Source organism: Marmota monax, unplaced genomic scaffold (assembly GCF_021218885.2).
Source record: "Marmota monax isolate L192 unplaced genomic scaffold, Marmota_monax_Labrador192_F-V1.1 WCK01_AAM20220418_F8-fsc00052, whole genome shotgun sequence".
In the NCBI taxonomy this organism is placed as follows: domain Eukaryota; kingdom Metazoa; phylum Chordata; class Mammalia; order Rodentia; family Sciuridae; genus Marmota; species Marmota monax.
In genome coordinates this window covers 371,010-443,098 of record NW_026693473.1, presented here as the reverse complement: position 1 = coordinate 443,098, position 72,089 = coordinate 371,010, and positions in this window count along the sequence as shown.

Sequence of the window (72,089 nt, the reverse complement as noted above, 5' to 3'; positions counted from 1 at the left end):
CTGCTGAGTTATTATATCCATAAATCCTTTTGAGCAACATACTTTGGATATCTGTAAGAATAATTTGGATATATAAAGAAAGCACATGGGGTTGTAAAATTTGTGATGATCTGTGTGAGTAGAGTGGAGAAAGTGGCAAGAGACAAATATGCTCAGCAAATAGGGGAGAGATTGCCCTGTTTCTGGGCAAAAATCTAGGTAACATGTGTATTCCTTTCTTCTTGCTGTGTGAGAAGTTATCATAAACTTAGTGCCTTAAAAAAAAATCCAGAAATTTATTATTTCATAGGGCCTGTAGGTCAAGGTCCAGCACGTTTTAACCAGGTCCTCTGATCAGGTTCTCCCAAGGGTGAAGTTGAAATTCTTTTCTGCGCACAATGGCTGTTCTCAAGCTATTGACAGAATTCCTTTCCTTGTGGTCTTAAGACTGGGGTTCCCTTGTCTTGCTATCTGTTGATGGAAGAGGGCTGTTCTCAGCTTTTGAGTCTGCTCTCAGATCCTTGTCACTTGTGCCTCCATCTCAGCATGGAGAATCTCCCTCAAATTGACTCTGACTTCTCAGACCACCTGAGAAACCTCCCAGTCTTTAAAGGCTCATGTGATTAGGTCGGATTCTCCAAAATAATCTGCCCCTTTTAAAATTCAACTAACATAACCGATTCATGGAGTAAAACCTATTAAGTCCATAGTCCTGGGGATTATTGTGGAAGAATCAACTGGAAATCTTGGAGACCATTTTAGAATTCTGACTACCCCATTTGAAATGACAGATCCTGCCTTCCTGAGTAGTTAATAAAACTTTTCCAGCAATATGCTTTGGTGTATCATTTAAATTATCCAAGACTCAGTTTCATCATTTTGGAAAAAAAAAAAAAAGCTAACAGTATTACTAACCTCTATCCCACAGGGCTATCACAAAATCTTGAGTGAGTGAATGTTATGGTGCTTTGTACAACTTCACCTCAGCTGATTTTGCTTTATAGAAGCTCTGCTCCCCACAATCCAGCTCTTCCATCAAGCCTAAATTAAAATTCTCTGTGTTCAAGTTTTCTTGATCTTAGCATCTCATCATCCCTAGATTTCACCTTACATTTTATGTTTGTTTTTATGCTATTTTGTAACTTTTCAATTTTGTGTAGTCTGTTTCCTTTTTAATCTGGGAGCGCATTGAAAACTTTTGTGTTGCTCACAGAATTTATAAAAACCTAGCATAATGTCTCCTACAGAAGAGGGGCTCCTTAAATATTTGTTTGGAGAATGAATGTAGTTGCTGGGATAGCAAATAGCATTAGAGTAATTATTAAATTAAAGAACCAACTGAGCTACAGCTGGAATTTTTGCTTCTATATTTTTAACATAGAAGACACTTGGCTGAACTCTCCTGGAATAAATATCTTAGTTCAATAGAAACATGGACTCTGACCTAACACATTTTGTCAAATTGCTACCACAGTATGGCAGAATTCCTTCCCTTGTGGTCTTAAGACTGAGGTCCCTTTTGTCTGGCTAGCTGTTGGCTTGGGGCTACTCTCAGCTCCTTGAGGCTGCCCTCAGATCCTTGTCACTTGTGTCTCTGTCTAGCAATGGAGAATCTCCTTCAGGTTGACACATCTGTGAAACCAACAAACATACCTATCTCTAGTCTTGGAACTGTGTCTGTGTAGTATATCTAATATGTATTGAATGGATGGATGAGTGGACAAGTTTTGGTGTGGAATGACTCTAATGGGGAAAAAAAATACTCTCAGATACAATTCTGTGGCCTCACCTTGCCTTATCCAGTTCACTTTCAGCCAAATGAATAGGAATTGGAACTCATACATGAAAGATCCTGAATGGGCTGTAGGGGCTGACCACACCTACACATATTTCATCCTCTAAAGATCAAAAATCCTGAGTTCTGGTGACAATGCCATTAGTTCCATAACACCAAATTCCTGAATGCCAAGAAGATCTTTCTTCACAGGAGCTCAGACTCTCAGCAGGTGGCAACCTAAAACAGCTTTCCAGGCAGGCTCCCCTCCCACATCCCCCCCACCCCCACCCCACAGGGCCAACCAGATAAAAATGCCACAAGGAGACGGTGTCAAAAAGGAAACTCAGAAATCACAGTCTGCATTGTCTGTAATAAAGTGTAAATCCAGCAAAGGTGGTGGTGAAGTGATTAAAAATAGCAGGGTTATTATGCTCAACTCTAATGCATTTAATGTAACAATAGATTATTTCATTGTCATTAAATGAAGGGAAGGTAGGAGGATCTAATTCTATCTCTAGATTCCTTAATAAGTACTTCATTGTCAGTGAAATCATTTACATTGTTCAATCTCCAAATACAGGGAAAGAATGTACCGTGGCATGTGCACTGCGCAGAGAACTGAGAGCGGAGAAGGAACTCAGGCCCCAGCGCAGAGGTGAGCAGCACCTGGGAAGGAGACTGGCTATGAACTGCTGCTCGTTCTGAGATGAAGTGCTTCGCTGTGGTGAAATCAGGGAGGTAGTGTTTTGGTGAGATGGAATTGACAAATGCTTCACTTTATCCACCTCCTCACACTCCCATGAACGTGTGATTTTGTGGCAGGATTTGGAGATGAGGTTTTCTACTATATAGGCTTCCTGTCAGGATGAATGAAGACCATGTTAGCGGGACTGCATTACCAATCGTGGCCTGTAGGCGGAGCTTTTGCCCTAGATTGAACAACCTGCAGATTCCAGGCAGGAGCTGCTTTCCCTGCTGACATCTGCTCTGGCCATGGCAGAGTGCAGTCCTGTGAAATCTGCACTCAGGGACACCTAATCGAAGAGTCCGACACAGCTCTCCTCATGCCAAATCAACAAATCCTCACTATCTGCTAATCAGCCACTAATGTTCTATTGATAGGCAGGGCCAAAACAGACTCACAGGAAAGGGTTCATGGATTTACTTGCTGCTCAAGTTTATAGCAAGTTTTTTTCTTTTTCCTGCTCCCCACCCCACTTTTCTTCTTTGAAGTCTGTAGAAATTGTGAGCTTAATGACTTTAAAAAATTATCAGGGACCATGGGTTTGTCAAGGGTTTGAAATCATTATATATATGCACACATACACACACGCATAAACACACATACACACATTATATGTGTGTGTGTGTATGTGCGTGTGTGTGTGCATGTATATAGAAACACTATATTAATTCTGAGGAACAGAATTCTATACTGTCCAACATGGTACTGCTATCCATATATGCATATTTAAAATTAAATTTAAATATGTTAAAATTCAATAAAATTAAAACTTTCTTATTGTATATTTCAAAGGATCAATAACTGCATATGACTAATGGCTACTATATGGGAAATGTTGGAAAAGGCAGATCTAGAATATTAGTATCATCACAGAAATTTTGATTGTACAGCACTGGCATAGAATTTTCAAAAGTAAATGGGAAATATGAGGAAAAGGAGGGAAAATTGAATAGGGAGGGGTAAGAGAGAATGGTATAGACCAAACTGAGAGAGAAAGAGAGACAGAAAGAGAGGAGCTGATGGACACACAAACACATGAAGAGTGAAAATCACAGACTGGAGGATCTAGGGATTGTTGTACATAGAACAAAGGGCAGGCTTTCAGAGAGATGGTCTAATTTTATTGAGCCCCATAATTCCCGACAAAAAGGTTTTTAAAGCTGCACAGCATTTTTGCAACTATAAGCAAAATTATGTCAGGGTGATATTACCTCTCGGTACTTTTCATGTTGTCAGGATGAAAATAAATTGAGACTTCCTCTTGGTTCATAGACCACAGTTTATCTATACCTAATCAATCAATGCCAAGTCAATTTGTTGGAAAGTTAAAAAGTCTTTCATGTAGTTATTTTGTCTGTACAAGATGAAATGATTGGTTTGGCTTATTTCCACTGAGTTAACAAATGATTTTGGTGCCATGTAAGTCCATTTGAAGAGTCATGGTGCTAGATGACACTAAGGGCATAGATTTGAAGTAAACTAAATTAGACCAGCAGTGAAAAAGCCTAGAAATTTGGATTTTGTAAGTACATTTTATAACAATCCTAATAGTAATTGCCCCGTCAAAAGTTCTTCCTTTTAGGTAGCCAGTAGCTCCTTGGACATAATATATACCTATTACCTTTTGATGTTTTGTTTGGAGTCTATGTGGAAGAAGGAAATTCTTTTTGCTGTTGTATTCCATTCAGTATTGTTTCTCTGAAGGACTGCAAGGAGAATCATGACATTGAGGGTCTGGGCTACCTCTCAGCCCTGAGCTTTTCCTTAGGATCTTTGCTGAACTCACTGAAGTAATATGACAGGTAAGGCCAGCAGACCTGAACCTTCTAACTTCTACCTCCTTCTTTTTAACACTCAGCCCACAGTTTTATAGCACTAGCAATTTGATTTTATCATTATTTTTCCTGGCATGATTAGGCACTGAATAATTGGTTCAAGACAACATTCCTCCCCGCTATCTGATTCTGACATGCGAGGCAGAATGCAGGTTTATTAATTTACAGCTGGAGAAAAAGTTGGCCTGAGACTGTGAGTTCACTTAGAAAAACGCATGACAGTTCAGAAGGTTTCTTGGTGAATATAGAATCAGAGCTGGATGTCCTCAAGGGACAGTCCTGTCAAGCCAGGGTAGCTTGATGAATTGTCTCTCTCCTCCCGAGAGATGTTTCTGTCTGAAGAGCTAGAACATTTCCAGTCTGAGCACCCTCATGCCTGAGCAGAGCAGCAAGAGACAAACTCCTGCTCCTCCGTCTCCTCTCTGATGGCCATTGTCACTTTTCTTTGCTGTTCTTCAGTTCTTCCCTTTTTCATTTAGCATCCTTTTGTAACAGTTTACAGTTGACAAGTTTACAGATTACTTTTAATTAATTATAGCTGAGGTTGGCTACCTTCTGGTGACATTTAGGGAAGCATTATAAACTCATTTGGTAGTACATTTTCCAAATCAACTTTCAGGATAAATTTCTTCTGGGGACTTTTTTTTGTTTTTGTGTTTGTTGACGGCTTTTCATTCATTCATACATCCACTCATTCATCCAGTATTTATTAAGTCCTGCTCTTGCTAGACATCAACGGAAGTTGTTAGATTGTGAAGATGAATAAAACTTTCTGATTTTGCAGAGCTCGCACTGTAGTTCAGAGACAGATTCATAAGCAAATAATTTTGCTGATATAAGTTTTATATAGAGATAGACAAATGGTTTTGGGAGCATGAAGGAGGAATTGGAATTGTTTTGTTTTAAAACTTCCTTTGCTATGAAAGGTCTTCTGTGATCTCTAGTTTTTCTAATTTTTGTTTCCTGTTTTGAGATTCATAGCAAGAATGGCAATCATAGTGATGTTAGCTAGTATATCTTGAGCAGCCACCATGTGTGGGACACTCTCTCCAGCACTTCATATATGTTATATAACTTAATCTTTTCAAAAATACTTGGAAGAAGATATTTCCATTTTATGGAGGAGAAAACCAGGGCTCAGAGTGGTTTGATACTTGCCTAAGATCATCTAGCTAGAAATAGGTAGAACGGGGCTTGCATCCCATTCTGATGTCTATGCCCATGTTCATCTCACCCTATCACATGCCACCAGCCTTTAGCCCTCTGACTGTGAACTCTGCCAAGTGGATTGTAGGACAAGGAGTACGTGGATCTGTGAAGGATCCCCATTCACTCTGTTCAAATGAGCAGATCGTCTACAGCTGAACCCCTCCATTCTGTGATCCTGTGCAGGGAGGCAGGAACAGTAAAACCATGCTATGAAAATCCAAGGATGACAATTGAAGTCCATACACTGAAGCTAGGAGGAATAGCAATTTTAGAGACAGTGGAAACATGGGATGGGTTTAATGGACTTTGTAAGCATCTGTGACATCCTCCGAAGGTGAGTAGAAGCACCCCTGGGAACCAAGTTACCTGCTTGTCCTGGCTGAGATCACCAGGGCCCTACTTCTCTCATCTCAATTGGAGCAGCTCTTTTCTTTGTCAATTTCTCCTAAACTTCTTGATGGCTAAAACAGCGGGATTGGGCTTCCTTTGAAGCAACTGAGAGGCATAGTGTGAGGAGTTTTCAGTTGTGTTTCAAGGACCTACCTTGGTAGAGCCTTGTGGGTTTGCGGTGGACTCTTGCCAATCACTTATTTTCTGAGCCTCAGTTTCTTTATTAGTAAACATTTGTTGCCGGCTTTATTTCTTCCAAAGTAATTCTTCATTGCTGCTTCCAAAAGTTAAGAATTTATGCTATTCTCCTCTTTGACCTTCTTTACTGCCTCTGCTGTCCTTTCTAGTCACTAACTCCCCTTGGCCATCTCCTGCCACTATTGGGAAGTAAAGCACAGGGGTAAAGACTACCTGATGCTACCTGGTAGTAAAGAGTCTGCCATTGACAAGGCAAGACTTAAAAACACCCGATGGTACCCAGAATTCCTTTCCCTTCCACCCTGCACTCGAGGTTTTCAGGACTGGGGAAAGGGAAGGAACTCCACTCACAGGTGCACCTGCAGCAGCAGCACAGAGCGGGAGATCCCAGTCCTTGGTGATCAAATATACATGCCTTGCTGTCCCTAACCTACACACATGGGCCCTGGAGGCCCCACATCTATATTCTCTGGGAAAACCAGCGCTCTGTGCTTGACACAGAGGAGGAGAAGCACATCATGACATTCTTTGGGTCCCGCCATGCCCTCTACCCTTCCACAAAGAAAAATGTAAATGTAGAGACCAAAAAATTCATGCTCTTCCATTTCCACGCTGCATTTTAGTGACTATTTGATGCAAACCTGGATAGGTTTAGTGAATGAAGCCCAAGGGCTTAGATTCAGGAAAATGTGAGCTCTAGTCCTAACTTTGTGTTTTACTCAGCCATTTCTATTTTCTTTCCACCTTAACTTCCTCCTTGGTCAAATGAAAATTGTGATCTTTTTCTTGCTCTTGTGGAGTTAGAGGTAGATAATGAGCATGGAAGCATATCACAAATTCTCACACTGTAAAAAAAGAAAAAAATGCATTGTGGTGAACTGGAGAATAATGAGTCTTCTCTCCATTCGGGTTTAGTAGGAGCCAGTCCTGTAGGAAGAAAGCAAAGAAAGAGGTCTCTCCTTTTGTGGGCCTGAACCGATGTTGGCAAACAAAATAGGAAAGTGTGTTTGAAAGAAATTTGAATTTGGGTCTCTGGGGGTATTAATGTTAATAGTTCCCTACATTTGAGAGGCAGCTTAGTGGTTAAAGGCATGGACCTTTGAGCCAACCAGCTGAGGTTAGGACCTGGCACTTCTATGGCCTTTGGCAAATCCCAAGACTTGTAAACTATGAGAGTTATGACAATAATAGCCCCTCACACTGCCTGGTACATAGTAACTTTCATTATTATTACTGTTAACACCACTTGACTCTTTTCTAAGAATGTTTGCCTGTTATCTTTCTTTGTCATCACGACAGCCTTGAGCTGTAGCAGCCACATTTGACAGGTACTGAAACTGCCACGTCCTCAGGCTCACACACCTGAGTGGCAGCATGGCAATGAGTGTCCAGGGCTTGTTCCAATGTGTTTGCACAATTGTCCTCTCAGACCTGAAACTAGAAAACAAAGCCAAAGACTCAGTGACGGTTAACCTGTTTAACTAGTAGTCATGACAAACTCATTGCTGAGTCGAGAATCAGGACTTCTGATTTGCAATCAGAACTTTTAAGTGGATTTAAGAACCTCATTAAGTCCTTACATATGTGAAATTAATTTTTATACTATCATTTGATGGCAATAATCCCATTTTTTACTAAAACAGTATTCTTTTTCCTGTTTTAAATTTGTACCCCACCTATTTCCATGATGCAGATTCCAACTGAAACAAGCTCAACAAAACATTTAGAGACTAATAAAAGAGCAAAGTTCCTAACTCAGTGCTAAGCAACCCCCCTTTTCTCGTCTCCTGTGAAATCTAATCCAGGACAAATATACATATTTACATGTAATTTTTATTTCATTTGGAATGAAAATAGGTTTATTACATCCCTCAGGGGAGAACGAAGGTTTTGTAACTTGGATTACCAACGTTATTGAATATGAAAATGTCAATGAAATAAATGGCACCAAGTTTTAGCCATTAAGATGTTAATTATGAGGGCATAAATAAATTCATTCTGAAATTGGCTAAAGGGTGGAAACTTGAACCTATATGGACTGCATGTAGCTGAGGGATGGTGGTCACTCATTAGAGTGAAATAAAATATGAGGAGTAGAACTTTCTGGGGCAGCAGATACCAGCTGATGAATCTCAAGGGACAGTCAAGTCTGACTAAAAGAGGCCTTTTTTTTTTTTCTTACTGGAAGAATAGAAGTTTGTGCATTATTTTAGTTCAAATTTCTGACAAGAGGACTATGCATTCACTCAAAGAGATTTTTTTCTTCTTGAATTAAATACAAGCAGACATTTATGGAATGAGAATTTATATAAAGAACTTTGAGTAACACAGTGGACAGTATCTTTAATGACAGCCCTCTGAAGGACACTAGCATCCTTAAATAGACATTTCTCATTACAATTTTCTATAGAGGCAGAAGGCATAACATTAAATTCTTAGTAAAGATTGTCTTGCTTTGCTTGCCTCTCTCTCTCTCTCTAACTGGGAAACAGTTTCCCTTCTTTTTTCTTCCCTTTTTCGTTTCTCTCTCTCTTTTTCTCTTTCTCTCTTCCTCCTTCCCTGCCATCCTTTCTTTTTCTATTTCTTCTTTGTTTGAGAAAGCTTTAAAAATGAGGTAAGCTATTACATAGTTAATATCGTTTATGGTAATTTACATTTAGGTACAGTAAAACTAGAGAATCCCAAGCAGGGTCAAAATCTCCTTGGTCTATTGGTGATTGATAGATAAACTTGCTGCATGAACAAGGCTGGGTGGTGGCAGTGGCAAGCAGGAGAACATGTGCCCATCTGATAGGGCATCAAATCCTGGTTTCAGTGCCAGGAGAGAATATGGACTGGTATCATCAAAGCTCCTGATCTTTCAAGAAAAATAAAACATTCAGGTTATGCGCAAAAGCTCCCTACTGTTAAGTATTGACAACCAATTCATATAAAAACCTGTGTGATATATGAAAAATCACTTAAACACGAGTGTTTAAGTGCAGCAGTGTTTGTGCTGGTGAGTTTGAAACAAGCCTAAATGTTAAGAAGGTACAAACAAAATAAATTATGCAATATTCACTCAATGAAATATTATGCTGGTGTTAAAAAAAGGTGTTAAAAAACAAAATATAAAGATGAGGTCTGAATATGTTGATGTGAAAATCTCATTTGTTTTGTTTCTATTTTTAATGATACAGAGTCATATGTATTTATGGGGTACAGTGTAATATTTTGATTCATGCATATATTGTGTAATGATAAAATTAGGGTAATTAACATATTGATGTCCTTAAACACATAATATTTTGTGGTGAGAACATTCAAGCTGTTTGCTCTTCTTCCAGATATTTTGAAATATATGATGTGCGATTGTTAACCACGGATGTATTACCCTGAGGGAACACTAAAATGTATTACTCCAATCTATAAATTGTCCTTCCTGACCCTTCTTTCTCCATTATCTTTCTCCTACTCTCTCCAGGACCTGGTGACCACTAGTGCACTCTATGAGCTCATGCTTTATGCTCTACATACACGTGATATATGTATTTGTCTTTCTGAGCCTGGCTTATCAACTGACTAAGGAGATAATTTTCAGAATGGGGAAAGATATTTGCAAAAAAAAATATTTTGCAAATTATTCATCTGACAAGGGTTTAATATCCAGGCTTTATAAGGAACTCAAACAATTCAACAGCAAACAAAAATCAACCAACCAAACAAATCAACCAAATAATCCAATTGAAAAGTAGGCTAAAGTCCTGAATAGACATTTCTCAAAAGAAGACATACAAATAGCCAACAGATATGTGAGAAAAATCCTCAGCATAACTAATGATCAGGGAAATTTCTATCAAAACCACAAGGAGATACCATTTCACCTTAGCTAGACTGGTTATTTTCAAAAAGTCAAAAAGTCAAAAAAAACAAACAAACAAACAAATAAAACAGATACTGGTGGGGATGTGGATGTTTCCACCATCTCACTACTGGATATACCCGAAGGAAAGAACTCAGTATGTTTAAGACTTCCATGTTAATTGCAACTCTATTCACAATAGCTAAATATGGGATCAATCTAAATTTTCATCAACAGGTAATGGATAAAGAAAATAAAGAAAAGATAGTATGTTTACTGACTGAATGCTATAGCTATAAAAAGGAAATCCTGTCATTTGTGACACCATAGATAAATCTGGAGAGTTTGATGTCCAGTAAAAGGCATTGTTAATTGGAAAACTCAATATGCATAAATATATATGGTGTGAGAAAAATATTTAATAAAAAATAGTTACACATGTAAACAGGGATTAAATCTGTATATTTAAATCTTGTACACTAGGTATGATTTAGCTTTTTTCATTAAAATATTGTTGAAAAAAATCAATGTGCAGGGCTGTGTGTATTACGATTCATCGTTTTTAAAAATGAAACAAAAGAGAATGTGTGTGTGTGTGTGTGTGTGTGCATGTGCGAGTATCTTTCATCTGCTCAGGTATCATGATGCAATACCACAGGTACCAGCCCATTCCATCTCTGGTTAGAGCTCTTTTCTTACCTTGTAGGTGGATGTCTTTCCCCTGTGTCTTCACAAGGCCTTTCCTCTATTCTCCTGTGTGTGCAGGAGAGTTCTCTGGTGTTTCTTTCTGTCTTCTTGGATCAAGACCCCACCCTTATTACCTCATTTAACTTTGCCTTTCTGAAGGTCCCATTTCAAAATTTTATCATATTGTGGCTTGGGGCATCAATACATGAATTGGGGAGAGACCTATCAGTTCATAACTGTAAATATTTATTTTTATTTGTTTGTAAATTCATAGAATATATTTAGAATGGCAAACTAAAATTAAATAACATTAGTTGTCTAGGCACGGGGAACTGGAATATGCTATATGCTGAACAATGCATTTCTTTTTGTACTCCTCTCAAAGAGGCCAGCCTCGTCCTTACATCTCAGTTTAACTGGATTGTTATCTTACTCAGAGAAGGCCAACTCTTTCCTTTACATTCAGTTGTAGTTTCTACAGGCAATATTATTTTTCTGGAAAAAAATGCTTTGGATCTTTATGTGCTTATGTAACTGGTTGCTTGAGACCCTGAAGTTCTACCTCATATAATATGGAACAGAAAAGAATACCAAACACTAAAAGCAAAGGAATTGTGACTTACAGAATTAATCATCCAGGTTTGAAAATTCCATTTCATTTATCAATGAATAAGCATGCATATTTGTACAGCATAATAAATGTTCAGTTTGAGTATCTCCTTCTCTATAGGCAGAAAACTCATTCTTTGATTGTCAGGAATTCCATTTTCTCCTCCTCCTATTCCTCCCACCCCTTCCCTGTCCACCAAAATACCCACATATTCAAGCAAATGTTAGGTATGTTTACTAACATCTTCAGCATATGGTTTTCTGATTCATAGGTTGGGAAATCCAACTTGTTAAGCATCTTCTCCCCCAGGAGAGGAGTGGGTGAGGAAGAGGAGGTGGTGGCAATAGCCACTATTAATGTGCTTCCTGCAAAACACTGTGATGCTCCTTTAGGTGCTGCTGTCCAGATTTGATGGAAGCCTGGGAAGTGTCAATGACAGTTGCTCCTCTGTCCACAAGCCTAGGTGCAGGTATGAAGGAAGAGAGTTAACTTCCCAATGTCAATTAAGAAACCTGTTTTCTGATTAGCATCAGCCAGGTTAATTTGTTGCAAGTTTAGCTGCTCTCTTTTTATGTTCATCTCCCTTCTTCTCCAAAATGCTCCTTGTTGCCTCCCCAAAGCTGTTAAGCATGGAAAATACCACACTGGTTCCAGGACTGGGTCCCACCCTCTGCAATTGTAGTGTTTGGGGACTAGCAAACAAGACATGCCATTTATGATGACTCTCACATAAACTGTACTGAGCATCACATAATACACTCTGCAGCCACAAATGCCACAATCTAAAGAAGCTACATTCAGATCCCCAGGGCTAGATAGGCCTAGTGAAAGTGAGCAAGGGCCTTGATTCCTTGATTCTCAAATAAAGGTTAACTCTGGATGTTTCTTCCACTGTCTCTATCTTGTGAAAACTCAAGGCGCTCTTTCATGCTGGAGAAGGTGAGTGTCTATCCCCCTCCTGTGCACCTTATCTAGTCAAATATGAAGTATGTGTTTCCCCTCTCCTCTACTATCTATAGAAATTTACTTCTCTTGGGCCATCCTTGTCCCCAGCTTGGTACTGTCCACCCTAACTCTCATAGTCTGTGGCAGGGTGTGGGGGGTTATATTAAAACAGTTTTATCTGGGACCTGTGGGAAAATTGGAGAAATCAGAAGAATACTTATAGTTTAGAGTATCTTAATTTCTTAGTTCTGATCATCCTACCATCTTGGTTTAAAATAATCACATTAAGCTTTAGGCTACATGAGTTAGGAATTAAGTCTTTCCTGTTTACTATTTATTCCCAGTAAGCCAGACACACATTAGATAGTTAATACATACCTACTGAATGCTAAATAAATTGTTGTGAGATAAAAACTGAGATTCAGAATCTCATTAAACTTCGGTTTTCTTAGGTATAAATGAGGTCAGTAATACATGCCTTAAAAGACTATTAAGAATATGAGTCAAATAACCTCAGAGCAGAGGGTCATGTGCTATAATACCTAGACCACAGAGCCTTTATTGAAAAGAGATTAGTTGACTTTGGATCTATATGAAGAGTTATGAACAGTCTCTTTGGTGTATACCATGATTCATGTGGAGTCTAATCTTTCTGTTTGTGACTCTCTGGCTGCATAGGATGGAAAGCCCAAACCTACGTTGCCAGCCTCCTTAGCAGCTACGTTGTATGATTCAGTCCCACCAACCTGACACCCTTGTTAGAGACTTGAACTTTTCTTTTTCTTTTTGTGCTTGGGAATGAACCCAGGGCCTTGTAGCATACTAAGCATTTACTCTACCACTGAGCTATACTCCCAGACCTACCAGAGCATAGATTTGTTAGGAACTGAATTAAGTAAGGAGAGAGGCAGGATATAATGCTGTGGTGGTTCCCCCTCCACCCCCCGCCTCAATGTCCATAGTAGCAGACAGCATGATTCTAGATCTGGCAGCTATAGTGGCACCTTTCGGTGTCCTCTTCTGTGAGTCAGGAGCAACAACTCCTTTGGGTAATTGCTTCCACAGTGTGGTTTTAAAATGATTCTCAGGAACTAAACCTATGGCCATTTTTTTTCAGGAGCCTCTCCACAATTCTCTGAGCCATTTAATATACACATATATGGTGTATGGGATTGCCATAACAGATTACCACAGACTGTATGGCTTAAAACCACAAAAATTTTTCCTCTCACAGTTTCGGAAGCTAGATGTTAAAAATTAAGACGTCATTAGATCCATGCTCCTTTTGAAGCTACCACTATGAATTTTCCATGCTTCTTCCTGGTCTTGGCCGGTTGCCAGTAGCACTTCATATTCCTTGGCTTGGAGCTGCCTTACTCAAAGCTTTGCCTTTGTGGTGACGAGGACTTCTTTCCTATATGTGTCTCTGTGCCTTCATGTGGCCTTCTGTCAAGGATGCCAGCCACTGGAATTAAAGTCCACTTTAAACCAGTATGACCTCTTTTAAGTTTTAATCAAATCTAAGAAGACACTGTTTTCAAATCGAGTCACATCCTACGCTTCCAGGTGGACATGGATTTTGGAGGGACGTTTTTCAACCCAGGACACAGTGCAATATATTTTTGTTATTGGAATTAGCTGCAGTGCATTCTGATCTCTAAACTGAGCTCCACTCATTCAGGTGACTTCTGAGGCACCCAGCCACCTCTGACAATATAGGATTTTCCCCTTTAATGTGACGTATTTGATCTGTATAGTGATTCACAACTTCAGACTTGGGTACCAGCAACCATGCAGCAGAAAACTTCAGGAAGGAGAGTGTGACTTACTTACAGTCATCTATGATCATTCACTTCCACTTGAGGGAAGCAGCAACCCCCTTCTCTCTCTCTTTTTTGTGGGGGAAGAGCCATTTTTTCAGCTTTTCACTTTTCTTTGTCCTTTCTTTTCAGCTTTCCTTATGTACAATGGGCATAGTCTGTTCTGGTAGACTAAGTCTTTTCACACACAAACAGTCTTTTACTGTTGGTTCTATTATAATCTAGATAAACTTGCCTAAATAATTAATTCAAAATTAGATCCCCAGGGAGAACTTTTTTAAAAAAAACAGAATTAATGAAGTGATTAGAGCTAAGAGGAGGTAACCAGGAAAGGGTAGAGGAGTACTATGGTTTGGATATATTTGAGTGTGTCCCCTATAGGCTCATGTGCTGGAAACTTGGTTCCCAGTGTGGCAGTGTTGAGGTGATGGAACTGGTAAGAGGTAAAATGGTAAAATGTGATAAGGTCACTGGGGGCATTGCCCTGGAGAGGAATTAATATAGTTCCTAAGAGACCCGAGTTATTTTCTATGAGACTAAGTTTTAATAAAAAGAATAAGCTTGGCCCCTGAATTTCTTTTTATTTTTCCTTATTTTATCTATTTATTTTTATGTGGTGCTAAGGATTGAACCCAGGACCTCGCACATGCTAGGTGAGCGCTCTACCACTGAGCCACAACCCCAGCCCCCCTGGCCCCTGAATTTCTCTGGCTTCCTGTCTTGCCATGTGATTTCCTCTGCATGCCGTCTTTCGATGGTGATACCATTCTGATGTTTCATCACTGGCCAAACCAATGGAACCACCTGATCTTGAAATTTCAGCTTCCAAAAATATGAGTTAAATTAACCTTTTTTACTTATATATTACCTAACTTCAAGTATTTTTGTTATGGCAATAGAAGAGACTAATACAAGGATGAATAAGGAAATTCAGTTGTAAGCCAGAAGATTAGGCTAACATTTTTAATACTTAGAATTTGTCAGGTGATGTATATATGTATATGCATGTACAGAATATTCTCTGATTTATATATATATATATATATATATATATATATATATATATATGGTATTGATATAATTCATAGTCATTTATGATAATTCATATCTGCATGGAGGAAGCAAAAACCTCTTTCTCCTTTTTTTAGAAGCATGCTGAGCCATTTATTCAGCTTATGTATATAAATATCTGTACACACACATATATACATGTCTATAAATATATGCATGCATATACATATCAGCTGTGTGTATATCCATATATTGAAAAAAATACTCTGTGCATATGTGTGTATACACCCATATGTGTGCATATATGGATATACACACATGCACACAGAGTATTTTTTTTCAATTCTTCAACTGCTGTCATATCAAATTAGCCAAAAATTAATGACTTAAAACATACCTGTTTATTTTTCTACACTTCTGTAGGTCAGTCTGGGCTTGGAATATTTTGACTAGATTCTTTGCTCAGACTCACAAGGGACAAATCAAGTTGTGTGTGAGATTCCACTTTCATGCTCCTTCAAGTTGCTAGCGGAATTCAGTTCTCTGTGGTACTTCTAGGATGGAGGTCACCATTTCCTTGACACATAGCCTTTTTCATCTTTGAACCAACAATGACATAACAAATCCTTCCTGTATCTTAGAACTTCTGACTTCTTCTTTTGCTATGAACTGAAGAAAGATCTCAGCTCATGATTGGATGAGGTTCACTCAGATAATCAAAGATAATCTCTTCCTGGGAGCAGTGGTGCACTACAGTAATCCCAGTGGCTCTGGAGGCTGAGGGAGGAGGATTGTGAGTTCAAAGCCAGCCTCATAAAAGTGAGGTGCTAAGAAACTCAGTGAGACCCAGTTTCTAAATAAAATACAAAACAGTGCTGGGTATGTGGCTCAGAGGTTGAGTGCCCCTGAGTTCAATCCCTAATACCTGCCCCCACTCAAAAACAAGGAAATGGTGACCTCAATTGTAGAAGTTCCACAGAGAATTGAATTCTGCTAGCAACTTGAATGAGCATGAAAGTGGAATCTCACCCTCAAAAATAAAATAAAATAAAATAAATTAAATTAAAGATAATCTCCCTGACTTATAGTTAATGTATTAGTCACTTTACTACATCAGCAAAGTCCTTTATTGCCTTGTCACATAACATGTTCATGGGAGTAACACCTGGAGGTGAAGTTCATTGGGGCCAAAATTCTACTAAACAATGCATACTGGGGGAAAAATAAAACCTAAAAAAGTTGAAGCTAAATATTTGTTCCAAGCTTCAGAGATGCCCAAAGGCAAAACTGTGATTTCATTCACTCTTTCCAGTAGGCTGAGGAGTCTAAGACCTCCAGGCAACAAGTTAGATACCTAGAATAGAAGGTGATGTATTTCTATTCTGAGTTCAAAGACCCAAGAAGCAGGCAAACCACTGGTATAAGTTCCAGTCTGTGTCTGATTCCAATGGCAGAAGACCAAAGTCCCTGCTTGAAGACAGCCAGGCAGGGAGGGCATTTTCTCTTACTCAGACTTTTATGGTTTGGATGAGGTCCACCCTTGTTGGGGAGAGCAATCTGCTTTACTGAGTCTGTGATCCAAATATTCACCTTATCTAGACACACCCAGCAATAATATGTAACCAAGTATCTGGACACCTCATGGACCTGTCAAATTGAAACATACAACTGCCGCAGTCTGGCTGGGCACAAAATAACCGAGCCACCACACAGCCTTGTAGATTCAAACAGCAACTCTTTATTCCCGAACTGTCACCGGCACTCTACACGCACGTTCTGGGAAAATCCACACCTCCACCGGGCTCTGTATCCCAAATACTCTCTGAATCCCATGAGAACTCAACAGGAACTTAGGAGCGGGTGGGCGCCTGAGGCAGCAGGATACTCCCTATTCCCAGCAGGATACACCCTAAACCTGGACCCACCCTAATCCAGTAGGATCCTCCCTAAACCTGGATCCACCCTGGTCCTTGAGCAGGGTCACCTTTCTCAAACATTCATGCAATGTCACTGCAAATGACCTGGGTCCAAGGCAAGCCCATTTCCACAATGGAGAGTCCTCCCTCTAAGCAACATTGGGTAGGCTGAAAAGGAAATTGCCATGCGTCATTCCTACTTGGCTATGGCTCTCAGCATCTCCCCCCTTCTGATTAATTAAACAACAAGCAATGTGGCTTAGGGACCGTGCCTGTTAGGTTGTCCAATTCAACATATGGTCCTTACCCGTCATCGGATGATCTGACCTCTAGGCCTCAGCCTCCTGTCTTAGGTTGATACCACTGCAATTGGATCATACCCGTCACTGACTACCGGTCCAGCATACAGCCATACTTGTGGATAGGCCTATGCACCAGTGGGGGGGTGAGGTTCTTTGCCTCACTTCTGTTGGCCCCCAAATTTTAGACCATCACTAGCAGAAGGGAGAAGAATACAGAAATGCCACGACACCAAGCCAACTGACGGCTCCTTTGGAAAAATTGCATCACTGGTGACACCATCAGCAAAGATATGCCAGCACTACCACAATTCGCTGCACCAAACGATAGTTCACAATGTATACAAGTGATACATAGTCCAGGCAAGTTCTGCAAGCACTTCAAAGCGGAGGAGTCTATCAATATGTCCATTTCCTTCCAAAGTAAATTGACTCCTTGATTGAGCATTACTTGTTGAGTTATATTCATTGATGCATCAGTTTATACAGTTTACTGTTATTGCTATCATAGAAGCTGTAGTTTGGTTTTATCTTTGTCTTCACCGGCACTGGGATGAAGATAGGAATTCTGGCAATGATGCTAAAGAGACATTATCCTGAACAGAATTATTAAATATAATGAAAAGGAAAGGTGAAAGTAAACAAACAGATCTGTTAACCGCCTTTAAAAACAATCCTTAACAGCTGTTTACCTAATTTAAATTAAACCATTTAAATCACGTGAATAAAAAAAAATTCGGATCCATTTTTTCATGAGCGCTCCTCATATATGAAATATGGACATACGCACATACAGACATACAACACAAAACACAAGAGTGCACACAAACGTACAACACATAAGACAATAGTAAAGGTCTTGTAGCTTTATACAGGTGAAATTTCCATTGCAATGTTTAAAAACTCCACAGTCAAAAAATAAAACTGATCAGAAAAACATTAACCTAGGTTTGTATGAGCTCAAAAAATAAAATAGAACTTTATGATGTGGGAAAAGGCAATAATAAAATAGATATTGAAAAAAGCACCCTGGTTAATCACTATCGCAGATGTAAGAATAGCCAAGCTGGAGCTCTGGATTTCAGCTGTTATGGATTTGAGTCAAATCATCTTCCTTTTGGTCTGTAGAAATTGCTTTGGTTAGTCTCTCTGGAATCCAAATCGGCTGCTGTTCTCCCTGTGGAAACACACAAACAGAACCCTGACTCCAGACAATCACTGGGTCAGGACCTTTCCATTGTCCTGTTAGAATATCTTTCCAAAGTACCTTAGGCTTATGTACATTTTTTGGATACATATGCCTTTCTGCAGCACTAAGTCCTGATGAATCCAAATTTAAAAAGTTTAGAGTAAAAAGCGTTATTTTAAGTTTATCTTTGGGGGATATATACCCCTTACCAATTCCCTCTTTTTGCTTTAATAAGTACGTTTTAATAGTTTGATGAGCTCTTTCAACTATGCCTTGTCCCTGTGGATTGTATGGGATTCCTGTTATGTGAGTAATACCAAATGATGAGCAAAATTGTTTAAAAGAGGTAGAGGTATAGCCAGGACCATTATCTGTTTTTAACTGTTTTAGAATGCCCACAGTGGCAAAATTTCGTAAGCAATGAGCTATAACATCTTTAGTTTTTTCTCCGGCATGAAGGGAGCCCATCAAAAATCCGGAAGAAGTATCAACTGTAACATGCAAATATTTTAATTTTCCAAATTCTGGCAAGTGTGTGACGTCCATCTGCCAAATATGGTTAGGTATCAGTCCTCTAGGATTGACTCCAAGATTAACTTGTGGTAAAAAGGTCACACAATTTTTACATTGTTTTATTATATGTATGGCTTGTTCCTTAGTTATTTTAAAACACTTTTGTAAAGTATTAGCATTAACACGGAACCTTTTATGAAAATTTGTAGCTTCTTCTAGTGTAGAGAAAATATGTGTGTCATGTGTAGTTTTATCTGCTAAATCATTGCCCAAACTAAGGGCTCCAGCAATCCTGTATGTGCCCTGATATGTCCTATAAAGAATGGATCTTTTCTGTCCCAGATTAAACTTTGTATAGTGGAAAACAAAGAGAAAACAGTAGAGGAAGGAGAAATCCTACCAGCATCTTCAAGGGATACTCTAGCATTAACTACATACTGACTATCAGAAAATAAATTAAATACAGAATCTTTAAACATCACAAAAGCTTGTAATACTGCATTAAGCTCTACCTTTTGAGCTGATTGTTTGGGTACTAAAAATGTAAAAGTTTGATCAGGGGTAACTACTGCTGCTGTACCATTATTGGACTCATCAGTGAATATATTTGGAGCATTCATGATAGGGGTTTCTCTTGTCATTTTTGGAAAAACTACAGGATGCTTAGACCAAAAAGACAACAAAGGATTAGATAGTAAGTGATTATCAAATGAAACATTAGATTTACACATGATTATTGCCCAAGTATTTAACTCATTAGCTAACTCATCAATTTGATCCATAGTATATGGAGTAATAATTTTATTGGGAGAAATTCCAAACACTCCCTTCGCTGCTTTTATTCCTTTGAGTATTAATTGTCCTACAGCCTCAGGATACCTAGTAATAATAATGTTAGGAGAATAAGATAAATGTATCCACAATATTGGACCTTCTTGTCAAAATACTCCTGTAGGAATATTTTTTGTTGGTAGTACAATAAATAATAAAGGCAAACTTATATCAATTCTATCCAAATGCATATTTTCCATATATGTTTCAATAATTTTTAATGCCTTTCTTGCTTTAAGAGTTAGCATGCGGGGTGAATTTGGATCTGATGGACCTTTTAGAATATCAAATAAAGGTCCCAACTCTCCTGTTGGTATGCCTAGATAAGGCCTTATCCAATTTATGTCTCCCAATAACTTTTGAAAGTCGTTAAGTGATTTGAGTTGATCTACTCATATTTGAATTTTTAGTGGAAGGACCATGGTTGAGGATAATAGAACTCCTAAATAATTAATTGGAAAATTTAATTGTACTTTACCTATTGCTATCTCAGATTATAATTTTTTAATAAGTTTGTAAGTGTGGCATAACATTCCAGCAATGTGTTTTTATCTTTATGTGCTAATAATACATCATACATATAGTGAAATATTTGTAGTTCAGGATTTTGATTTCTAAGTGGCTGGATTGCTTTGTTAACATAAATTTGACACATAGTTGGGCTGTTAGCCATCCCTTGAGGGAGTACTTTCCATTCATATCTCTGATCAGGACCTTCATGATTTAATGCAGGGATAGTAAATGCAAAACGTGGACTATCCTCGGGATGAATTGGAATTGAAGAAAAAACAATCTTTAATATCTATAGCTAAAACATACCAGGTTTTTGGCAAAGCAGACAATTGAGGAATCCCTGATTGAGCAGGTCCCATAATAACCATCTCATTATTAATGGTTGTTAAATCTTGCAATAATCTCCATTTACCAGATTTCTTTTTGATTACAAAAATGGGAGTATTATGGGGAGATACAGAAGGTTGTATATGTCCTTCCACTAATTGTTGTTTGACCAGGTCATGGGCTACTTGTATTCTTTCTTTAGTCAGGGGCCACTGAGGAACCCATACTGGTCTTTCTGATTTCCAAGTAATTTTGATTGTCTCAGTGGCCCCTTCTGAAAACCCAATCCATGTCTATTTATTCCTTGATCTATTTGAATTGGTGCTGCTATACCTTGTTCTTGTTCTCCTAATCCTTTTTCTTTCCTAAAACCTTGTCTAGCCCTAGTAGTGGGCGCATTAGGATTGATGTTATTTGTTAACATCAAATCTAATTGATCTAGGACATCTCATCCTCATAAATTTATAGGAAGATGATTCAATACTTATGGCTGTATAGTTCCTTCACATCCTTCAGGATCCTTCCAATCTAATACCATTGCACTTCTATGGGGATTAGTCGCCACTCCTAGGCCTCGAAGCGTTTGAGTGGCTTGTTGTAATGGCCAATGTTTTGGCCATTCTTGATGAGATATTATGCTAAGGTCAGCACCTGTGTCCAGTAGCCCATTAAATTCATATCCTTGAATATTTAGTTTTAGCATTGGGCGAGAATCTAAATTTAAAGACAGCATAGCCCAATCTACACCTGTGGAGCCTAATCCCCTGGAACCTCTTTCTACACTACGACTAGAAAATTTATTATGTAGGCTGGGTATTATTAACAACTGTGCTATTCTATCTCCTGGTGAAATTACTGATATACCTCTTGGAGAACTAGCTATAATTTTTATTTCACCTACATAATTGGGATCAATTACCCCAGGACTTATCATAAGTCCTTTTAGTGTAGAAGAGCTGTGTCCCAATAATAAGCCTACTGTTCCTTGGGGAAGACATCCTCTTACTCCTGTGGGAATGATTTGAACTCCCATCTCTGGAGTTAGTACTGCTCTGGCAGAGGCATAGATGTCTAACCCTGCGCTCCCTCTGGTTTGTCTGATGAGGGATTTAATGGACAGTGTGTCCTGGGCACTACTCTGATGGTGTTGCTGGGTTCCTCCACTGCCCCGTATATTTGTGGTTGTGGGCCCCGGAGCATTGGGCCCCCCAGTCTGTTTTTTGACAATGGAGCCTGATGACTTTCTCCACGATATCTGGTCCTTGTCCGTTTTTTGATAAGGGACTACCGTCTATGGTGGTTTGAGAACGGCATTCATTAGCCCAATGTCTCCCTCTACAGCCTCGTGGGCAAATACCCGGTATTCTATTCCTTTGATACCTAGTTTTGTTAAACCCTTTTCCTATGGGGCAATTCCTTTTAAAATGTCCTGTTTGTTCACAATTGTAGCATGTTTTTGGCCTGGCATCTAAAGCCTGTTGTACTGCAGCTGCCAAGACTTGCCCTTGTTCATTAATGTCTCTACGTGATTTAGTATATGTGTTTAAATCTTCATGTTTCCATGGTCTAATAACCTCTCTGCAGCAACGATTTGGTTGGTCATAAGCCAGTTGTTTTATTAATGGCATTGTTTGTTCTGTATCCCCCAAAATTCTGGCAGCTGTTTGAATAAGCCTATCTACAAATTCAGCGTAAGGTTCATTAGCTCTCTGTATTACCTTAGATAGCTGACCTTGTAAATCTCCATGTCCTTGTAAATTCTTCCATGCCCTAACTGTGTCTGCAGCAATTTGTGCATATATAGCAGGATCATATTCAAATTGTTGCCGCTGACCCTCATAAGCTTCTTTTCCTAACAACATATCTAGATTTCTTTGAGGGTAACTGGCTGCTGCATTTTGCCTAGCTGTCTCCATGCAAAATTCCTCATTGGCAACCTTCCATAACAAATATTGTCCTCCATTTAGCACAGATTTACACATGCTAGCCCAATCTGCTGGCGTCATGTCCAAGTTGGTAATGGATTTGACCATGCTTACCGTAAAGGGTGCTTGGGGACCACAGGTTGTTACAGCCTCCTTTAACTGCTTCACTGTTTTGAAATCTAAAGCACTGTGAATTCGCTGCCCTCCTGTCTGCTCAAGTACAGGGCATGCTAATCTTTGAGGTCCTGTCTCAGGATCCCATCTATCAACTACGGGGGTTGAGGGCCACTCAGCTATCTCCATAGGTGGAGCTGTTGGTTGAATTACACCCTCTGGTGATAGAACGTAATTAGTAGCAGCCTCCTGTTGTAGCCTTTTTCCTAATAGCCCATTTTCCTTTAAATTTTCTTCCTCTGTCTGACTAGCTCGAGAGACCTTCTCTTTTGCTTGATCTAAAATGTCTTTCTCCATGGTCTGAACCTCTAACAATTTACTTAACACTCTTTCGGGTTGTTTTTTTACTAATTTCTTTTTTTTTTTTTAAGAATGTCCATATCTTTATTCTTAATATCTACAGACTACAAATGATCTCAACATCCACAACAGAAAGTTCTATTTATACAATAGAATGCTAAATGATATTAAATAAACAAAAGGCAGACACATACACTTAAACATCAGCCATTACTACAGGCAGAATGTGGCCTGTTCACCCACCATGTTTAGTGAGAGAATCAGACACATGGATAAGGCCAGTTTATGAAGTTCAAGATTGAACAAAAGTAACCAGATGATAGGAGAGGTGAGAATAGTTGTTTACATCAGAAGGGGAGAGAGCAGCTGATGGGAAGAGACCTGAAGGGATGTCTGAGGTCCTGGAAGTGCTCCACGTTTTGATCTGAGTGACAGTTCCATATGAGCTTGCGCAGGCATATGTATTATTATTATTATTATTTTATTTTTAATTTTTTATTGTGGGTTGTTCAAAACATTACAAATTTCTTGACATATCATATTCCACACTTTGATTCAAGTGGGTTATGAACTCCCACCTTCACCCCATACACAGATTGCAGAATCACATCAGTTACACATCCATTGATTTACATATTGCCATACTAGTGTCTGTTGTGCTCCACTGCCTTTACTATCCTCCCCCCTCCCCCCTCCCCACCTCTCCCCTCCCCTCCCCTCCTCTCTCTCTACCCCCTCCACTGTATGACCCTGAGGGTCTCCTTCCATTACCATGCAATTTCCCTTCTCTCTCCCTTTCCCTCCCACCTCTCATCCCTGTTAAATGTTAATCTTCTTCTCCTGCTCTTCGTCCCTACTCTGATCTTAGTTACTCTCCTTATATCAAAGAAGACATTTGGCATTTGTTTTTTAGGGATTGGCTAGCTTCACTTAGCATAATCTGCTCTAATGCCATCCATTTCCCTGTAAATTCTATGATTTTGTCATTTTTTAATGCAGAGTAATACTCCATTGTGTATAAATGCCACATTTTTTTTATCCATTCGTCTATTGAAGGGCATCTAGGTTGGTTTCACAGTCTTGCTATTGTGAACTGTGCTGCTATGAACATCCATGTAGCAGTGTCCCTGTAGCATGCTCTTTTTAGGTCTTTAGGGAATAGACCAAGAAGGGGAATAGCTGGGTCAAATGGTGGCTGCATTCCCAGCTTTCCAAGAAATCTCCATACTGCTTTCCAAATTGGCTGCACCAATTTGCAGTCCCACCAGCAATGAACAAGTGTACCCTTTTCCCCACATCCTCGCCAGCACTTGTTGTTGTTTGACTTCATAATGGCTGCCAATCTTACTGGAGTGAGATGGTATCTTAGGGTGGTTTTGATTTGCATTTCTCTGACAGCTAGAGATGGTGAGCATTTTTTCATGTATTGTTGATTGACTGTATGTCCTCCTCTGAGAAGTGTCTGTTCAGGTCCTTGGCCCATTTGTTGATTGGGTTGTTTGTTCTCTTATTGTCTAATTTTTTGAGTTCTTTGTATACTCTGGATATTAGGGCTCTATCTGAAGTGTGAGGAGTAAAGATTTGTTCCCAGGGTGTAGGCTCCCTATTTACCTCTCTTATTGTTTCTTTTGCTGAGAAAAAACTTTTTAGTTTGAGTAAGTCCCATTTGTTGATTCTAATTATTAACTTTTGTGCTATGGGTGTCCTATTGAGGAATTTGGAGCCCGACCCCACAGTATGTAGATCGTAGCCAACTTTTTCTTATATCAGACGGCGCGTCTCTGATTTGATATCAAGCTCCTTGATCCATTTTGAGTTAACTTTTGTGCATGGCGAGAGAAAGGGATTCAGTTTCATTTTGTTGCATATGGATTTCCAGTTTTCCCAGCACCATTTGTTGAAGATGCTATCCTTCCTCCATTGCATGCTTTTAGCCCCTTTATCAAATATAAGATAGTTGTAGTTTTGTGGATTGGTTTCTGTGTCCTCTATTCTGTACCATTGGTCCACCCGCCTGTTTTGGTACCAGTACCATGCTGTTCTTGTTACTATTGCTCTGTAGTATAGTTTGAAGTCTGGTATCGCTATACCGCCTGATTCACACTTCCTGCTTAGCATTGTTTTTGCTATTCTGGGTCTTTTATTTTTACATATGAATTTCATGATTGCTTTCTCTATTTCTACAAGAAATGCCGTTGGGATTTTGATTGGCATTGCATTAAACCTATAGAGAACTTTTGGTAATATCGCCATTTTGATGATGTTAGTTCTGCCTATCCATGAACAGGGTATATTTTTCCATCTTCTAAGATCTTCTTCTATTTCTCTCTTTAGGGTTCTGTAGTTTTCATTGTATAAGTCTTTCACCTCTTTTGTTAGGTTGATTCCCAAGTATTTTATTTTTAATGAAGATATTTTGAGTGGAGTGGTTGTCCTCACTTCCATTTCAGAGGATTTGTCGCTGATATACAGGAATGCCTTTGATTTATGCGTGTTGATTTTATATCCTGCCACTTTGCTGAATTCATTTATTAGCTCTAATAGTTTCTTTGTAGAGCCTTTTGGGTCTGCTAGGTATAGAATCATATCATCTGCAAATAGTGATAATTTAAGTTCTTCTTTTCCTATTTTTATGCCTTTAATTTCTTTCGTCTGTCTAATTGCTCTGGCCAGTGTTTCGAGAACTATGTTGAACAGAAGTGGAGAGAGAGGGCATCCCTGTCTTGTTCCAGATTTTAGAGGGAATGCCTTCAGTTTTTCTCCATTCAGAATGATGCTAGCCTGAGGCTTAGCATAGATTTCTTTTACAATATTGAGGTATGTTCCTGTTATCCCTAGTTTTTCTGGAGTTTTGAACATAAAGGGATGCTGTACTTTGTCGAATGCTTTTCCGCATCTATCGAGATGATCATATGGTTCTTATTTTGAAGTCTATTGATGTGGTGAATAACATTTATTGATTTCCGTATATTGAACCAGCCTTGCATCCCAGGGATGAATCCTACTTGATCATGGTGTACAATTTTTTTGATATGTTTTTGTATCCGATTCGCCAGAATTTTATTGAGGATTTTTGCATCTAGGTTCATTAGAGATATTGGTCTGTAGTTTTCTTTCTTTGAAGTGTCTTTTTCTGGTTTAGGTATCAGGGTGATGTTGGCCTCATAGAATGAATTTGGAAGTTCGCCCTCCTTTTCTATTTCCTGAAGTAGCTTGAAAAGTATTGGTATTAGTTCTTCTTTAAAGGTTTTGTAAAATTCTGCTGTATACCCATCCGGTCCTGGGCTTTTCTTAGTTGGTAGTCTTTTGATGGTTTCTTCTATTTCCTCAATTGATATTGGTCTGTTTAGGTTTTCTATATCCTCCTGACTCAATCTGGGCAGATCATATGACTTAAGAAATTTATCTATGCCTTCACTATCTTCTAATTTATTAGAGTATAAGGATTCAAAATAGTTTTTGATTATCTTCTGTATTTCTGAAGTGTCTGTTGTGATATTGCCTTTTTCATCCCGTATGCTAGTAATTTGAGTTCTCTCTCTTCTTCTCTTCGCTAGCATGGATAAGGGTCTGTCGATTTTGTTTATTTTTTCAAAGAACCAACTTTTAGTTTTGTCAATTTTTTCAATTGTTTCTTTTGTTTCGATTTCATTAATTTCAGCTCTGATTTTAATTATTTCTTGCCTTCTACTTCTTTTGCTGTTGTTTTGCTCTTCTTTTTCAAGGATTTTGAGATGAAGTATGAGATCATTTATTTGTTGGTTTTTTCTTTTTTTAAGGAATGAACTCCAAGCAATGAATTTTCCTCTTAGAACTGCTTTCAATGTGTCCCATAGATTCCGATATGTTGTGTCTGTGTTTTCATTTATCTCTAAGAATTTTTTAATTTCCTCCTGGATGTCTTCTATAACCCATTGATCATTCAGTAACCTATTGTTCATTCTCCAAGTGATGTATGCTTTTTCCTTCCTTCTTTTATCATTGATTTTCAGTTTCATTCCATTATGATCAGATAAGATGCATGGCATTATCTCTACTCCTTTATATTGTCTAAGAGTTGCCCTGTGACATAATATATGATCTATTTTTGAGAAGGATCCATGTGCTGCTGAGAAAAAAGTGTAACTGCTTGATGTTGGGTGGTATACTCTATATATGTCAATTAGGTCTAGGTTATTAATAGTGTTATTGAGTTCTATATTTTCCTTATTCAACTTTGGTTTGGAAGATCTGTCCGGTGGTGAGAGAGGTGTGCTGAAGTCTCCCATGATAATGGTATGGTGGTCTATTAGACTCTTGAACTTGAGAAGAGTTTGTTTGACGAACATAGCTGCACCATTGTTTGGGGCATAAATATTTATGATTGTTATGTCTTGCTGGTGTATGGTTCCCTTAAGCAGTATGTAGTGTCCCTCTTTATCCCTTTTGATTAACTTTGGCTTGAAATCTATTTTATTTGATATGAGTATGGACACTCCTGCTTGTTTCCGAAGTCCATATGAGTGATATGATTTTTCCCAACCTTTCACCTTCAACCTATGTATATCTTTTCCTATCAAATGCGTCTCCTGTAGGCAGCATATTGTTGGGTCTTGTTTTGTGATCCATTCTACTAGCCTGTGTCTCTTAATTGGTGAGTTTAAGCCATTAACATTTAGGGTTATTATTGAGATATGGGTTGTTCTTCCAGCCATATTTGTTTATTTATGTTACTAAACATGGTTTGTTTTCCTCTTTGATTATTTTCCCCCCCTTACTGTCCTACCTCCCACTGTTGGTTTTCATTGTTATTTTCCATTTCCTCTTCCTGTAATGCTTTGCTGAGGATGTTTTGAAGAGATGGTTTTCTAGCTGCGAATTCTTTAAACTTTTGTTTATCGTGGAAGGTTTTAATTTCATCTTCCATCCTGAAGCTTAATTTCGCTGGATACACAATTCTTGGTTGGAACCCATTTTCTTTCAGTGTTTGAAATATGTTATTCCAGGATCTTCTAGCTTTCAGAGTCTGTGTTGAAAGATCAGCTGTTATCCTGATTGGCTTACCCCTAAATGTAATCTGCTTCCTTTCTCTTGTAGCTTTTAAAATTCTCTCCTTATTCTGTATGTTGGGCATCTTCATTATAATGTGTCTAGGTGTGGATCTCTTATGATTTTGCACATTCGGCGTCCTGTAGGCTTCTAGGATTTGGGATTCTGTCTCATTCTTCAAGTCTGGGAAGTTTTCTCGTATTATTTCATTGAATAGACTGCTCATTCCTTTGGTTTGGAGCTCTGTACCTTCCTGTATCCCAATGACTCTTAAGTTTGGTCTCTTAATGTTATCCCATATTTCTTGGATGTTCTGCTCATGGTTTCTTAACAGTCTTGCTGAGCTGTTTATGTTCTTTTCCAGTTGAAATACTTTGTCTTCATTGTCTGATGTTCTATCTTCTAAGTGTTCTACTCTGCTGGTAGTATTCTCCATTGAGTTTTTAAGTTGGTTTATTGCTTCCTGCATTTCTAGGATTTCTGTTTGTTTGTTTTTTATAACCTCTATCTCCCTGTATAGTTGATCCTTTGCTTCCTGGATTTGTTTGCGTAATTCATTGTCGAAGTGATCTTTCATTGTCTGATTTTGCTGTTTAATGTCTTCCTTGATACTCCAGATCATCTGAAGCATGTATATCCTGAATTCTTTATCTGACATTCCATCTGCTGCAGCTGTTACCTCTTCTAAAGTTGCGTTGACCTGCATTGCTTGTGGTCCTTTCTTTCCTTGTCTTTTCATACTGCTTGCGTATCTTTCCTGCAGGTGCGGGCGGTGGCTCTGCTGTCTCCTTATTCCAATTGGGGTGTCGTGGCTACCACGCTGGCAGGTCACTGGGCCTGTTCTGGGAACTGGCGGCGGCTCTGTTCTGCCCCTACTCCAATTGGGGTGACAAGTGTACCACGCTGGCAGGCCACCGGGCCTGATCCGCCGGTCGGTTGCAGTTTTGCCTACCCTGCAGGCACGGGCGGCGGCTCTACTCTGCCCCTACTCCAAATGGGGTGACGTGTCTGTCGTACCGGCAGGCCACTGGGCCTGTCCCGCTGGTCGGTCGCAGATCTGCCCACCTTTCGGGCACAGGTGGCGGCTCTGCTCTGCCCCTACTCCAATTGGGGTGTCGTGACTACCCCGCCTGCAGGACGCTGGGCCTGTTCCTGGCACGGGCGGTGACTCTGCTCTGCCCCTACTCCAATTAGGGTGGTGTGTGTACCACGCCGGCAGGTTCCTGGGCCTGATCCGCCGGTCTGTTGTAGGTCTGCCTACCTTGGAGGCGCGGGCGGCGGCTCTGCCCTGCCCCTCCTACCACGCCCATGTACCACTGGGTCGCGCGTCTTCCCACCTTGCGGGTGCGGGTGGCGGCTCCGCTCCACCCCCTCTCCAATTGGGGTCACGCGGTCACCACGCTGGCGAGCCGCTGGGCCTGCTACGGGCGCTGGCGGCGGCCCGTCTCCTCCCCTCTGGCTCGACGACAAATTGAGGAGACTCGGGTGTCTGTGCCTCACCCCCCCTACCAGGAGACCAACTGTTTATGTTGCCTCTGGTATTGATGAAGTTCTCTCCTCCGCTGCTTTCTGATGACATCACATCTCTGCCATTTGGTATCCTATGCGAATGGCAGCATTTCGTTCCCCTTGCCGGGCAACCAAAGCAACGGGTGAGTCCTGAACGGCCCTCAGAAGGACCCGGACCGAGAAGCAGTTTCCGCGGGCTCCTAGCCCCGGGCCAGGGCAGTTCCGGGAGCCGGAACTCGGCCGCTCCATGCTCGGTATAAGCTCCTATAAGTGTAGGCTCCAAGAAGCAGTCCCCGCGGGCTCAGTTCCGGGAGCCGGAATTCGGCCGCTTAGTGCTTGGTGTATGCTCTGATAGGAGCAGGGTCCAAGAAGCAGCTTCCGCAGGCTCCGCAGCCCTGGGCCAGGGCGGTTCCGGGACGGTTCCGGGAGCCGGAACTCGGCCGCCCCGCTCTCGGTGTTCGCTCCGATAAGATCAGGTTCTAAGAAGCACCCAGGCACTGAACCCTAGCAATCTGTCTGCAAGCCGCAGGCGAATTGCAGCCTGAAATTACCTGTTCTATGGCTGAATGAGCTGCGGTCAGTCGAAAACAGGGATGGTGACGTCAGCTTTCCAACATGGTGGCTGCTGGCCTCCTCTGTGGTCTGACCATTGTGGAGAACCGAGATGGACCGCTTCCTTCCCCCGTCTCGAACCCAGAATTCAGCCCTGAGTACGGTGCTTGCACGGCTGGCAGAAACTGCAGCGCTGTATCCCTGCGTCGCTATCTCCTCGTTTCCCAGCGCGCGCTGCAGACTCTAGCCGCGGGGCAATTTGCTGCATAAGCAGTGTTACCCTCCATGCGACAAACCTCTCGCGTTTGAGTCCCCGTAGCCGATCCTCGTGCGATGCAAATCCTTCCTCCAGGTTCCAGAGCACCCCACTATTGCTGGAAATTCCTAACAAGATATCCTTTAGCCGTCCTGACTTGTCATACTCCCACATAGTGAAGCAGCACACGGGGGCAATGCACTCCCCTCGCCGCCATCTTCCTGCGGCCCGGCATATGACTAATTTCTAATCTACTATAAAGATAATGCAACCCAATAAGATAACACAAACCAAAACCGAAACTGAATGAAACAAAAACGGAATAAAAAATCGTTGTATCAATCTTCTCTTCCTCAGGGCCGACAAACTTTAAACCTTGAGCCAACCATTTTTCCCAGTTTGCCTGAGAAATTTCTAGGGATAGGCAGCTTGAAACTAAAACAAAATAAATCAAAACAGGAACACATTGTTTTTTGAAATGGTTACCCATTCTCTCGCCTTCCCTCAGGGGTGAGCAATTTCACTTACCTCCAAGCTTCAGACGTTCCCTGTACGGGCCACCAACTGCCGCAGTCTGGCTGGGCACACAATAACCGAGCCACCACAAAAGCCTTGTAGATTCAAACAGCAACTCTTTATTCCCGAACTGTCACCGGCACTCTACAAGCACGATCTGGGAAAATCCACACCTCCACCGGGCTCTGCATCCCAAATACTCTCTGAATCCCGCGAGAACTCAATGGGAACTCAAGGAACGGGCGGGCGCCTGAGGCAGCAGGATACTCCCTATTCCCAGCAGGATACACCCTAAACCTGGACCCACCCTAATCCAGCAGGATCCTCCCTAAACCCGGATCCACCCTGGTCCTTGAGCAGGGTCACCTTTCTCAAACATTCATGCAATGTCACTGCAAATGACCTGGGTCCAAGGCAAGCCCATTTCCACAATAGAGAGTCCTCCCTCTAAGCAACATTGGGTAGGCTGACAAAGAAATTGCCATGTATCATTCCTACTTGGCTATGGCTCTCAGCATACAACAAATCATCACACCCTAAATCGACTGAGATCACACCAACCAACTGAAGCTAGGCACCTTCCTCCATGTTGAGAGGGAGCTCGAAACAGAAACTGAGTTAAAGTTTCAGAAACTTAAGCTGCATTTCTGGCAGATCTGTCTATGGCCTGAGTTCAATTCCCTGCTCTTCTACTCAGTCTTCAAAGGCCCACTTGAGAGCTGCATCCTTCCTGAAGTCTTTCTAGATTCTCATAAAAGGAAATCCTCTCTGGTTCCTCTTCTAGGAGGCTGCCCCTCTCCACAGGTACAGTGGCCATTTCTATGTCCCACAAGGCAACCAACTAGAGCCACATGCAGGGCAGAAGTTCAATACATGCTTTTGAATGAATGAATGTTCTGATGATCTCTTATTTTAGGGTGTATTACAGAGGTCAAGAAAAAAATAGAAGGTGTGTGTGTATGAGGAAAGAACAGGAGGATATGGTTATTGGAAAGAGCACTGGAGACACAGAGGTTACTCTGAGCACCTGTGTGGCCTTGGCAGTTTTTTCAGCATTTCTGGGCATCAGTTTCTCCAGCTTTATGTTGCCATACTAATAACATACATCTTGCCTACCTCCGAGCTGTGGGAGCTTTGAAAGAGATAGAACTGTGTTTGATATAAAAGCACAAAGCAAAATATGAAAATGTCATAAAGTGCATGGTGGATCCCCCTGTCCTCCCCAGTTTCATAGGTGTATATGCTGTGGTCACAGATCATAGATTCCTAGGGAACAGGAGCCTTGGGTCTTGCATGTTCCTCTCAGTTCCAAGGACAGAGAAAATTGTGAGTAGGGACTTGACACCTTCCCTGCCAACCTGCATATGCATTGCTGTGAGAGCTTATTGAGTCTGAAAGGAACTAATGATCTCCGAATGTTAGGAACTATGTATTGTCATTAGATAAGTAAGAAAATTGAAAAACTGATTTAAAGGAAGTAAATGTAGAAATCACTCCTAGATCCTCTGATAACAGGTCAAGTGTAGGACACTTTCTATGGATAAGGTTCTATCTGGATACAAATGAGAGAAAAAGAGACTTTAAGAATCCCAGCCCTTACGATCTACATACTGTGGGGTCGGGCTCCAAATTCCTCAATAGGACACCCATAGCACAAAAGTTAATATCTAGAATCAACAAATGGGACTTACTCAAACTAAAAAGTTTTTTCTCAGCAAAAGAAACAATAAGAGAGGTAAATAGGGAGCCTACATCCTGGGAACAAATCTTTACTCCTCACACTTCAGATAGAGCCCTAATATCCAGAGTATACAAAGAACTCAAAAAATTAGACAATAAGAGAACAAACAACCCAATCAACAAATGGGCCAAGGACCTGAACAGACACTTCTCAGAGGAGGACATACAATCAATCAACAAGTACATGAAAAAATGCTCACCATCTCTAGCAGTCAGAGAAATGCAAATCAAAACCACCCTAAGATACCATCTCACTCCAGTTAGATTGGCAGCCATTATGAAGTCAAACAACAACAAGTGCTGGCGAGGATGTGGGGAAAAGGGTACACTTGTACATTGCTGGTGGGACTGCAAATTGGTGCAGCCAATTTGGAAAGCAGTATGGAGATTTCTTGGAAAGCTGGGAATGGAGCCACCATTTGACCCAGCTATTCCCCTTCTCGGTCTATTCCCTAAAGACCTAAAAAGAGCATGCTACAGGGACACTGCTACATCTATGTTCATAGCAGCACAATTCACAATAGCTAGACTGTGGAACCAACCTAGATGCCCTTCAATGGATGAATGGATAAAAAAAATGTGGCATTTATACACAATGGAGTATTACTCTGCATTAAAAAATGACAAAATCATAGAATTTACAGGGAAATGGATGGCATTAGAGCAGATTATGCTAAGTGAAGCTAGCCAATCCCTAAAAAACAAATGCCAAATGTCTTCTTTGATATAAGGAGAGTAACTAAGAACAGAGTAGGGTCGAAGAGCAGGAGAAGAAGATTAATATTAAACAGGGATGAGAGGTAGGAGGGAAAGGGAGAGAGAAGGGAAAATGCATGGAAATGGAAGGAGACCCTCAGAGTTATACAAAAGTACATACAAGAGGAAGTGAGGGGAAGGGGAAAAATAATATAAGGGGGACAAACGAATGTCAGTAGAGGGAGCAGAGAGAGAAGAGGGGAGGGGAGGGGAGGGGAGGGGAGGGGAGGGGAGGGGGGATAGTAGAGGATAGGAAAGGCAGCAGAATACAACAGACACTAGTATGGCAATATGTAAATCAATGGATGTGTAACTGATGTGATTCTGCAATCTGTATATGGGGTAAAAATGGGAGCTCATAACCCACTTGAATCAAATTGTGAAATATGATATATCAAGAACTATGTAATGTTTTGAACAGCCAACAATAAAAAATTAAAAAAAAAAAAAAAAAAAAAAAAAAAAAAAAAAAAAAATCCCAGCCTTGGGCTGGGGATGTGGCTCAAGTGGTAGCACGCTCGCCTAGCATGCGTGAGGCACTGGGTTTGTTTCTCAGCATCACATAAAAATAAAATAAAGTTATTGTGTCCACCTAAAACTAAAATAAATTTAAAAAAAAAAATCCCACCCTTGGTGCTGGGGTTGTAGCTAAGTGGTAGAAGTGCTTACTTAGCATGTGTGAGGCACTGGATTCGATCCTCAGCACCACGTAAAAATAAATAAATACAACAAAATTATTGTGTCCATCTACAACTAAAAAGAAAGAATCCCAACCGTGACATTTCTTGAGCAGTCCAGCATCTGCAGCGTGCCAGGCAATGGGCTTTTCCAGCACGGAGACAAGTAACTCTCACAACACCTCTGTGCTGTAGGTATGCAACCCCCATCAGCAGGTGAGGGATACAGCTGGCATAACTTATGCAGCAATGCCTTATAGATCTGGATTTCAAAATGTTGTTTCAGTTCAAAGCCCTTTCCCCCCCCCCCCATTATATTATATGGAGTACAAAATCTGGCTTGTAATTTAAAATGTTGCACAAGTTTCATTTTTTTTTTTTAGTAAAGAGAGAGGAATAAAAAGAAAAAAAAAAGGAAGGCATTCTGATAGGTGAATTCTTTTAAGCGGCACTCTTAGAAATTATCATCAGAGAGTACTAGTCCATTGTCAGGCTCTAGTTTTTAATTTTCTGTGAAGATTGCTTTCATTTATAACCAATTTAGCCTAACATACTTTCCTCCGTCTTTAGTGAATATTACCAAAATATTTGAAACATTCCCCCAGGTGTTTTGCACTAACCAAGAACTTGATTGTCCTTATTGTTTTAAATGATTAAATTAAAATTTACCAATGAAGGGTTAGGATTCTGCAAATATACCATTTTGTTAGTGTCAAACATGGAAATAAACCTATAAGGAATGAAAGAGGTCAGATTAATATAATTGTGGTGACCCCTACATCTCCATGACCCTAAGCTGCCTGAAATAGGCTCCCTGCCTTTGGGTAAGAAAAAGGAGTAGGGCCTGGGGAAAGAAAGTAATACTAAAAGATGAGTTGTAGGATAGAAGGGAAGGTTCATTAGGAGCCACATGTTCAAGGAAGATAATACTCATATGTAACATGAATATGTTACTAAATTTATAGTAATTTATGAGCCTCTTGTTACCTTACAAATCAAAGGCTTTAAAAAAACCTAAAACCATCATTTAATTTACCTTCTTATGATTTCAAGTTGGTTGGGCATCAGTTGGGTGGCTCTTCTGTAGGTCTCACCTGGGTTCTTTCATATGGCTGTGATCATCAGATTGTGGCTTAGTGGTCACGTCCAAATTTACTTCACTTACGTATCTTATGCTTAGCAGGGATGGCAGGGAGGCTGTGAGATCTCCCTCTGTCTCTCAACATGATTCTTTTCCAAGTGACTACTTTAGATGCTTCAAGTAGTGGTTGAACCCTAAGAGCAAAAATTCCAATAGAATAAGCCTCAGCGTTGGAAGGTGTATCAAGTGTCAGCCTGCACCATGTTTGCTAAAGTTGTATAGGCGAAGCCTAGAGCCAGGGGAGGAGGAGGCTATGAAAGAGTATAAATACTAAGTGATGTGGCTCATTGGGGGTCATCATAGCAACCGCTTACTATACCATATTATGAGATCAGTTCTTTTTCCCCTAGTAAGTAATGGGGAGCTATTGAAAGTTTTGGAGAGAAAAGTAAGAGTGCAGCCTAAGTGTCATATGAGTAAAAGTGATTGTTAAAATAATAAAAGCTTATGAAATTGCCTAGAGACAAATAGGGGAGAATCTGTTTCCTTGCTCCCTGGAAATGTTGACAGAATTCACTTCCTTGTGGTTGTAATATGAGATCTTGTTTCTTTTTTTTCTTTTCTTATATTGGTTCTTTTTATTTATATATGACAGTAGAATTCATTTGATTTAATTATGCAAGTGGAATATATCTTATTCTAATTAGGATCTCCTTCTTGTGGATGTACACAATGGTGGGATTCACTGTGGTATATTCATATATGAACAGGAAAGTTATGCCAGATTCATTCCACCGACTTTCCTTTATCTATCCTTCATCCCTTCCCTCATTCCCCTTTGTCTAATCTACTGAACTTCTACCCCCCACCCCCCAAAAAATACACACTTATTTTCTTTGCTGGCTATTGCCAGAAGGCCTCTCTCAGGTTGCAAAGGCTGCCTGCATTTCTGGGCTCCTGCTTTCTTTTCATTTTGAATGTAAAGATGGTGGGTTGAATTTGTCTCACTCTTCTAATCTTCTATCATGTGTCTCTGGTTGTTTTGTTTGTGGTACTGGGAATCGAAACCAGGGCCTTGCACATGCTAGGCCAATGCCTTTTTCTATCACATGTCTGTGGCTGACCTTGGCTTCAAAGGACTCATGTGATTAGATTGTAACCTGGGGGTAACCCAAGAAACTTTCCTGTACTCATGGTCTTGATTATATCTGTCCAGGCTCCCTTGTCATGAAATGTAACATATTTACATAACCCCAAAATTAAAACGTGGACATAATTGGGGGGAGGGTCATTATTATTCCTGTCACAGAGTAAACCATTATCTTCATTAAATATAAAGGCCAACTTTATATTATAATTAGAAGTATTTAGAAAATTCTTTGATTTAGAAAATAAGAAAGAATTTAGGATTTGGTGCTTTGGAGGATGTCCAGGAGTGTGCTTTGGGATAAATATTTCTGTGAAGTGGTGAGGATGGTGGGGTGGTGCTGGGCTTAATGAGCATGAAGCGGGACAAGAAGTAGAAACAGTGGTGTAGCATGCAGAGGAGTGGGTTTGTTGTTGAGTGAGGCAATGAATGCATATAAAATGATTAGCAAAGTGACTTGCAAATGGCCAGACCTCAGTCCTTAATCACAAAGTGTGACAATTTTTCTTCTATAGTTTGGTGACTCTATGAGTCTATATTTTGTTTCTATAATGAAATACATGAAGCTGGGTTCTTATAAAGAACAGGAATTGATTAAGCTCAGAGTTTTGGAGGTTGGAGGGTGTGGCACTGTCTCTGGTAAGGACTTCATGATAGATGGCACCACAATGGTAGGAGCACATGTAACTAGAATCGTGACCAGGCAGGAAGTTGGAGAGTGATTCAGTGGTCAGCCTCTACTTTCATAACAACTTGTTCTCATGAGAACTAATTCAGAGACTCATGAGAACTAATATAATTCCTTCCAGGGGCAAGTCCATAATGACCTAACAGTAGGCTCTACCTCTTACAAGTCCCACCATCCCTACACTAGCCCTACACAGAACCAAGGCTTCAATGCACGAACATTGGATGACATACTCAAATCTCTCTCCCACCATAGCAGTGACAAAGAGAAGGCAAACACACTTGAAGACTAAAGGGAATCCCTGGGAAAATGGACAAAAGTGAAAGTGTAGTTAGAGAAGGAGCTAGTTGAAGAATAGGTATTTGGAATATTCATAAGTAAAGAAAATAGGCATTCAGGAGGTAAAAATGTATGGGACCAAGTCAAGTGTAATGATTAATCCTAAAAAGTAAGAAAGATCTTTGTATTTAATACAAGAAGGAAGAAAGGGACATATAGAAATCACCATTTTAAAGTAAAAATGAGAGGAGCTCGGGCAGGGCATGTAGCTCAAAGACAGAGAACTGGCCTACCACCTTTAAAGCCCTGGGTTCAATTCCCAGCACTGCAGACAGACAAAGCAAAAGAAGGCAAGTAGGATTACATCAGAGGTTTTTCAACCTTCTTTCAAGGAGGATTGTCGTTATTTACACATGTCCAGGAGAGGGGAGATTTTGGGGATGGGGAACATAGTAGCTATCTCTTGAAAAGCTGAAAAATGGCCAGAACTTCATTCATTTTTTTTCCATGCAAATTGTCTTCATTTTCTTTTTTCAGCTCTTCCATCACATGTCTGGCAGAAGGTAGTCAGCTCATACCTCCCAAGTTTTCAACTCTCATTATAAAACCAGGTCAGACTAACTCAATTTGATTTCTGACTTTTTATAAGTAATTTGACTAGCTCATCTTGGTTTTGACATCCCTTCTTAATCCAATTGGTCATGCCAGTGAGGAGCCCCCAAGCTAGGAGCAATTCAGGACAGTCATTTCCCAAAGGAGTTGGCAGGTACCCCAATGGGGTAAGGTGCTGACAGGATGGCTCTCATCGATACAATGAAACCAAAACCGTGGAAATGATCGTAGAGGCAATACTGATCATGATTAGATCATTACTGCACTGGGGTTTGGAGATTTACACTGAGGACTACTGTGAATTAGTGAATGGAAGAAATGACATGAGGCTATTTATAAAAGGAATGTTTATAGGTTATATAAAAATATTTTTTTAAAAGAAAGAAAAAGAAACAGAGAAAGAAGGAGTTTGAGTGAGAAAAGTGCAATAGGAAACACAGTCATTTGGAACCATGCTAGCCTCTTGACCAACCTTCATGATCAGCACAGATAACCCCTAAGGTGAATGGTGCTCAGCCAGGATGCTCCTGTGAGACTTAGGATGCAGCATTTCAGAAGCTGAGATGTAGCTTGCTAAATTCAAATTCTGAACAGATTAAGATAGTGTTGGCTCTTAATGTGGATTTGCTCAGTAAATTTCCTTCCTTCAATTAACATGATTATTATCATTATTATTAAATTTAATTACCTCATATATGAAAAAGCCAACTTTTAGAAATTAAATTTTCTTGTGAGTTTTCCAGGCCTAAATCATTGAAGGCCAGAGTTCTGAAGATGGCAACAAAATGGCAACTGCAAATATGTAAATCCTTAATTCAAGTATGTAAATGTGTATTCAGCAAAAGTGGTGCATTCCATTTTTGTGGGGAGTGTATCAGATCTATGTGAATATTGAGAGACCAGCATTGTGGGTATACCTGTTACACTCCTGTTTTGGAAATACTCACAAATGGGTTGAAGCCCTGTCATGAATGAAGGGCAAGGAAGAAGCTCTCATTTTAGAAGTAATACCACTTAAATATTTATGATGAGTTTCAAATCACTGAGAATATTAGTTCTTAATGAGAACACCAATAGGCCTACAGCTAGAATGAGATGAAGCCACTGCTAGTCTTCTAATGCATCAGCTTAAATGGTCCCACTGATACAAGCCCACATTCGACTTTGTTATGCATTACCAAGAAGAAGAAATAAATCTCAGCATGAGGTCTGCTGGAGCAAAATAATTCACCTCAATGGTATCTCTGCTATCCTAAATTTCATTTTTTTCCCTGAGAGTCCGCTATATCAACCCATACTGATTGTCTTTGACTACAAAGTCAGGAATTTAATGGATTTAACTTCCCTTCATAGAAAATTTCTCAAGTGGAAACTTTTTGTGCCTACCACTTTACCCTCCGTTGCAAAGGACATTGCTTTACAGTGTTGTAATCACATATGAATTCAAAGCCAATTTAAGATCAAGTATCTATCTGGATGTAGGTATATTGTTAGATGTATGTGGTATATCTTCAGTTGATAAGATTCCATAAATAGAATCTTGTTCATTATTTTTTCTTTTCATGACTAGGGTTTCATATAAGGATGCTCATACAATTAACAGGTCTTCAAAATAAGGGCATTTCCTGTTTAGAAACCCCATGTACAATACCTGGGATTTTTTTTTTTGTTGTTGTTGTAAGTATCAGTGCAGGAGGCATTTGACTGTGTTTGTATCTCCTTTTTATGATTGCTGTATTGACCTATGTCTTTTGGGGAGGGTTGAAAATGAGATTTGAAATAAAAATGTTCAGAAACTTTAATGAATAAGAACATTATACTTTTCTCCTCCTTTGGCATTTTCTAGAGCAGTAGAGTTCAATAGATCTTTCTATGATGAGGGGAACATTCTCTATTTGTGCAGTCTACCATGGTAGCCATGAACTACCAGTGGCTTCTAAGCACGTGACATGTGACTAATATGCTTGAGGGGTGGAATCTTGAACTTTGTTTCATTGTTTAATTTTATTTTAAATTTTGGCTATTGAGTTCTTGAAACGAGGCTAGTATAACAGAAGAACCGAGTTTCTAATTTTATTTAATTTTAACTAGATTAAATTTAAGTCACTACATGTTACTTATATCTGCCAAATTGGACAGGACAGGCATAGAACATTTCCATCATTACAGAAAATTCTGATGGCCATTTAAATTCAAAAGATTATAGATTTCTTCCATAGTAGGGAGCTGGTAGTCTTCTCTGAAACCTCAAGTGGTACAGAGAATGAAATCACATTTGATAAACAGTTATAGCTTATCTTCTTCATAGGAAATCCTACTTATAGAAGGGCCTGTTTTAAAATTTCTGGTCTTCCAGTCATTATAAAATGTACCACCAGCTCTTGCAGTTACTTGCTGCTTTAGAATTGATGTATTTATCTTTCTCCATTCTTAGTGAATATGTAGTTAAACCACCCTGTAGGGTGCCTTTGCTGATTTGCTCTGTCACACTCCTGGTAGACAGGTAACAGGAGCAACACCCCAAAAGATTTTACTTGTCTGTTGTATGATCAAAACAAGTTGTTTTAGTTAGATTTTTAGCTGCCATGACCAAAAAGACCTGATAAGAACAATGTAGAAGAGGAAGAGATTATTTGGGGATCACAGTTTCAGAGGTCTCCACCCACAGTTAGCCAGTTCCATTGCTGTGGGCTGAGGTAAGGTAGAACATCATGGTGGAATGGTGTAGAGGAGCATCAGCTGGCAGTGAGGAGAAAGGCAGCTTAGGACATGGCACCAGGAAGCAGAGAGACACTAAGCTCTGCTCATCAGGGCTAAAAATAAATACGGCCCTCAGAGACCCACCTTCTCCAGTCACTCCCTACCTGCCTATAAGCACCACCCAGTTAATCTGTTCAAGTGTATTAAAGCACTAATGAAGTTAAGGCTCTCATAACCCAATCATTTCACCTCTAAACTTTCTGGCCTTGTCTCTCACATGAGATTTTTTGAGGCCATCTCCTGTCTAAACCATAATACAGGTATAGCATTTTAATCAGAGTACATAATTGAGAGTAAGATTTGAAGAAAACCTAATATTTAGATAAAGTGGAATACTTTTCGGTAAATTTTATTTGCCATGGATCACTTCATAATTTAATTTTTCCAGTGTTTCATAATTAGAATGAACTCCCCCTGTACTGGCATGGCTTTTACAATGCCCATGTGCTTCAGGCATTTGGGAAAAATGTGTATTCAAAGCCCTTGTAGACAGACTGACAAGGCTGTCATTGCCCAGCTCACATGCTTTTCTCTCTGAAGATGGTTGGAATGTGGTTTTTCTCCACATGGAGAAGCAGCATTTGAATGAAATGAGAGGAAACCATGGTCCTCGGATAGGGCTAGATAGATCTATACATCTGAGTCAGTAATTGTTCTCCTTTATAACTGGTGTGTATTGTAAAGCTGTACTGAAAAATTTACATTCATGTTTTCTGCACACATTTTTAAAGGATGTGGGTCTTTTGGAAAGTGGTTATACTAGATTTGAGATCATGTTCAGAAACTGAAAGTTTATCAAAGGCAGATGGAAGTTAATGAGAGCAGCTCAATATATTGAGTACAACAAGAGCTCTAAAGTGGGAAATTCTGAATTTCAACCCTGGATTACTAGGAGTGTGGCCACAATTACTCATTGTGTCTCAACAAAATGAGGATATTTATAATACCTAATAACAAAATCATGTGGCAAACAAAAGGCTTATAGTAGTTGTCCCTAAATTGTTATTTATTATTACTACTATATATTATTACCTTCCGGTCTATACTGAAATCATTTTAATGGAAGGAATATTTCTTTGCATCCAGCTCATGTCTTTCAAGTGTTCTGTCAGTGCAATTCTTTGTAGTAGAAAACTTTTCCATTGTGCATTCCTTCCAAGGATGCCTAGTTCTGCCTTTTCTCTCCACTTGATTTCCCTAATTGAGATCGAGCTGAAGATCTATACTACGAGACTGAAGTGGAAGCACAGAGATATCCTGTGGTGTTGAGGGAGAACGAAGACCACTACGAAATACAGGTTATTGTGATTCCTGTTCTCCAATTTCTGAGTCCCTTTGTTCATTTTTACTAGGGTTACAGAAGCACATCAGGTATTTTAGATTCATTCCTAATTCCAGGAATAGGAGAATTATAAATCTCTCTGAGTCAACCTGCAGGACTTGGTAGCAGGTGTTAGCCATCCTGCTAACCCACTCTCGTGATGTGTCTCCACTTAGAAATGTAGATTTCTGTTGTGTTATTTTTATTCTATGTTCTAGCCTTTGCCCCCTATTCTCTTAGTTGGAGTTTGGTCTTGATTTCTTTCTTTTTTTTTTCATCATACACAAATAGAGCACAACTTTTTATTTCTCTGGTTGTACACGATGTAGAGTTGTACCACAGATGCAGTCATATATGTACCTAGGGTAATGATGTTCATTTCATTCCACCATCATTGGTCTTGATTTATTGACTATCTTCCTGTCACAAGGTTTTCTTCTAGTAATTTAATGGCATTTGCCTGCCTGGGCTTCTAAATTTAGCCCATCTAAATTCCATTTCACTTTCTTCCCATTCAATAATGCAACCTCCCATTGCCTCATGTTGGACCAATGACTTATTGCCTCAGTTCTGAAATTACTACAGTCCCCAAACATTATGCTTTATCAGAAGTATTTATCTCAAGTCCACTTCACCTGGCTGGGAGGAAATTTGGTCTGGCTCCCTTCCATTGGCTCATCTAATCCCATTGTAAGTGACTGGCTGTGTCCTACTCAGGCACTGCTCAAATTTTCTAATCAGAGATCCCTAATGAAAACTACACACATTTTTTTTTTCTTTTTTCCCCCATTCAACTAATACTATGCACTCATTCAGTGCTATTTTAGACACAGGAGATACTGCAAAGAGCAAGATAAAGTCCTAACCATCATAAAGTTCAGAGGAAACCTGGTGCTAACGTTCTCTGTGTGTCTTATCTGATTTTAAGTGGTCTTACTTTGTTGAATGCTTGCAGATTATAGAGATTTTTATAATGGATATAATCCACCTAAAAATAGGATGCATAATAGCCACAGTTGTCTCCTTATTCACAAGAAATATGTGTTCCACAATCCCTAATGGATGCCTGAAACTGCTCTCAGTACTGAATCCTATATATTTTATATTTATTTGCTCTACATATATATATGTGATAAAGTTTAGTTTATAAATTAGGCACAGTAAGAGATTAACAATAATAACATATAAATATAAAATGGAACAATTATTATGACATGCTGTAATAAAAGTTATATGAATGTGGTCTCAAAATATCTTAGATGACCATTCTTCTTATAATGTCTTCTAATGAGGTAAGATGATACAATTGTTACATGATAAGATTAAGTGAAGTGAGTAACATAGACATTATGGTGTGTAATTAGGTTACTGCATAAGAGTTACTTGAACACAAACACTGCAGTACCACAAGAGTCAGATCTGATAACAAGTGGGTAGTGTATATAAATAAGCTAGACAAAGGAATGATTCTGTGTCCTGGGAGGGATAAAGTGGCACAAGGCAACTTTTATCATGCTACTGAGAATGACACACAATGTAAAATTATAAATTGTTTATTTCTGGAATAGCCCATTTAATATATTTGGAAGGTTGTTGATTATGAATAACTGAAACCATGAAAAAGGAAACTGAATGAGGGGGACTACTGTATAGGAATTCACTTTTGCAACTTGTCCTATATTACTTATAATAAATGTGACGGCAATGGAGAGTTCTGCACGTTTAACTGAAAAAATGGAAATTTGTTCTCTTGTGGTGAAGTGTCATTTAAAAAAATAAAACATTACATATTAGTTGGTATTTGTTTTAGCTAATAATCAGTTTAGAAAATTCTGTATATTAAATGCACCAAAATAATGCTTTACCCCACTCAAAAAAGTGCACCTTCATGTAGTACATTATATGCAAAACACTAATGCATTAACTTCATCACAGTGCAGCATGGTGTTCTGCCACAAACACTTGCTTTGTTCAAACTGAACAGACAGAAATCTCAGCTAATGGTTATATTTGGACAATATCTCAATTATTTGGTTTGAAATTCATCGAGTTAACTTGTATTCCATAGCATCAATAAACTACATCATCTTCATTTGCTAGTTTATCTTCATCAGGAAGTGTCAAATCAGTTGGCCCATAATAGTCTCACTCATGTACTCACTATTATTATTAGGGTGGCTAATTTGAATACAATATGAGCATAATACTGATTTTTAAAGTGATAAATTACACATAACATAAAATTTACCATTGCAACCATTCTTGGATGTATAGTTCAGTGGCATTTAAGTACATTCACATTGTTGTGCTACCATTACTACTATCCATGCTTTTCATCATGCAGACTGAGACTCTGGATCCATTAAACAACAACTATCCATCCACCCCTGACTGTAGGCTCTGGAAACTACCATTCTACTTTTTGTCTTCATGAATTTGAGTAGTTATTTCATAAAAGTGGAATCATATCATATTTCTCTTTTTGCAATTAGCTTATTTTGTTTACCACAATGTTCTCAAGGCTCATTCATGGTACAGAACGATGAATTAATGTCAGAATTTCCTTCCTTTTTAAGACTGAAGAATAATATTTCATTGCACATAGATAGCACATTTTATTTTTCTTTCTGTCAACAAACACTTGTGATGCTTCCACCTTTGGTTGTTAGGAATAATGATGCTATGAACATGAATGTACAAATACCTCTTCAGGTACCTGCCTTCAATTCTTTTGAGGATGCACCCTGAAGTGTAACTTTACATTTAATTTATTTTAGGAACTCCCATACTGTTTTCTACAGAACACCCAATTTTACATTCCCACCACACATTATATGCAAAAGTTTCCAATTTCTTGATACCCTCATCAACCTTTTTATTTTCTGTTCTTTTGATAGCCATCCAATGTGTGTGAAGTGGTACCTCATTGTGACTTTGATTTGCATTTTCCTAATTATTGGTGATGTTGAATACTTTATGTTTATTGGCCGTCTGTGTATCTTCCTTGAAGAAATATCTGTCCAAGTCAAAGTTTTATAGTTTCAACTCTTACATTTACGTATTATTTGATCCATTTGAGTTAGTTTTTATACATGGTATAAGGTAAGGGTATGATTTTATTTTATTTATTTATTTTTTGCATATGGATATACAGGTTTGTTAACACCAATTTTTGAAAAAAGCTGTCTCTGTTGAATGGTCTTGGCACTCTTGTCAGAAGATCATTTGACAATATATGTGAAGGTTTATTTCTAGATTGCATTCTATTTTGATTGATTTATATGTATATCTTGATTCCAGTACCACACTGTTTAATGGAACTTTGTAGTAAATTTTGAAATTAGAAAGATATGAGACCTCCAAATCTGTTTTTCTATTTCAAGAATATTTTGACTATTTGATGGCCCCTTGAAATTTCTTATAAATTTTTAGAATAGAGTTGTTTATTTCTGCAGAAAACATTGCAATAAATCTGCAGATAACTTTGGTTAGTGGTGACATCATAACAATATAAAGTCTCTGAAATCACAAAACTGAGATGTCTTTCCATTTATTTGTGTGCTTTAATTTCTTTACCAACATTTGATAGTTTATGTGTGTGAAGTTTTGTTGGTGAAATTTAATCCTGATTATTTTATTTTCATGTTATTGTAAATGGCACTTTTTAAAAAACATTCCTTTTTATATTGTTCATTGTTAGTATACAGAAATACAACAGGGTTTTGCATGTTGATTTTTGTATTCTCAACTTTGCCAAATTTGCTTATTAGTTCTAACAGTATTTTTTTTGTGCATGGAAATTTTAGTTTTTCAATAAATAAGATTATGTTGTCTGTGAAAAATAATAATTTTACTTCTTTCTTTCCAATTTGGATGTTTTTATTTATTTTTTCTTGCCTATTATGCTGACTAGGACTTCCAGTACTATAATGAATTAAAATGGTGAAAGTGGTCATTCTTGTCATAGTTCTCATCTTAAAGGAAAAGCTTTTACTCTTACCACTGTATATGATGGTTTCTGTGGGCTTTTCATATTATGCCGTGATAGTTTCCTTCTGTTTCTAGTTTGCTGAGTGTTTTTTAAAATCATGAAACATTGTTGAATTTTGTGAAATGCTTTTTCTGTATTAACTGAGATGAACATTTTTAAAATTCTGCATTCTTCATTTTTCATACCGCAATGTATATTATGTTGATTGATTTTCATCTGTTGAACCATCCTTGCCTTGCAAGAGTAAATCCCCTTGGGTCATGCTGTATAATCCTCTTAATGTGCTACTAAATTCTCTTTGCTAACATTTTGTTGCAGAAAAATATTATTTTTGATATGGGAGAGATGAATTTCATATACACAAAGAAACAGATTTGAGAGGGGAGGGGATGTTCTCTCCAAAGTCATGCATATGTTTGTTAAGGTAAAATCTAGAACCCAAGACTTATGATTATGCTCTGGTAATTTTAATTGGTTTGAGTTTTGAAAGATTCAACTGGCTGCTTTTTATATGCAGAATCAGTAGCTTTCAGCATGATGGTGCACTGAAATCCCTGAGAAGCTTTAAAAAATATTGAGGCTTTCATCTTACTGTCAGAGATTCTGATTTTCTGCTTTAATTGACTTTGTGGTGGGGAGGAGCACCAAGTCAATGAGTTTTTTAATGTGTAGGTAGGGTTAAGCACATTGGACATAGACATAGTGACTGGAAAAAGATCTGATGTGCTTATAAGTCAGAGGTTTGTCTATAATAAGCCGATACACTACCCTCAGTTATGAAGTGCAGCCTTGAAACTCAGCACCATGGAGGGATAGCATGGAGATGGCTGTGAGCATCACAAGATATTTAGACTGTCAAATTGGAAGGAGCCTAGATCAGGTTTTTATTAGATGAAAAAAACAAGACACCATCATGAGGGAATAAATGGATGGATCCATTTTAACCATAGGGCAGTCTTTATGGCCGACTTATAATCAAGTAATGGGAAAATTGCTAGTGCTAATGAGAGACCACTCGAAAGGCAGCACACTTTCTGCCTTCATGTTGAGAGAAATCCAACTTTGCTGGCTAGCTAATAGCTGTGCTCACTGCAGGGAAATTGTCAGGGAGAAATAGGGGCAACCAAACCTTCATTCCTGCATTATTTTCTCCAACAATCATTACAGTCTTCAGTATCCTACCATGTTTTCCTAAAATGCCTGATAAAATTTCCTCAAAGAATTCTTTCTGAAACTCTGATGACCCTATCAAAGGGGTATCTTCACCTGCTGATTTATTTTAGCAGGCATTTTAAAGAAGATGAAAACTTTATACTGTAAACCTTTATGATGGGTCGTATTAAATAAAATTTTATTTTATAGGCTGCTGTGTTGCCTTGTTTAATTGATTTATATACACTGTAGGAAGTTTTATGTAATATAGTGTACTGGTGTAACATTTATAATTGATTAAATACAGTGCTTGTGACCATTTATATGAAGAAGTTGGGCACTAGGCCTTGGTTAAGAATAGAAGCCAATTTTATAAGATTGCTTTTATGGGAAAATAAGATTCAACTTACTTCTCTTAGGCTTACAGCATCTGATTCAGTAAACAACCTGGTAATCAACTTAGTAAAACTGCTGTAAAATGTTTCTCCTACTTTCTACAAGGGACAGGGCAACTACACATTTTTTTTCCTATTTTCACCTTAATATTTCCTGGCTATATTTTAGGTACTCAGGAAAGCAAATTAATTCTTTTAAGCACCAAGGCTTGCATTATCTCCATTAATTCACGAGCAACCATTAACTGAGCATCTATTATGAATTATATTTTGGGAGAAGGAAGACAGCGAAGAGAGAAATGTGCTCCCTATGTAAGAAGGCAGAAAACACATACAATTATAATCAAGAGACAACATGATTCACATAAATAAGATAAATATAATTCAGTCCAGAGTTTAAAGCAATTTGAAGTAGCACTTTTAATTATATTTCTAGAAGAAATGGTATATAAATTAGGCATTGGAATACTTCAGTAAACAGAGATGGGCTAGGACATTTCAGGCTGAGCAAAAGGCATGAGGAAAGAAGGGTATGGGAAATGGTAAGGTGAGTTCCAGCAACAGTACCATCTGTTGGAACATAGAATACATGTAGGTCAGTGAAGAATATGAGTGTAGAAATTTGAATAACTAAAATCAAAGTGTAGGAAGGTTAAAGAAGGGCTAGCATGAGGAATAGAAAGTTTGGTGACAGGGAGGGAGCACTCAGAAAGTCAGGAACTGGAGAAAACAGGGACAATACAGGAGATACCTTGCAAAGCCAGAGCCAGGCTGCTTCAGTCATCTGGGATGTGTACTGTGAAGGTGAGGAATACCTGGTTTTAACCCTGGATAAATGAATGTTCTACCCAGGGTCCAGCTTCCTCAGCACATCCACATTCTCAGGTGAGCACAGGAAAGGGAATCTTCCCTTTCAACATTAACTCTTTGAACCTGGTATGTACTACAAGGGATTGCTTCTCAGAGAAACCTTTTCAAACTGGGCATCTGCCAACTATAAATGGAGCTCAGATGTTAAAAATCTCCAGGTTACTGCAAGGGCTGTACCCACCATGCCTGCATTGAGTTTAACATACCCTGGGAGCATTTCCAGCTCTATGGATGAGATGGCACAAAATCAATACAGGGTCGTGCCTGCTTTCTAAACTACATACCAAGTAGGAAGATACAAGCTTCGTGGCCCAAAATGTCCTCATTACCTGCACTGACTCTCTAGGCAGTTTCAAGTAATTTACTTATTATTGAAACCCTCATTTTAGTTGGAGAAGACCATTCCAGGACAATGAAGTCTTTCACAGTAGGCACTTTTAGGGCTCCTGAGTCAGCTTGTCAGCTATGGAAAGTTCTGGGCATTTGACTTCTAGTAAAACAAATCCCCTGCATCAGCCCCTGGAGTCTTCTCACTGGCCATTTTCCCTTTCAAAGTGTATTATTCAGAATGCCTAATGAAAAGTTCGGGTGAAAACCATAGGATTGTGTGACTCTTTTTGATCTTCCCCCTGCTTATTTTCTATTTATTTTCACCTTCAAGGTTAAGTCTACTGGTTTTGCTGGGTTTAGATGTGAGAAGTCTTCCCTCTCTACTTCTCTCCCAAGAGTGTTGGCTGGAGCCAGGCTTATACCTGATTGTAATGAAGAATAGCTCTCAGCTGTCAGTGCTGTCCCCTCTGGCTGACAGGGAATGAAATCTCAAGGACAATTCTGAAAACAGCAAGGAGGTTTGTAGAAAGTTCTCTGAGGCATCAGCTACTTCTTCAGGAAAAATAAAGGGACCAATCCCTTAAAAGGCTCTGGAAAATATGTCCTAGGACCAACACTGTGACTCTTCTTGCTGTCTCTGTATAAAAGGATTGCATAGGAACTGGGAGCAAAGAAGGAGAAAGCCAGTGATCTTGCAATGAACCAGGGAAAATGGAGAAAGTTTTCTTTATCTTCTCCTATGTGGGCTTAGCTTTGTGATGTACCTATAATTCACAAAGAATCCTATATATAACTAACTATTGCCCATGTAGAACAAGAGAACCTAGGCTTAAAGTGAAGAGTGAGGAACTTTGATTATTTGACAAGTCTTTTAATGGTAAGGCTGTTAAAACGTACCATGAATTAATGAAGGTGGTGCAGAATCTCCTAAAGGCATCTTCACCAAGCACCTCAGAAAAGCCATCCTAATATCCATTTCCTAAAATTCATGGATATACATCAAGATTGATAAACTATGGCCCTTATCCCATGTGCCTCCTGGCTGGGATGCAAAAGAGAAACCACAAAGTGCTGAGGTGCCACTATTCCCCTTAAGGCATGTGCCCAATGACCAGAAGAACTCCTTTTATGCCCTACTTTAAAAAATTTCATCACCCCCCAATAGCACCAAGCTGGGGATTAAGTTTTTAACCCACAGGCCTCTGGGGGACATTCCATATGCAAAGTATAACAGAAACACAGGAATGCCAATTATTTATATGTTGTCCATATTTGGTTTTGTGCTACATTAACAGAACTGAGCTGTTGGGACCAAGAATGTCTGGATCATAAGCCCAATATGCAAAGAATGTGATCTTCTAGTAATAATTGTAATAGTAATGTGTACTGTATACTACTTTATAGTTTTCTAAGAAATTTTATATCCATTATCTCATTTGGTCTCTACATCAACCCTGTAAAATAAGTAGATAAACTATCATTCCTATAAGATATTTCTAATGCTATTTGACTACTAACTGGTGAAGAATCAGTGATCTAGAGAAGATCTTTCGAGGTCCTTTATGATTGGCAGAACTATTGACATTAATTCTTCACCTCTTCCTTTATCCACACCTTTTGTCATGTAAACTTTGCATTTTGCCTCTTGAATGGCTGAGTATATTTTCTGTTCCTTGAGCTTGAGCTCAGCCCTTTGAACTGCTTTGTCCAATGACATCTTAGTAGACAACATTCTATCTGGGACTTGGAATTGACGCCTTCACTGGTGCTTCTGACAATGACAAGAGAAGAGCATACTTGAGTCACCCTAATGGTCCAAGAAAGACAAAAGATAAGGGTAGCAGAGCCACTTGGTTCTCTTCAGTGCTGCTGTATGAAGCAGAGCTTCTCCCACCACTCAAGCCTGAAGCAAGGCTGCTTGGCTGAGTGCAGTCTAGATGAGGTATTGACCAACTGATCTCTGTATACTGAGTTTTGGGATGGTTTGTTACAGAGTATTTTCTTTTCTTTATTTTTCATTTTCTTTCTTTTTTTTTCTTTAGCAAGGTTAACCGATCCAGAGCATATAGAGTTCTTGCACAAGAACCTTTTTTTGTTTCTGTAAAGCATGCTTACTGTGTACTGATTACTAACTTGTTTGAGTCCAGTGAGACTGAGCACATTCATATGCAGCAAGTTACATGAAGGGAATTTATTTCTTCCAGATAGGCAGCATGGGATGACATAAGCCTAGAATTCATTGTGAGCCAGTCCTCCAAGGCTCAGAAACCAGCCCATAGCTGATGAAGTATGTATGTATCCCAGTGGCACTATACATAGGCATCCCAGAAAAGTAGCCTGCCCCAGGTCATGTACTATGGGGTCACAGGATTTATTGGACTAAATCAATAAAGGACACCCTGTTCTAAGAGGGGGACTGAAACAGAGCTGAGGTTGATCTGAAGCAGTATCTCCCACCCCTTATCTGAAGATACTGCATCCCCAGTACAAGTAAATGGGGAAGAACTGGGTCAGTCCAAGGCCACCTGGAGAAATATCCTGCAGTTTCCCATGCTGAATATTTTAAAATATGACAAATATTACATTCTATAAAAAACATCCTTTTTGGTATTCCCTGTTTTGCTGGGTACCTTCTGGTCCCTAAAGTCTGCCAGTTAGGTCATATAGTATTTTTCCATTGTCTTCTCTATTGGCGCGGATGAGAGATTTAAAAGCTCTGATTGCATAGTCATGAGGAAAGGCTCCAAGGGGACCCACACATCCCTAGAAAGCACTGTGTGGCTGCTCCTTCCACATGATTTTCAGGACAAACACAGTCATTTGTTCCCTTGATGTATCCCAGCAGTCTCTCTGCTATTTTCCTGATCATAGGCAGGAGACCTCCTGGGAGATCACAGGCTGGGAGACCTCCCATCCAAGAGGAGATCTGTTTCTGCATTGGACATTTTGTATTAGTGCTGTCCCTTTTATATCTAAATCTCAATGGTGCCCAGCAGGCCAGGGGATGCAGGAATTCCTCACCTTGCAAATATACTCCTTTCCTCAGCTTTTTCTTTCCCTCCCTGCCTTTCATACCTTTCTGCTTTTGTTTACTTTTATCCCACAGCTTGGAACTCTCCAAGGCTTGAAAGAAGGTTTTTCTTGGCATGGAGTCAATTCAGTCAGTAAGTGCAGCATCTCAGAGAGTAATAGGAAAGGACTGGAGGCTTGGGAGACTTTGCAAAACAGAAGGAGAAGCCACCCACCCCTCCCTCTCCCATAAGCCCCTCCTTCCTCTCCTGGGATCCTGTAGAGGCCTAGACTCATTCATCAACATGTCTTTCTCTCTTTAAAAAATAAATCAACAAAACAGGAGAGAGCATCAGAAAGCCTTTGTAAAAACTACTTAAAGGAGCAGGCTCTTTTATTCCAGGCACAATGCTCTTAAAACCAAGAAGCCATCTATACACTTAATTATCCAGATAATTGAGATTCAAACCACATTTTGATCTGGGGTATTCAAATAATTTTAGATCAAAATATTTGGGATTGAGGGTGTCTTAGATAATTCACACGGTATATATAAGCATACTCTAGACTCACTATGTTTTCTTTCTTTCTTGTTTTTTTTTTTGGTATGGGAGATTGAACTTAGGGGTGCTCAACCACCAAGCAAGATCCTCAGCCCTTTTCATTTTTTATCTTAAGACACAGTCTCACTAAGTTGATTAGGGCCTTGCTATGTTACTGAGCCTGGCTTTGAACTTGAGCTCCTCCTGTCTCAGACTCCTGAGCTGCTGGGATTACAGGCATGCAGCATCATGCCCAGCTAGACTCACTATGTTTAAAAAAAAAAAAAAAAAGAGCAGTCCATTTACACAGAGAAGAAATGTTTTAAAAAATCTTATTTTCTTTTGAGGGGCAATACTAGGCTACTGGGCTGCCTTCAAGACTAAGTTGTGGAAGCCTGCCTGGCTTTAGTACTAAGGTGAGAGTGCCACTGTTACTCTTGAATGAAGCCATGTGGTTAATGAGAAAAAGCTCGCTGTCTCTCTCTGCTGTCAGCAGATCTATGCCAACTGAGTAGATATGGACAAGTGATCCCTATCAGTCCAGGCTCTCAGGCATGTATTATCAGGTAGCCTGTGTATAAAACCTCAGGATTTAGTGGCAGGGCAACAATCCTGATTGTCAGGGCTATACCTGATTGTCAGCTCTTCCTGTGAAAGTGGGGAGTTATTCAGGCTCTTTTCACATGTCCTTAGATTTATCTATGTTGACTCCTCTTGAAATGTAACCTCTGAAGCCATATGCATTGTGAAAACAGTAATTTCCCTACTGTTGACAGCCTTATCAATTGTGTGACTGCTGCTGCCACTGCTAAGGTAGGGGTAGGTTTCTCATTGTTGAGTCAGGAGAGTTTTGCAGGTCACACTGGAAAGGCTTGGCTGTGGCTAATAGGTACTGTATGTGATCACCACATCTTCTTCAGCTGAGGACCTGCTCAAGGAAAATGTAGCTTGAGATTATTCCCCACAGAAGTGCTCAAGATGGATTACAACAAGAGACTGAAGGCGGAGAGGATAGCTGGGAGCAGTTATTGCAATTTAGGCCAATCTTTCCCAGGGTGAATTTCAGGTAGTGCTGCAACCACAGGGGTTCCATGATCGAACATTTTCCCTTACCCTTGGAGATTCACAATGCGTGGGCACACATTAAAATCTCAGAGGTTTTGCAGATAAGACTTGATACTATTTAGGACAATGTTTCCAACTACATATGCCTGTAGAACTATTTTCATGCATGGTACCTATTAACTGTGTGGTGTTGACAGGAAAAAGGGATAGTGGTCAATGGACAAAGGAGGACAGTTCTGAGGTCTAAATACTTCCATGGTCTCAAGTCTGGGAAGGAAGAGAATGGGGGAAAATATTGGCAGTAATAGGGGAAATCAAGATGGTGAAGGTGATGTCAATTTTTGACATATTAGAATTTTGAGCAGGATGTGAGCAACTGAATAAGCTCCAAATTTTAGTCTTTTATATCTCCTCCATTAGTCCAAATTAAAAATAACAAACCAGGGCCCAGACCCAATTTATTCAGAGGTTCATAATGTTGCTTGGACAGGAAAGACTCTCTGTGGAATATTTTAATTGGCTCAGCCAAAATTTCTATCTACTATATTTTATTCCATTTCCAATTTAGTAGTCTGACAGAATCATAGTAAGTCAAATATTATAATTAAAAAAGGGAGAGAGAATTGCCAGTTTTCCCCTCAGCTGGGACAGATGAGATATTATATATATATATATATATATATATATATATATATATATATATATATATTTTTTTTTTTTTTTACTTCAACTAAGACGGGCTTTTCTTACCCATTCCCAGAGGTCTCTGGGTCATTCCTGCATGGGACAGATTTACACACTCGCTCCTCAGCTACGCCCGCCATTACTATCGTCGCTGCTCTTCTTAGTCTGCAGAACCTGCCAAAGAAAGTGGCAGAGTCTTGTACACTGTGTCTCAGAGAAGGACTTGTTGCTGTGCAGCAATTTTTGTTGTATTTCAGCTTGGAATGATTCCAGATTTCCCCTCAGACTCTGTCCCACTCAAGAAGGTGATCCCACATTTACTCCCTTGAGAAGAAAAAGCAAATCAACTGCAAAGCTCCCATATGGATGGGATCCCTTTCTTCACACATATATATTCTATAAACTTCCTTTAAGTCTTCCCTCAGTTTCAGATGATGGCCATCATTCCCCCTGGAACTTCAGTTTTTGCTTCCCATTGAATCCTGTCCTGTCTCAGGGCTCAGCTCCTTTGGGTGACTTTGGACCAGTTGCTTCATTGCTCTCGAACTCTGTTTGCATAATAACTCTTACCTTGAAGGATCCTGTGAGAATGAAGTAATAATATATATGAACACCCTACACAGTGACTGACATACAAGATGCTTGCTAAAAGTAGCTATTGCTTTTTATTTCAAGAGATAAATTTTATTGGGGCATAATTTACATGGAATAAAATGAACAAATTTCAAGCATACAATCTGATGAGATTTTTAAAATATATACAATTATGTAGGTACCACCCCAATTAAAATATAAATTTCTATCACTCCAAAGAACTATTTCATGCCAAGAGCTTATAATCAATTTCCTCCATTCCCTGCTCTAGTTAAACACTGATCTGATGTCCATCACTTGAGATTTGTTGTACATGTTCTAGAACTTCATATAATTGGAATTATTCAGTATATACTTTTGGTGTCTAGTTTCTTTTGCTCAATATGCTGAAAAATAATTCTTTCATGTTGTTGACTATTGACTGTACAGTTCACTTTTTGTATTGCCAAATAGTATTTCATTGTATAATAAACATACTTTGTTTTTCTTGGCAATTGTCATTAAAGCTGGTATGAACTTTCATCTACAAGAGTTTTAATGGACATATATACTATACATTTTTCTTTTTGAGGAAATACTGAAAATAGAATTATTGGATCATATGATTAGTATGTTTCATTTTTTTTAGGAAATTGCCAAACTGTTTTTCAAAGTGGCAGTGGCATTTTATGTTCCCCACAATGATGTCTGGACATTGCATGTGTTCTGCACCAAAGTTACATTTAGGGTTTTAGGTTGTTAAACACCATTCATATGACTGGTGTTTTAATTAGGGTTCCTCTTGCTCCTCACCACTGTGATCAAAATACCTGATAAGAACAACTTAAAAGAGGAAAAGTCTATTTGGGTCTCATGACTTCAGAGGTCTCAGTCCACAGATAGATGTGGTATCTCACTGGACTCATAAGATGCTCCCTGTTTCTAAAGGTGTTGAATCTCTCTTCATGTGCCCACTGGCCATTTTTGTATATTCTATTGTAAAGTGTCTGATAACTTTCCCCATTTTAATAAATTGGCTTGATTATCAACTTATTGAGTTAGTACCCTTTCCTTTAATAATGTTAGATATAAATATTGCAAATATTTTCTCCCAGTGTATGGCTTGTCTTTTCATTTCTTTTTTTTTTCAGCTTTGCTGGGGTATAATTGACATAACTGTACATATTTAAATGCATAACTTGATGTTTTGGTATATGTATATTGTGAAATAATCACCACAATCAAGCTAATGAACATATCCATTACCTCTCATAGTTCCTATGTGTGTGTGTGTGTGTGTGTGTGTGTGTGGTGGGAACACTTATGATTACCTTCTTAGCATATTTCACATACTGCAGTTACTAATCTGTGTTTCACTTTTCAAAGTTTCAGTCTTCAATCAACAATACAAAAAATATCAGAAAATTCCAGAAATAAACAATTCATAAGTTTTAAATTGTGCACCAGTCAGAGTGGTATGATATTTTGTGCCATCTTCTTCCATTCTGTCTGGGATTGAATCATACTTTTGTCTAGTGTGTTGATACTATAAATTTTACCTGCCTGTTAGTCACTTAGTAGCTGTCTCACTTTTCAGATTGACAAAACTGTAGTGGTTGTATTCAAGCAATGTTGATTCTACTTAATAATGGCCCCAGTACCACTGTAATGTTGTGTGTGTGTGTGTGTGTGTGTGTCTGTATGATTTCAGTATACACTGGGCGCCTTGAAACATATCCCTCAGGGATAAGGGTGCACTACTGTATAAAATATAGTATTGTTAATTATAGTCCCTGTTGTTTACATGCCTTTTCATTTCTTAATGGTATCTTTGGAGAAACAGAAGTTGTTAATTTTAGTAGAATCCAATTTATCTTTTCTTTATTATTTTTCCAAGATGATAATTTTAGTATCCTAGCTAAGAAATCTTTGCCTTCCCCAAAAATGTGAAGATTTGCTCATGGATTTTCTTCTAGAAATGTCAGTTTTTTATTTTGATTGAAACTGAATTTGAATGTATAGATCAATTTGGAAAGAGCAAACATCTCAATAATGAGTCTTCTAATCCACAGATGTGATGCATCTTTTTATTTAAATTTTATTTAATTTTTTTCTCAGAAATATTTTGTTTTCAACTTTGTCTTATACATATTTTATAAATTTATTCCTAGAAAATTCATGTTTCATGATGCTATTATAAATGATATCTTGTTTTTTTGTTTGTTTTTTGAGGTTGGGTCTTACTATGTTGGCCCAGGTTGGGCTCGAATTCCAGAGCTCAAATCTCCATTTGGCTTCATGCTCCAGAGGGCTATGATTATAAGTGTATACCATCATGTCCAGCTCATAAACAATCTTTTCAAAATTTCAGTTTCCAATTGCTTTTACTAGTATATATAAATGTAGTCGGTATTCGTATATTGACCTTGTATCTTGTGACCAAACAAATTTTATTCATTAAAAATACAACAGACACTAGTACGGCAGTATGTATAAACGTGGATGTGTAACCAATGTGATTCTACAATCTGTACATGGGTAAAAATGGAAGTTTATAAACCACTTGAATCAAATGTATGAAATATGATATGTCAAGAGCATTGTAATGTTTTGAACAACCAATAAAAAAATAGGTTGTTTTGGAGAGAGGGAGAAAAAGGTTATATTGGGGAACAAAATCAATCAAGTTATATTGTTAGATTGAGTACATGTATAAACATTAACAATGAATAACAGGACTATCTAATTATGCACTAATAAAAACAAAACACAGAAAGACCTACTATGAAAAGAAAAATATGATATTTTGGGTCTATGTTTTTTTTTTTTAGAATTTTCCATGTATACAATCATGCTGTCTACAAATAAGAACAGGTTTATTTCTTTCCCAATATTTAAGACTTCTTATTTCTTTTTATATTTTACTGCTTTAGACCCTAGAGTGTTAAATAGAAGTAGTTGAAATGAATAGTTATCCTTTGTCTAATATTTTACTTACAGATATATTAGAAAGTCACCTTTCAAAATTGTTGCTTTTGCTATAATCAGTATGTTGTTTTTAAAGGAAATTAAGACAAGAAGAATGTTTTCATATTTACTCACATATTTACTACTATTTCCATTGCTTAATTTTCTGAGGATACGAGTCTTAATCTAGCATCACTTCAATTCAACCTGAAGAATATGTTATTTAGCACTTCTCGAAATGCTAGTTTGGGGCAATAGATTTTTTCAGAGTTTTTTTTTTTTTTTCAAGATATCTTCATTTCTGAACTGACTGATCTTTTTTTCTTTTAATGTTTTGAAGACATTATTCCTTGCTGTTAATATGTGACCTTTCTGAAACCTCATCTGAATATTAAATGCTAATTAGTTATAGAAGAGGTGTTAAGGAGGTCTCTTTTTTCTGGCTGGTCTAGAACTAGTTCAGTTTTTAGGCTATGTTTGACTTCTAATATCTCTGTTCTACTTTCAGCCCCCAAACAATTACTTCCTTGTAAACCCCCTATGGTATTTTTTGCATAAACACAGTCTAACCCTCTGTCAAAGACTCATGGGGGTACCCCACATAGTTGCTTCTACAGAGGTTCCTTCTGTTTTCTACAGTGTCCCCTGGATTCCAGTCCCTCTGCATGTCCAAATTCATCTGAGGCTCTTCCGCTAGACTGCTGCACTCTCTTTTGACCTTAAGCACAGCTCCACTCATTTGGTGAAATTGTTCCCAGGTGTAAAGCCACACAGGATAGAAGTGGGTACATTCACTTGCTTCTCTCCCCTGCCGCCCCTAATTCCTAAATATACTTCCCCAGTTTTATAGCAACGTACAATGTGTTGGAACCAGTTCATCCCAGCTTGTGAAAGGCAAATTTGAAATTTTAGGAAAATTGTCAGGTGGTTTCAAAACATTGGTAGCTTGAAATCAGTCAAATGGAATGTGGAAGAATGTAAGCCAGGAAAACAGGTAAATGTTATATGAGTCAAAACTTGATTTGTCTTTATTGGAAAACTGGTGATTAAACATTTACCAGCACACTGCTGTTTAATGGTGGTAGGGCTAGTCAGGTACTAATTGCTCCATCATAGCTGGAAGATGAAGTTCTATTTTCTCTTAATTCACTTATTTCTTAATCCCCTTTCAATTTGACTTTAATTGCCTCCAATCTACTTTAAAAGACTATTTCATCCCTGAACTTTTCTGTATTCTTTTCCTTTTTGATGCCTCTGATAACTTGACTATATTTGATGATCTTTCTTCTGACCTTGGCTACTGTAAGTATACATTAAAATTTCCTATATTTAAGTATACATTAAAATTTCCTATCTCACTAATTGCTTTTTCTGTGTTATATTTAGTGACTTATTTCTACTGCTTCTTAACTGCAGGCCCTGCCTATCATTTAGTTTCTCCTTCAGAGAGCTGGATGGTGGAGAAAGAAGGAGCTGCCACTTAATAAAATTTGAGGTACATGTGAAATAATACATTGTCCTTTCCTGCCTGTATACATATTTTACTTGTTCTGGTGACCCTTTTGTGATTTCCTATTTTAATCCCCTCCAGTCTACCTTTGTTCTACTCCACGTCCATCACCCAAAAATATTGATATCTATATTTCCTCCTCTGACCCTCCAGCAAAGGTGAATTATAAGACTTGAACCATGCCCAGCATGGTGACAGATGCCTGTGACCCCACCTACTCAGGAGTCTGAGGCAGGAGGATTGCTTGAGTCCAGGAGTTTGAGACCAGCTTTGACAACACAGCAAAACCCTGTCTGGGCATGGGGGTGGGGGAGAGACTGAATTTGAGAAAACCAGAGAAGAGAAGCATTGAGAAAGAGGGAAGAAGTAAAGGGTACCTGATGACTTAATTGTCTAATTGAATGCTTTGATCACTCTTGTCTTTTACAATTTCTAGTTTGTGCCTATTATAGTTTCTATTGGATTTTTCCAGTTAAAACCAAATATGTTCTAATTTTCAGTTCTACTTTTAATGTGGTTGAAATTCACATCCTCCATGAATTTTCTCTATATTTGCACTGTAATTTCCCATTTCTTCTGTATACTTATATATATTTTTTAGTCTTTCCTCTAATTAGCCACGGAACTGTGTTATTTAATATATTCATTATTATCTTCTACATCTTCAATCCCTTTAGAAGTCACTTAATTTCAGGGTTCATTTTTCTCTCTATTTCTTGTTTTCTGCCAGTGTCTAGTAATTTTTAGAAACTCAACACATCCATGGTGATGGCTTCATTTCCAAATAGATTTAAATATATGTATACTTTCAGAAAACTCTGTTTAATTTTTTTCCTCTTCAAAGCAACTCCTCCTGTTTACTTGACACTGTGTCTTCAACACGATTAATCCCTTCTTAGAAGAAATGAGTTTTAATTAGTTAAATATCAATCCATGGATTTAGTAAAACTGCTAATCCAATACATTTATCTTAACAAACAAGATAATTTGATGTGGTCTGGTTATTTTAGTGACTAGTTATTATAGTTGATCAAATGTGCTTCATCTACCATGATATGATTGGATGATTGTGATTAACCTTAAAATGCCCTTAAACATCTCTCTTCCCACTTGCTGTGGAGACGATAAAAGATCTAAAAAAGCATCTGTGGCTATATTTCTTTGGTGCAGGCAATTCTCCTGACTGTACCCACTCTTTCCCTGGAACTTTCTCATGCTGGCCTGGTTTCTTCTCTTTACATGGAATTCTCACTCCTTGTATGGCTTCTTTTGTAGAGTAATTAACTACATTTGGCCTTTCATTTCAATCCTAGGTATATAATGCGAATAAGCCAAACAGTAAAGAGACACAGTCAATAAAACAAATTAGCATAAATTTTAAAATGTAAAACTGACAACTTAGTGACTGGTAAGAAAAGTCATAGAAGTTAAGGAATATTTAAACTACATATTTTTTCATATTGACCTCCAAAGAAATCAATATACAGATGAAAAATCTGAAATGCAGAGAAAGGGAGATGACCTGTTCCAGGTCATGTAATTGGTTATCTTTTAGTGTGGAAAGAGAACCGTGGTCTGATCCTTGTCCACAGCTGCCTCCATTATCAAAATATTTTAAGCTGAAATTCTCCTCCCTCTGTTTTTTTTTTTCTTACTGACCTTGAAAGTTGGAAACTAAATATATTCTTTTTCCATTGCTTCTTGACTTCTCATGCTCTACGGCTATTGCCCTGTATATTTGCAGAAAAGCATCCTGTACCAAGTTGATTATCCTTGCCTTTTCCTTCCCCTCACTTCCTGTCTTCTTCAATGGACTTTGACTCGGCCCTACCTCCATTCCTTGAAATGATTCATGTCTGTGTGTCCTTGATTGCCTCCATGCTGTCTAATTCATTGTTCTGCATCTGTCCACATCTTATTGAAACATCAGTAGTATTCAATATAAAACACTCCTCCCTTCTGAATTCCATGATTTTTCCTCCTTCCTTTCCAACATCTCTTTCTGTATTTGATTACCTCCTTTCCCCATCTCTAAGTGTCAAAGTATTTCAGAGTATCTTAGCCTTTTTTTGCAATGTATGCTCTTATAGATAGATAGCTTCATGTATTTCTATCGTTCGAAACATCATATAGACACTGATGACTCTTGTGTTAGCTCCTCTTTGGATATTGGATGGGATCTCAACTAAATAAGTTTAAAATGAAACTCTTGATTCTCACTTTCCCCAGGCATATTCTCATATTCTTGCCAGTCTTTCCCCTCTTAAAAGTCCATTCCCCCCCCAAAAAAAAAACCCTCAAGAACAACAACAAAAACAAAACTATTTCTATCTCTGATAGAAAACCCAACAAATATATTACACAAAATAAAATTATAATCCAATGTATTTCATTATTATAGATGCAAAATCTTTAACAAAATATTAATCAATTAAAAACAGAACCACATAAAATGGATAATACCAAGTGAATTTATTCCTGTAATATAAGATTTATTTAATAGTGAAAGTCTATCAATGTTATTCACCATAGTAATAGAATGAAGAAATAGTAAGCCAGATTAAGTCCTCCAACTTTGTTATTCAATATTTTATTTTGAGACAGAATCCCACTAAATTGTGCAGGCTGGTCTTGACCTTGAAATCCTCCTGCCTCAGCCTCTGTAGTTTCTAGGATTACAGGCGTGTGCCACTGTGACAAGCTGATTCTAATATTTATAAGGTAATGAAAAGGAATAAGTATATTCAAAGGAATTTTGAAGAAGAATAAAGAATTAATATTGAGTTAGAATAATCAAGAAAGTGTGGTACTGACAAAAGGGTTTACAAATAGGTCAATGGAACAGATTAGGAAGTCCAGAAATAGACCCATATTGATAAAATTATCTGGTTTTATACAAAGTCACCCAAAACATGTAATAGAGAAAGGAATTTCTTTCAACAAATGTTCTCAAACAACTGTATATCCACATATAATAAAAAATGAACCTTAAACCATAACTCACACTATAACAAACTTTTAAGTAAGTTTTAGACTGAAATATAAAGACTGAAACAATAACACTTCTAGGACAGAGCATAGGAGAATGTCCATGGAAATCGCAGTTTCTTAAAACAAAGGAAATAGTACCCGTGGAATAAAGAATTGGAAAATTTGATATCATCAAACTGAAATACTTTTGCTCACCAAAAGACACTACAGTTTGAGCATCCCTAATTCAAAGATTCAAAATCTTGGACCATTTCAGAGTTTGAATTTTTGTATTAGAGATGTTCAAAGGGAAAAGTCTATGCAAACATTCCAAAATCCATATAACTCCAAAATCTGAAATACTTTTGGTCCAAAGCATTTCAGATAAGGGATAGTCCATCTGTATTAGTAAATTAGTAGGCAATTCACAGACTTGCATAAAATATTCACAGAACCTCCATCTTACAAAGAACCAATAATAAGTAGGTATAAAGAAATCATGTTACTCAATTACACAACAACCCAATTTTAAAACTGAGCAATTTAAACAAATACATTGCAAAAAAACTATAAGAAATAACTAATAAACATAAAAATCATGAGAGTCATCAAAGAAATACAATCACATACACAATGAAATAGGCTAAATATGTATCAGAATGGCTGAAGTTAAAATCACTATAATACCAAGTGTTGGAAAAGATATGAAACAACTGGAATGGTTATTCTTTATGGAAATGTAGAAAATGGCATAACTAATTGTAAAACAGCTCTAGCAGTTTTTAAACAACATATGTCTATTCTATGACTCAGTAAATCTGCTTCTACCCAAAATAAATTAAAACACATCCATAAAATAACTGTGAGAATACTGGTATCAAGTTTGTTCATAATATATAAAAGTGGAACTCACTAATTATCTGTCAATAGTCAAATGATTAAACAAACTCAGGTACAGTCACATAATGGAATACTACTTAACTTTGAAAAGTTAAGTACAGACATACACAACATGGATGAATAGTAGAAACATTAAGCTTAGTGAAAAGAGTCTTCCACAAAAGAGCACATACAGTATAAAGTTCTAGAACAGGCAGAACAGGAATATTTATGTGGCAAAGAATAAATTAGAATATGGTTATCTCTAGAGAGATGTGGATTTTTGCTAATAAGGCACATGAGAGAAATTTCTACATGATGGTAATACTCTGTATCTTGATAAGAACAGAGACAGGGTTTATAAATTGGGGATAGTTTTGCCTTCCTGCAGCTTATATTTTTGCAAAATATAGAGACATTTTTGGTTACTATAACTGGAGCAGGGGTATGTGGTCTAATTGTGTAGGGGCTGATAAATATTCTATAATGCCCAAGAACAGCTCCAAACAACAATTATCAAAGGATCAAAGTTTTAAAACCCTGAGTTAAGGGCACATGTATATATACTTCTTAAAGCTCATTAAATGGTATACTGCAGATTTTTCTATTTCACTGTATGCAAATTTTCCTGCATAAATAATAGAAACAAAACCAAGCACTGATCCTAGTTAATAATATGCATACTGTAGCACAGGGATGAGGGTGAAGTATACTGATGTTCTCAACTTTCTTTCACCCCACCAACATCAAGAATAAATGGATAATAGAGTGGACAAATGGATAGCTCCATGACCAAATATATATAGTAAAATGTGAATCGTACAATCTGCACCGTGAGTATGTAGGTATTCAGTGTTCGATTCTTTCAACCTTTCTGCTAGTTTGAGAATTTTCATAGTAAAATGTTTTCATCCTTCATATCTTTATTTAACTTACCCATCCAAGTTAACTTTATCAGTATGCCCTGACCATTTTTTTAGCAAAATATATTTTGAACTCATTTACTGGTTTCTATTTTTACAACTTCTATAGCCATCGACTTAGTCTCAGCCACCAATGATTTTTAAAATGAGACCGCAGCCGTAGTCTGCTAACTGCTCTGTTTCATCTCATGTTTTCCTTCCATCCAAGCTTTCAACAGTCATCTTGAAACAGAACTGATATCTAACACTCCCCGATTAAAACTTTACAAACTGACAGTTTGCTGCACATAGAATGAAGTTCTATTGCCTATCTATGTCCTGAGAGGGTCCATGAGACTCTGCTCTTGATGGCTTGTCTGTCACCTTATGTTCCACTCTATCCAGCCACTCTGGCCAAATTTTATTTTTTTAATGTGTCGCAGCCCCCCCAACCGCATGCCTCTACCTGTTTCCTCTGCAAAGAATCCTTTTCCCCTGACTCTTGCTTGATATGGATAGCTTTTTTGCTTTTTCAGGTCTTAGTTAATGTGCTACCTACCTCTCTTTCCCTTCTATCTAATTCTTCTCTATAAATTCCTTTCACTTCATCTGCTACACTTTCTTCATGGCAGCTCCTTGAATTAGAATTTCTCATTTATCTGTGTGCTTCACTTAGATTTTGAAGTCCAGGAAAGCAGAGACCATATCTGTCTTATTCATTTCTGTACCAGGTGCAGAAGAGTGTCTGGCATTTTAAGAACAAAATAAGCAATTGTTTAATGGATGCATGGATGGATAATATGTTCAGAAACTTGGTGGAGTGACAGATTTTTTTTCAGTGTCCTAGAAATATCCACAAACGAGATAAAGACATGCCATGAGACACCGAAGTAGACAAAGAAAGCACCATATAAAGACTTACAGGAGAATAGGAGAGCTGGTCCCTCAGGCATACACACCTCTGAACTCAACAACTATCTTGATGTTTTCTTGACTTGGCTCAGGAAGACAGAGTTAGTTAAATAAATTATGTAATGTGCTTCCTGAAGATGGGATCTGTATAGATATTAAAAACCATGTTGTAGAGGAATATTTATTGACTGAGAAAAATTCATGATATAAAGCCACATAAAAAAGCAGGCTTCAGAAGAGTGTGTTCAATATTATCTCCAGGCCACAGAACACCCTGAGAAACTTCATTTCTTTCTTAAAAACACTATTCTAAGATTGTTAACAGATTGTTTTCCTTGCCTTAGAGCTTCTTTTTTAAAAACTATGCTATAAGTTTTATTGCAATTATTAGTTCATAATAATGATATAGTTTCACTGTGAGATATTTTCATAAGATCATGCCTTACCCTCCTTCCCACTCTCTGACTCTCCCTTCTCTATCCCTTCCCATTGGTCCCTTCTGCTTCCCTAATATCCCACATCCCTCTTCTACTTTCAAATATATTTTTTTAAGTTTTCACATATGAGAGAAGACATGTGATTTGTGTGTGTGTGTGTATCTGATTTTGCTTAACATGATTACCTCTAGCTCTATCCACATAGGACATAATTCTTCATTCTTCCTTATGGCCGAATAATACCCCATCATGTATATATGCCCTATTTTCTTTATACATTCATATATTAACCTGCACCTAGGCTGATTCCATGCCCTGGCTGCTGTGAGTAGTGCCACAGTGAACATGGGTAGGCAGGAATCTCTTTTGTATGCTCATTTCATTTCCTTTGGATCAATACCCAGGAGTGGTATAGCTGGATCATATGTTAGTTGTGTTTTTAGTTTTTTAATGGAACCCCCATACTATTTTCTATAGTGGCTGTCCTAATTTACATTCTCACCAACAGTGTATAGTGTTCCTTTTTCTCTAGATCCTCTACAGCAGGTATTATGTTTTTACTCTTTCGGAGTGGGGGATAATACCTATTGTAACTGGGGTGAGATGGAATCTCACTGTAGTTTTGATTTCCCTGATAGCTAGGGATGTTGAGCATTTTTTTTTCACACTTTTATTGGTCATTTGTATTTCTTCTTTTAAAAAATGTCTGTAAAGTCATTTGCCCATTTTTTATTGGAATATTTGTTCTTTTTTGTTAAGTGTTCATTTATTCTGGATATTAATCTTATCAGATGAACAACTTTAGACTATAATTTCTGAGGACAGGTACTTTTGGTCCTTTTTGGAATCAGAGGGACTGGGTATTTTTAGGAGACTCAAATATAGAAAAACCTTGAAGTAGTTCATAGGATTGTCATTTATTATTAAGTGCTTATAGCCCATGAAACACCAAGGAGAGAGTACAAATGACCAAGAAGGAATTTATACTATTTTTTATGGTATTCTAGGTCATGGACAAATTTTATTCCAGCTGGGTCACAGAATGGACTCTCATGGTATAATGAGGGAGCTAGAGTGCTCCACTTTAAAGCAATAAGGAAGGAGTCAGCTCTTATCTGAATGTCCCTAAGTTTTTCTCCCTTACCTTTAATATATAAATTGCAAGAATCTGAGAATCCCTACTGTGACTGTAAGAAGCCAATCCTGTGTCTAGGTAGGTCTGAAGTTTGCTAGAGAAATCCTGTGTTAGTTTCCAGAGGGTGTCATAACAAGGCACAAAAACTGTGTGCCTTAAAGCAATAAAAATCTATTGTTTTACAATGCTGCAAGCTGGAAGTCCAAAATGAAGCAGTTGGCCAACTTGGTTCTCTCTGACAGATATGAGGGTCTGTTCTGTGCTTCTCTTCCAGCTTCTAGCAGGCTCCGGTATTCCTTGACTTTTACATGGCAGTATCCCTGAACTTTACCTCATTTTCCCTTTATGGTATGGGTCTCAATGTCCAAATTTCCCTCCTTATGGGGATATCACTAGTATTACTTTAGGACCTTAGTTTAACTTGCTCATCTGAAAACAAACAAACAAACAAACAAACAAAAAATCCTATTTTCATATAAGGTCACATTCACAGGTACTGGGATCAGGCCTTAACATCATTTTGAGTGACACGATTCAACTCATCATGCGTAACACACTGGGCCTGGCTGTGCTCTGCTCACACCACCCTATATTCTGGCCCTGTCCCCAGTGTCTGTACCATAGCTTCATCTTTATGCTGTCATAGCTCACTCCTATCTAACAATAAAAGGCTGTGATTTAAAGTAATTTTGACTAAGATAGAGGAAGAAAAGAGATAAGTAAAATTCATTGCAGAGAAGGGAACTTGAAACTGAATATTAGATACACAGGCTCTTCCAGTCCAATGTCCACATGTTCTTCCTGGGGTTCTGCCCATTTCTGTCTTGACCCTTGGTCTACTGCCAGATTCTGGGATCTAATTTTCCTTCTTTGGGGAGTTTTGTTTCCTCATCCTGGTATAGGGTTCCCCCCAGAGGAAACAAAAACTCAATCGCTATTAAATGAATACTCCAAAGTAACACATTTTCACAACTAAAACAGTGTAATATTATAAAGGCAGTTTAATATCAGGCCTGCAGCATCTGGGTTTGGGTTCTGGCTTTGATAATTAGGTACTTGCTTTAAAGCTTCATGATCCAAAACTATCACCAAAGTGGTCCAGCTGCTACAAAGAGAAAACATCTGATGTAGAAAGATTTTGATATTTTACAAATATTATTTAGATATATTGGTATGACAGGGGTTTGTTTTGTTTTTATTAGTGCATATTGATTATACACAATAATAGGCTTCATTGTGGTTTATTAAAAAAATCACCTCCGTAAAATGTTTACAAATTAAAATTAAATAATTTTATTTTGCTCTTAAAAATTAAAAACAAAGATTTTTTAGTAGAAACTGCTATAGTGGTTTTGTATTATAGCAGTGTCATTTTTTTTGCTATTGCTGTGTCATTGATAGGGTATGGTCTTCTAGAAAACTTAGGACAAGAATTGCCCTTAAAAGATGATGCTTATTATTTATTTATCATCTATTTAAAATATTTTTTCTTTAAATATTTCTTTATAAATAGGGCAACAGGTGCATAAGTGACTAGAGACAGAATTGTCTAACCAAAGGATAGGTAGTTGAGGGCATTTCTCCGTTTGCTGTGGGAGCTGTGCCTTCACACAGTGAGCAGCTCTGTACACAAAAGCTCCAAGGCAGAAAAGCAGATGTCATGGGGTTCCACATAAGGTGAAGCTGACATTATACACTGGCTTCTCATCAGAGCTTCGCTGAAATAAGGTGGGTTCAGGGGATTGGGCACAGCGCATATAGCATAGGTTGCAGTCCAGCCATTGTCCCGCCTGTGTATGATTGTGCTCCACATAAGTCCACCTGTCACTGGTGCTTCAAGACAGTGCTGTGTTACACCCTCCTAACCAACTTACAAATGAGGAGGGAGCACTGTACTGGTCAGGAGAGTAAAAGAAGATGTCACAGAGAACACAATATTTGAACAAACAAGGTCATGAAGTTGATATTTATGAATTTGTGCTCTTGGGCTGGATACAGACAAGATGTTGATCCAGTCTTCTCAGAAGATTTCATGTAACAATAAAGATTTAAGTCTTCTTTCAAAAACTGAAAGATCATTGAACAGCAGTAATCTAGATCTGAGAGTTCTCTTCCCATTTGAGAAAGGATGGATGATCTTTAGTTCTTTACATTTCCCATCAATCCCTATTGTATCCTTAACATGCAGGCACACTTAATTACTTCTTATTATCTATTAATTGTGACCCGATTTGTTTTAGATACAGAAATACCAGAGGTAGGAAGACAAAAATAGGTTAGGATAGTATTATGACTTTTCTTATATTAACCAGTTTTACTTAGTCATACTGTTGTCAGAGAACAATTTGCATTTCAATTCTTAAGATCTCTATTATAAAGAAAAAAGAATAGGATTTTTGTAGGCTGAAAAGGGAAATGGGGTAGATTAGCAGAGAGGTTGTTCTCAAAAGAAATTAAATGAGCATAGTTACAGAGGTATAAATGTAAAGTATATAAAAGTAAAGGTATAAATGTAAAGTAAATCCAGGAACACTGTGGCTGGCTGCTCCCTCTTGTGACCAGGAATTCCAAGATGGTTAGGATATTGACCTTCTATCTGCAACAGAGAAGGGATGGTAACAGCTGTGGCAGAGAATGCAAAGACTCTAAAGTGACTTGAATGACTTGCAAAATAGTTGGGGATCTCTGAGATTCCCAGTAATAGAATTGATGGGACTAGGCAATCAATTGCATGGGAAGGTTGTTTAGACAGAGAGTGCACAAATGGGTAAGTTGGGTTTGATGACATGATATATATTTAGGATTGAGAACTGAAGCAAAACTTTGTCATTTCATTGCAGGTCAACCAAATTTTTAATTCCATGCAAGCCACCACAGCAACCAGCTGAAATATGATAATGTTTTTAACAACTTGGAAGGCCAAGTAAATTATATTGGTTTTATTTTGTTTACTAGCTTAGTTTTGGGACCTTTGGGGGGTCAAAGTACACACTAGACATAGCTTTCTAGCATTTTCATTCTTTGTCCAAATGACTGCCAACATAATTCCAATTAACATGAACCATGTTACCATGGGCACAGCACGTTTTAAAGCTTAGCTGGATCCTGACCTGAGGTAATGCTGACTTTCATTTAGCTTCTAGGAACCTAATGCTTTACAGCATATGCTGGCTAGGTATCAACATCTTTAGACCTATTTCATACACCTGGGAACGGATTCCTAATGCAAAACTAACATCTTTGAGGGCTTATAAAAATATTAATACCTCAGTGGCTATTTTTCTCATTTAGCTTTTTGGATTTGACAAGTTACTTTTGCATAATTTTATTTAATTTCCAGCATAAGCATGACTGTGATATAGAGAGGGGGTTAAAATCATTGTCTGTATTTTATATTCAGAGAACTTAAGGCTCAAACAAATGAAATAACTTGCCCAAAACTGCATGACTAGTCATTGGAAAATCCAACCTGGAATATAGTTTTTATGAAACCTGTTCTATTACTCTGTATCTATTCAATATTCAGCATATTCTTTCCCTTTAGACACTATGGCATGGAATTAGTTTTCAATAATGCTTCCCTTTTTTAAAGAGGCAATTTTTGAAAAACAATTTTAGCATTATATCATGAAAGACATTTTCTCAGTATCAAATAACAGAAAATCCAACTTAAACTGTCTTTAATAAAATGGGAGTTTTGTTGACATACATTTCTAGGGTAGTCTGGATTCGGTTGTGGTCTGATCCAGGGGGTTCTAAACATATAAGAAGGAGTTTTAGTTCTCTTCCTCTCCTGAGTCTACTTCGGATTGGGTTGATTTCATTCTTGAGTTTACCAATACAGCAAGATAGCTGGCAGTAACTCCAGATCTTAAGTCTTCCAATGTTTGGGTCCAGGGAACAAGAGAGAACAAATCTTCCTAGGAAGTATGGAGTAAGCCCAGGTTTTGTTGTGACTAGGTCATTGTGGGCCATGTACATCTATCTAGAGCTAGTGACCAGCTGCTGTGGTATGCCAATACAGTAATAATAATATACTATCTGTTATATATGCTGATATAACATACTATATATGCCAATATAGTAAACAGAGTAGTAGATTCCATCTCTGGAAGGAGGGAGGGAACTACACATGGACTGCCTGGAAGTGGGCATAGGCCTGGTGTTCCAAAGAAAATGTGGGCTAATATTACCAGCAAAGAGGAGACTGGATTCTGGGTGACCAAAACAATGGTGTGTGCCCTAAGGAGTCACTTAAATTTCTGTGTTGATTCTTTAGTCGTGGAAATGGGAAGTAGTATTGAAAACAAATCCCACCGTCTACCACGCAGGAGCCCTCTTCATGCTCTTTCTCACTGCAGGGCAGTGAGCACCACAGCAAAACTGAAAAAGCAAAGTCTGATTTATCATGCCATCATTCCCCTTCTGAACCCAAATCCCTAAACAAAGGCTACTGAGGTATGGACTGAGGTAGCTTGGGCTTGGGTGGTTGTTTGCTGATTCTTATTTAGCTTCTGGTGTAGCCCTAACTCCTCCTGGCCTTTCTGTCTACAGCTCCATGCCTGCCACACAGCTCCTGCACCCACAGGCTTCTCACCTCCTGGTCTTCTTGGGTGCTCTCACATGCTCCTGTTCCAGGGCCTGGGTTCCTGCCTTGTTCCGGTGTGTCCCTCCCTTCTTTGAGTACTTAGTGGAGTCACTCCTAATTATCCTTCATGGCTCTGTTTAAAGGTTATCTACTGCATGAGCTTTTCTGTTCCGAAGCCTCCAGGCAGAAATAGTGTTACCATGGAACTCTATATGTTTAAAAAAGAATATACATATTCTATTGCATTGTGATTATGTTTTTTTAAAAATTTACTTTTAATTACCAAATAATAATGTTTCACATTTATGTGGCATAATATAATGTTATGATTTATGTAAACATTAAAAAAAAATTTTAGTCAATCTAACATTTCCATCACCTCATCAATTCTTAGCTTCCCTATCTGTCTGCTCTCACTAGAGCCATTTTTGGCCACAACTTGATCTATTTGCCTAACTAGTAACTGTCCTAAATTTGACCCACAGTAGGTTCTCAATATATATTTACCAAATTATGGTGGATGAAGAGTGGAGTGAATCCTCAACCTCACTTAAAAGTCTGTATCATTACTCCCTGTTCTGATATCAAAATGCAGGCATAGAAAATGCTCAGAGGATATCCACACAAAGCCAGTGTAGAAAAAGGGAGCAGAGATGAATCCTTGGGGACTGACTTCCCAGGATCAGGTTTGTGGGAGACAGTACTCTGCAGGGAACTTGCCACTTTCCATCTTTGTGATGACACAGGAGCTGAAATTAGACTTGGAAGACTCAGAGATCTGGGGCCCAATTAATGGCCATGGCTGCTCATTATGGTGGGAAGACTGTGCCCACGCAGCAGCAGAAGCTGCCCACATCAGAGGGTCTTCATTAACTACCTTTCTCCCTGGATAAGGCTGCCAAGGGAGATGGTATTGTCATTTAACGGGAGATCACCAGTGAAGCAGCTGGTACCTCTCAAGCCATTATCAGAATATTTTGACCAGCTCAGAATCACAGGATGAGCAAAAAGTATATATCTGGAAATCAAACACCAAAAATAATTGCACAGCATTGGGAATAAAATGGCCTATTAAAGAAAGTTACAATAATTAGCTTATTTCACCTGGAGGAAAGAAAATACAGGAAGAATTTACTGAATTAACAATCTTCGTATCCATGAAAGGTAATTTTAGAGGATGGTGAATTTATGGTTTTACATGTTGAAGGATTTTTTCCTTTTG